Here is a 72,089-nt window from a genome sequence, read left to right as displayed (position 1 = left end):
CGTGGTTCTGGCAACGAAGAAGTCGAGGCAGTGAAGCTCTTCCTCACCGGCGACGAGACTACCTGCGGTGGCGCTAGGGTTTGGTGGACTGTGCTGTGGCAGGAGAGCGATGAGGCGAAGAAGAGGATGCCGAGGGGGATAAGGACATATTTATAGCCAAAAGTTGCTGTTGGCGCGAGAATGTCGGACCAAATAGCCCCTGCCTCTACGTCTCCGCAGGACACGTGTAGCTCCCATACGATGTGGTGGAGATAGTGGAGATCGTGGTTATCCGATCGTGGGAAGTGGGGGTTCAGTTACTGTGTCTTTAAAGAAACATTTTTTGAAGATTTGAGGATTTTCGTTACAAAATAATCAGCTGACAAGGACGCAGTGAGGATTTTGAACAAAGTTTCAAATAGAACGCATATGAAGAATTGAATAGACTTGATAAGTATAGCATAGAGGGAAAGTAGGGTCTGATCGCATTCACTTAGCAGAAACATCAACTTGAAGAAATAGCAATAAGTGAATGCTGTTGAGGACTAGAAATCACAGTCTATCTAGTCAAATGAAAGTCATCAAGTGTCTTTGAAGATTTTTGTAATAAATCATCACAATGAAGAACAACTGTTTTGAAGAAAAACGCATTGTGAGGAAATTGATCTTTTGAAGAAAATTATCTTGAGGAATTTCACATTGGTCGGTGGCGTTACCCACCATATAAGAATGTTGATTACAGACGCCGCGTACAATTGTCGTAGGGCCCTGAGAATCAATTTCTTCGTTAATTTCTTCACATTCAGAGTGACATTCTTCATCAGTTGAAGAAAATCGATTCATCATGTGTTGCACATCTAAGTCATCAACTTTGCATAAGTGTTAGGATGTGTGCATGTTTTTACAAAACATTTGAAGATTCTAAGATATTTAGCTCACACCGCAACCTGCAAAACCTTTTCTCATCCAAGGGCTTAGTGAAGATATCTGCCAGTTGATCATCAGTCTTCACATGGTCGATGAGGATATTGCCCTTGAGGACATGGTCCCGAAGAAAATGATGACGAATCTGGATGTGCTTGGTCTTCGGGTGCTGTACTGGGTTGTATGCAATCTTGATAGCACTCTCATTGTCACAGTAGAGAGGTACATTCTTCATGTTGATGCCGTAGTCCTTGAGGGTTTGCTTCATCCATAGCAATTGAGCACAGCAAGAACCAACAGCAATGTACTCAGCTTCAGCAGTGGAGAGTGATACGCAATTCTGCTTCTTTGAGGACCAGCAAACTAGTGATCTTCCGAGCAAATGGCATGTGCCAGAAGTTGACTTGCGATCCACACGGTCACCAGCATAGTCTGAATCAGAATACCCTACCAAATGAAGATTGGATCCCTTGGGGTACCATAATCCTAGTGTTGGTGTGTGAGCTAAGTATCGAAGAATATGTTTCAAGCCTTATGGTGTGATTCCTTCGGTTTTGCTTGAAAACGTGCCCACATGCAAACACTAAGCATTATATCTGGCCTAGATGCACATAGATACAATAAGGAGCCAATCATAGAACTGTATACCCGCTGATCGAAATCTTTACCATTTTCATCAGTGCCAAGGTGGCCGTTGGTAGGCATCGGAGTCTTGGCACCTTTGCATTCGTGCATGTCGAATTTCCTCAGAACATCCTTGAGGTATTTCTCCTGTGATTTGAAGATTCCATTGCTTTGTTGACGAATTTGAAGACCTGAGAAGAATTTTAGCTCCCCCATCATGGACATATGATATTCTTCACTCATCATGTAGGCAAATTCATCACTGTATCTTTTGTCAATACAACCAAATATAATATCATCGACATATATTTGGCATACAAACAGCTCATTATCATAGGATTTTGTGAAAAGAGTTGGATCGAGTGAACCAGGTTTGAAGCCTTTCTTCATGAGGAATTCCTTCAATGTATCATACCATGCCCGAGGGGCTTGCTTGAGGCCATACAGAGCCTTTTTGAGTCTGAAGACTTTGTGTGGATTCTTTGGATCCTCAAAACCTGGAGGCTGAGCAACATATACTTCTTCCTCAAGCTTACCATTGAGGAATGCACTTTTCACATCCATTTGATATAAGGTGATGTTATGATGATTAGCATAAGCAAGTAATATTTGAATAGCTTCAAGTCTAGCAACTGGTGCAAAAGTTTCATCGAAATCTATTCCTTCAACCTGGGTGTAGCCTTGGGCTACAAGTCGTGCCTTGTTCCTCACCACTTGACCGTCCTCATCTTGCTTGTTTCGGAAAATCCACTTGGTGCTTATGATGTTGTGCTTGCGAGGATCTGGTCATTTGACGAGCTCCCGTACGTCATTCAGCTTGAATTGAAGAAGTTCGTCTTGCATAGCTTGGATCCACTCCAGTTCCAGAAAAGCCTCAGCAACTTTTGAGGGTTCTGTGATGGATACAAAGGAAAAGTGCCCACAAAAGTTAACTAAGTGTGAAGCTTTTGAGCGAGTGAGAGGACCTGGTGCGTTGATGCCATTGAGGATTTTGTCAAGTTCTACTTCGTTTGCAATCCTCAGATGAGCTGGTTGAGGATTTTGTCTGGGCTGAGGAAGTGATGCTGATGAAATTTCCTCAGGAGCATCTTCTTGGTTTTTATCAGCGATGGGGATCGTTTCTTCATGAATTTCCTCAGTTGGGACAATGTCTTCAGTAGGCTTGAGCTTTATTGCTTCCTCAGGAGACAACTTATCTGGATCAGAAGGCAATTGCTCTCTTTGCGAGCCATTAGTTTCATCGAACCGCACATCTACAGTCTCAACAACTTTGTTGTGATAGTTGTTGAAGACTCTGTAAGTGTGCGAGTCCTTTCCATAACCGAGCATAAAATCTTCATGTGCCTTAGGTGCAAATTTTGAGCTATGGTGAGGATCTCTAATCCAGCATTTTGCACCGAAGACTTTGAAATAACTTACATTGGGTTTCTTGTCAGTGAGGAGTTCATATGAGGTTTTCTTGAGGAATTTGTGAAGATATACCCTGTTGATGATATGACATGCAGTGTTGATTGCTTCAGGCCAAAAACGACGAGGAGTCTAATATTCTTCAAGCATAGTTCTAACCATTTCAACCAGAGTCCTGTTCTTCCTTTCGACGACACCATTCTGGTGAGGAGTATAAGGAGCAGACAATTCGTGAGTAATACCAAGTTCATCAAGATAATCATCAAGACTAGTGTTTTTGAACTCGGTTCCATTATCACTCCTGATATGTTTGATCTTGATGCCAAAGTTCGTCGAGGCCCTTGAAGAAAATCGTTTGAAGATTTCCTGCACTTCAGTTTTATACACTATGATATGCACCCAGGTATATCTGGAATAATCATCAACTATGACAAAGCCACATAAAGATGCTGCATTGGTTAGTGTGGCATAGTGAGTAGGTCCAAATAAATCCATATGAAGCAATTCGAATGGACGTGTAGTGGTCATGATGGTTTTAGAGGGATGCTTGGATCTGGTCATTTTCCCAGATTCACAAGCACCGCAGAGATGATCCTTGAGGAATTTTACTGATTCGATGCCGATGACATGCTTCTTCTTCGCGAGTGTGTGCAAATTCCTCATGCCTGCATGACCTAGTCTTCGGTGCCACAACCATCCTTCTGAGGTTTTTGCTAGTAAGCAAGTGGTTGGTTGAGGACCTGTAGAAAAATCAACAATGTAAAAATCCCCTCTTCTTACACCTTCGAAGACTTTGGATCTATCAGATTCCATGATGACTACACATCTATATCTACCAAAGATGACAATCATATCAAGATCACAAAGCATCGAGACTGACATGAGGTTAAAACCAAGGGATTCAACAAGCATCACTTTGTCCATGTGCCTATCCTTGGAAATAGCCACTTTGCCAAGTCCCAATACCTTGCTTTTACCTTTGTCAGCATATGTGATTTGCTTCAGAGGTGATGGAGTTAGTGGCATATTCATCAGTAAGCTTTTATCACCAGTCATGTGATGTGTGCAGCCACTATCAAGAACCCACTCAGTATTCTTGGGTTTGTCATCCTGCAGATGAATTAGTATAGCTTACCATCTCATATGCTTCATATTTGAAGAATATGATACTAATTTCATCAGATCAGTAATTTCATCATAACAGAAATGTAAGGACGTGTGAAATATTTCTATTTCATCAATCATTAGCTTGCGTCCTATCAAGCATTTCTTCAGGTCTCTAGAAAATTTTTCAGATGATAATTTTCATCTGGAGACCTGACCTGCAGAAGTGATTAGTTCGATTTCTTCACTACCCACATCTGAAGGGGTGGCAAAGCGTTCATCATCCTGCGAGCACCATATGAGAAAGGTGGCATTGAAGCTAATGCACTACTCTTAACAGTAGGGGGATTAAAGTACTCATATGAATATGCAGAGAACTGGTTTGAGGATTTATGAACATAATGATTTGAGGAGTAACGCTCATATTCATATTCCTTGTAGTTTCCCTCCGTGTTAGATGCATAAGCACGGGTACGAGCATAGTTTTGACAAGTTGAGGATTTTGATCCTCTTGAAGACTTTGGTCCTCCTGAGGAATTTGATCTGGGGTTCAGATTCTTCAGTGGTGGTGTCATGAGGACATTCACCTGAAGATTTTCAAGACAGCTTTTGAGAACCCAGATTTTCCTCAGAGGAGGGCCATTCCTGGAGTTAGTTCCAACATATCGAGCAAATACTTCACCAGATTGATTTTTGAACAGTTTATAGTTGGAATCAAATGACTCATCCGAGGAATAGGATAATTCACATGAAAAACCAGTTAGATTAGATGGATCAAAAGGAGGCCTAGTAGCAGCAACCCATGAGGTTTTGAGATACTGCTCAGGTTTCCAATAAGATCCATCAGCATTTAATTTCCTCTCAAAGGCAATTCCTTCTTTCCTCGGGTTCCTGTTCAAGATCTGCTTTTTGAGCACATCACAAAGGGTTTGATGTCCTTTGAGGCTTTTGTACATTCCTATCACGTACAATTCCTTCAACCCTGCATTTTCATCAGTAACATTTGTGTTTTCCTCAAGTGAGGAAATAGACACAACAGGTGCAGTTGAAGAATTTGTAGCAATGGTAGCATTTGATGATTCTGGTGAGGAATTAGAAGTTTCGCGTTCAATGCATTTAAGACATGGAGGAATAAATTCAACTTGACTAGCGCTGATCTATTGAGCTAGTAATGAATCATTTTCCATACGAAGATCATCATGAGACATCCTCAGCTTCTCAAGATCAAGCTTCCTTTGAAGAAATTCATAGGAAAGCTTCTCATGATCAGTGAGGAGTGTATCATAACGATCCTGAAGATTATCAAATCTAGACTGAAGACTTTTCATGTCATCAGTGAGGATTTGGGTAAGGTTCATTTCATCATTCAACAGATCATCACTTTTGTCTAGCAGTTTCTGAAGCTTTTCCAGAGCAGTTTGTTGTTTAGTGGCAATGATAGCAAGTTTACTGTAACTGGGTTTCTTATAATCATTAGGTTCATAGTCACTTGAATCAGAGGAGGAGGCATTATTTGATACCTTTGAACCTTTTGCCATGAAGCAATAGGTTGGAGCGAAGTCATCAGCATAGTCATCAATATGGATGGTGCAATCATTTTCTTCAAGATTGAAGATTGACTTGCTGGCGAAAGTGGTTGCTAGTGCAAGACTAGCCCGTCCAGATTCTGAGTCTTCTCCAGAACCCTCTTCTTCATCACATTCCTCTGATTCTGCCTCGGAGTCCATTTCCTTGCCAATAAGTGCCCGAGCCTTTCTGAAACTAGTCTTCTTGTGTGATGAGGGCTTTGAAGATGAGGATTTTGAAGATTTCTTCTTCTTCTTCGAGTCATCAGAACTGTCATCCTTGTATTTCTTCTTCTTTGATTCCTTTCCCCAACGGGGACAATCAGCAATGTAATGACCTGATTTCTTGCACTTGTGACAGGTTCGTTTCTTGTAGTCCTGAGATGAAGATTCTGATTTCCTCATGTCTCTTCTTGAAGATTTATCGAACTGACCACGTCGTGTATATCTCTGGAATTTCCTCACGAGCATTGCAAGCTCATGTCCTAATTCTTCAGGGTCACAAATGCTGTCATCTGTGTCTTCTTCTTCAGATGAGGAAATTGCTCTAGCCTTCAGTGCACGTGGTCTGGAATAGCTTTCTCCATATAGATCTCTCTTTTCTTCTAGCTGGAATTCATGAGTATTTAGCCTTTCAAGTATATCAGCTGGATCCAGCATCTTGTAGTCTGGTCTTTCTTGAATCATCAGAACTAAAGTGTCAAATGAAGAATCCAAAGATCTCGGCGGTTTCTTCACAACTTCGTGATCAGTGATGTCTCGAGCTCCCAGTGCTTGCAGTTCATTTGATATGTCAGTGAGGCGATCAAAGGTGTCTTGGCAGCTTTCATTGTCATGTCTCTTGAAGCGATTGAAGAGATTGCGAAGAATATCAACACGAGAGTCACGCTGGGTTGATACTCCTTCATTTACCTTGCACAGTCTCTCCCAGATCAGTGTTGCAGAGCCCAAAGCACTTACTTTTCCAAACTGGCCTGGGCTCAGATGGCCACAGATGATGTTCTTCGCTTGAGAATCGAGTTGCTTGAATTTCTTCACATCAGCCGCAGTGACACTGGCAGAGATGATGGGGACGCCATTTTCCACAATATACCAGAGATCATTATCAATAGCTTGTAGATGCATTTGCATTTTGTTCTTCCAGAAGGGAAAGTTCTTTCCTTCGTAGGTAGGACATGCTGCAGTCACCTTAAACATGCCTGCGGTCGACATAACTAAAACTCCAGGTGGTTAAACCAAAATCACACAAAACAAGGGAGTACCTTGCTCTCATACCAATTGAAAGCGCGTTATATCGACTAGAGGGGGGTGAATAGGAGATTTTTAGAATTTCATCACTGAGGAAATTCCTTTTGAGGAAATTCCTCACTGATGACTAACTTACAGCGGAAACAGTAAAGGATCAGACGTGCAAACGTTCACAACAGGAGTATTTCAGAGTGAAGAATGTGAAAACAGATTGCACAGTAAGCAGGCACGCAGAATACAGATGATGATTAACTATCATGAAGAATTTGGGGTTGAGGAAATTAAGAGAAAGTCTTCAGCAAATTCTTCAAACAGTCACAGTGAAAGTCATCAACACACAATACAAGGAAAGTAAAGAGTTGAGGAATTAGAACCCGTTTCTCAGTGAAGACACTTGTTGATGACCCAGTTCCAACTGTTGTGACAGTTGTACATCTGGTTTGGAGCGGCTTGGTATTGAAACCAAAGGACACACAGTCCCTACCGTATTCTCCTTGAGCTAAGGACACACAGTCCTCGCCCAACACTCTTGGTAAGTCTTCAGGGCAGACTTCCAAACCCTCACAAACTTGGTCACCCGGCGATCCACAATTGACTGCTGGAAAGCTCTAGACCATGACGCCTAACCGTCTGGAGGATGCACAGTCCTCAAAGGTAAAAGGCTTCAGTCCCACACAGGAACAACTTCTTCAGTGATGCTCAATCACTAGGTTTGGTTTGTGGTTTCGGTGGGTGGTGTATTTCCTCACTGATGAATTACTCTCAAAGACTCTGAGGAATTGGGTTGCTCTTTTGACAAGTGTCAATTTCTAACGGAGGAACCAACGAGCTAGTGGTTGTGAGGGGTGGCTATTTATAGCCTGGGAGCATCCCGACATGATTTGACACTAATGCCCTTAAATAATATGACCGTTGGAGTGGATAAGACCAGTGACTTGGCGTGGTTATCGAAACGGTCAGAACCCTCAACTGTGAGAGTCCTCATGTCACTCATATTCCTCACTTGAGGCTTTTGGTAGGATTAGGCTTGGGTTGAGCATCATGAGGAAATTCATTCCATAGTGTAACTTCGACCCCCTTTAACAGTACGGTGTTCCTATTACTCAAATGCGAAGAAAGTAAAACAGAAAGTGTAAATCTTCATGCTTCAAATTCTTCAGAATGATTTTCTTCAGGAACCACCGGACTTCTCAATATCAGTATCTTCATGAGGAATATCAATTTCATCGCAAATTCCTCGCGATTCATTTCTTCAGCTTCAGACCAATTTCTTCAACTGAAGACATATATTTTTAGGGGTCGATATTCTTCAAATATCTCAAACTCCTCAATGACTTATAGATCCTGTGTATACTCACAAACACATTAGATACTTAACCTATAAGTCTTCAAACCACCAAAATCACTAAGGGGCACTAGATGCACTTACAGCTTGCTGGCTGAGGTCACGATGACTGAAAACACCAAACTTTGTGACTTCTCGAATTCTAATAATAATGATTTTATTAGTACTCCGATTGCTCCCGTCACTAGTGCGGAGTCATACGAAATCAATGCCGCTTTGCTGAATCTTGTTATGAAAGAGCAATTCTCCGGCCTTCCTAGTGAAGATGTTGCATCCCATCTTAACACCTTCAGTGAGCTTTGCGATATGCAAAAGAAGAAAGATGTGGATAATGATGTGATTTAATTGAAGCTTTTTCCTGTCTCGTTGCGAGATCGAGCAAAAACTTGGTTTTCGTCTTTGCCCAAAAATAGTATCGATTCTTGGGATAAGTGCAAAGATGCTTATATATCCAAGAATTTTCCGCCGGCTAAGATTATCTCTCTTTGTAATGATATCATGAATTTTAAGCAACTTGATCATGAACATGTTGCACAATCTTGGGAGAGAATGAAATTGATGATTAGAAATTGTCCCGCTCATGGCTTGAGTCTTTGGATGATTATACAAATCTTCTACGCTGGCTTGAATTTCGCTTCTAGAAATATCTTGGACTCCGCCTCAGGTGGAACGTTCATGGAAATCACGTTAGGAGAAGCCACAAAACTCCTAGAAAATATCATGACGAACTACTCTCATTGGCACACTGAAAGGTCACCTACTAGTAAGAAGGTACACGTTATAGAAGAAATTAACTCGTTGAGTGCTAAGATGGATGAGTTAATGAATTTGGTTGCTAGTAGAAGTGCTCCTTTAGATCCTAATGATATGCCTTTGTCTTCCTTGATTTAGAGTAGCAATGCTAGCTTGGACGTTAATTTTGTTGGTAGGAATAATTTTGGCAACACCAATGCTTTTAGAGGAAACTATGTTCCTAGGCCTTTTCCTAGTAACTCCTCTAATAACTTTGGCAACTCCTACAACAACACTCATGGAAATTACAATAGATTACCCTCTAATCTAGAGAGTAATATCAAAGAGTTTATCAACTCACAAAAGATTTTCAATGCGTCCATAGAGGAAAAACTACTCAAAATTGACGATTTGGCTAAGAGCGTTGATAGAATGTCTAGTGATATTGATGCTTTGAAAGTTAGATGTGCTCCTCCCAATATCAATATGGATGAAACTTTGAAATCTATGCGTGTTTCCATGAGTGAGAGCAAAGAAAGAACCGCCCAAATTCGTGCTAGACATGAATGGCTTAAAAAGGCGTGTTCTCCTGATAAGAATCACGAAGATCTTAAAGTGCTTGGTGTGACTCCCATTGAATCTTTGTTTTATTGTGTCAAACCCAATGATGATGGGGCTGGATATGAATCCACTTTGGTTGAAAAACGCCCCAATGATTCGGAGTCCATCTATCTTGATGCTAAAAGCATTGAAAGTGGAGTAAAAGATACTAAAACTTTGAGTAGTAATGAAATTACTACTATGGATTTCAAGGAATTAAATTATGATAGTTGCTCCTTGATTGAATGCATTTCCTTGATGCAATCCATGCTAAACACTCCACACGCTTATAGCCAAAACAAGGCCTTTACCGATCATATCGTCGAAGCCATGATAAAATCTCTTGAAGAGAAACTTGAATTGGAAGTCTCTATCCCTAGAAAGCTTCATGATGAGTGGGAACCTACTATCAAAATCAAAATCAAAAACTATGAATGCAATGCTTTGTGTGATTTGGGTGCTAGTGTTTCCGCGATTCCAAAGTCTTTATGTGATGTTCTGGGTTTTAATGAGATTGAAGAGTGTTCTCTTATTTTGCATCTTGCGGATTCTATTGTCAAGAAACCCATGGGAAGGATCAATGATGTTCTTATTATTGCAAATAGGAACTATGTACCCGTGGATTTCATTGTGCTTGACATTGATTGCAATCCTACATGCCCTATTATTCTTGGTAGACCTTTCTTAAGGACTATCGGTGCTATCATCGATATGAAGGAAGGGAATATTATATTTCAATTTCCTTTAAAGAAGGGCATGGAGCACTTTCCTAGAAAGAAAATAATATTTCCTTATGAATCCATGATGAGGGCTACTTATGGTTTGAGCACCAAAGACGACGATACGTGATTCTATCGCTTTTATGCCTAGCTAAGGGCGTTAAACAATAGCGCTTGTTGGGAGGAAACCCAATGAATTTATCTTTTTCTTTCTGTTTTGTTATGTCCACACCATCATAATTCTGTTGTGATTGTGTTTTTTGTGTTTCTTTTTGTGTTTGAGCCAATCAAAACCTTTATGACTAGTCTCGGTGATGGTTTATTGATCCTGCTGGAAAAAGACAGAAACTTTTCGCTCACGAGATGATTTTTCATTTTTACTCAGAAAGAGATTTTGAGTTGATTCTTTTTGCTGCTGGTTGATATACCGTTTGCCCAGGCAGTCGTAATTGTTTAGAATTTTTAAGGTACCAGAAGTAGACGAAGTATACATATTGCTACAGAATGGTCTGTTTTTGACATATTCTGTTTTTGTTGAGTTGTTTGCTTGTTTTGATGAAACTATGGATAGTATCGGGGGTACTAGCCATAGAAAAGTGAGAATACAATAGCCGAAGACCAATATAAATAGAAATCAAGATTGCTACAGTACCTAAAGGGGTGGTAGTTTGTTTTCTTGTGCTAATGATATCACGAGTTTCTGTTTAAGTTTTGTGTTGTGAAGTTTTCAAGTTTTGGGTGATGTTCTCATGGACAAAGAGATAAGGAGTGGAAAGATCTCAAGTTTGGGGATGCCCAAGGCATCCCAAGCCAAATTCAAGGACACCAAAAAACCTAAGCTTGGGGATGCCCCGGGATGGCATCCCCTCTTTCGTCTTCAATCCATCGGTAACATTACTTAGAGCTATATTTTTATTCACCACATGATATGTGTTTTGCTTGGAGCGTCTTGTATCGTAGGAGTCTTTTCTTTTTGTTGTGTCACAATCATCCTTGCTGCACACCTTTTGAGAGAGACATGCACTCATCGTGATTTTGCTAGAATGCTCATCGTGCTTCACTTATATCTTTTGAGCTAGATAATTTTGCTCTATGTGCTTCACTTAGATCTTTTAGAGCACGGCGGTGCGTGACTTGGTAGTTGGCTTATGCTATGAAAGTAGTCCCAAAGGTGATAGGTACCCAAAGAGGATACAAAAATCTCCATCTTCATGTGCATTGAGTAGAAAGAGAAGTCTTGATTCCTCTCAATTAGTTTTGAGACGTGGATTTGGTAATATTAAGAGTTATGTTAGTAGGGTGTTGTGAATCTAGAAATACTTGTGTTGAAGTTAGTGATTCCCGTAGCATGCAAGTATGGTGAACCTCTATGTTAGGAAGTCGGAGCATAATTGATCTATTGATTGTCATCCTTTGTGTTGAGGTCGGGATCGCGCGATGGTTAACACCTACCAACCCTTCCCCTAGGAATATGTGTTTAGCACTTTGTTTCGATTACTAATAAAAACTTTCGCAACAAGTATGTGAGTTCTTCATGACTAATGTGAGCCAATGGTATAGATGCACTTTCACCTTCCGGCATTGCTAGCCTCTCTAGTGCCGCCCAATTTTCGCCGGTGCACAAACCCACCATATGCCTTCCTCAAAACAGCCACCATACCTACCTACTATGGCATTTTCATAGCCATTCCAAGATATATTTCCATGCAACTCCCACCGTTTCGTCTCATGACTTGTGACGTCACTCTCATATTGCCATTGCATGATCATAAGATAGCTAGCGAGATGTTTCAACGTCATACACCAAGCTAGATCGTTGCACATCCCGGTACACTGCCGGAGGCATTTCCTATAGAGTCGTCATCGTTCTAAGCTTTGAGTTGTGAGTAAATAAAAGTGTGATGATCATCATTATTAGAGCATTGTCCCATGTGAGGAAATAAAAAAAAATAGGCCAAAGAGCCCCCAAAAAAGAGAAGAGAGAAAAAGAGAGAAGGGACAATGCTACTATATTTTTCCACACTTGTGCTTCATAATAGCACCATGTTCTTCATGATTGAGAGCTTCTTGCTTTGTCACCAACATATGCTAGTGGGAATCTTTACTATATAACTTGGCTTGTATATTCCAATGATGGGCTTCCTCAAATTGCCCTAGGTCTTTGTGAGCAAGCAAGTTGGATGCACCCCCACTAGTTCTCCTTTTGAGCTTTCACATACTTATAGCTCTAGTGCATCCTTTGTATGGCAATCCCTACTCATTCACATTGATATCTATTAATGGGCATCTCCATAGCCCTTTGATATGCTGAGTCAATGTGACCATCTCCTCCTTTTTGTCTCACAACCACCACCACACTCTATTCCACCTATAGTGCTATATCCATGGCTCACGCTCATGTATTGCGTGATAATTATAAAAAGTTTGAGAAAGTAAGAGTGCGAAAACAATTACTTGGCCAATACCGGGGTTGTGCATGATTTACATTAGTTGTGTGAGGATGATGGAGCATAGCCAAACTATATGATTCTATAGGGATAACTTTCCTTGGCCTTGTTATTTTCAAAGTTCATGATTACCTTGCTAGTTTGCTTGAAGTATTATTGTTTTCATGTCAATAGCAAACTATGGTTTTGAATCTTACGGATCTGAACATTCATGTCACATGAAAGAAGTTACAAAGTACAACTATGCTAGGTAGCATTTCCACATCAAAATTTCAGTCTTTATCACTTCCCTACTCGAGGACGAGCAGGAGTTAAGCTTGGGGATGCTTGATACGTCTCCAACGTATCTATAGTTTTTGATGGTTCCATGCTATTATCTTGTCAAACTTTGGATGTTTTGTATGCCTTTTATATCTTTTTTGGGACTAAATTATTAACTCAGTGCCAAGTGCGAGTTCTTTTTTTCCATGTTTTTGACCCTTTTCAGAGGAGGATTTTAAACGGAGTCCAAACGGAACGAAACTTGCAAAAAGATTTTTTCCGAAACAGAAGAAGATCGGGAAGCTTGAGAACCAAGACAGGGGGTCTCCAGGGACCCCACAAGCCCCCTAGCCGCGGCCAGGGGGCCCGCACCTCCCAGGCTTGTGGGATCCCTCGGCCTCCCCTGCCCTAAGTATTTCGCCTATATATTCCCATAAATTCCAGAAAAAATCAAGAGATCATCGACAGTACTTTTCCGCCGCCGCAAGCTTCTGTCTCCGCAAGATCCCATCTGGGGCACGTTTTGGTTCCCTGCCGGAGGAGGGATTTGGATACGGAGGGCTTCTTCATCAACACCATGACCTCTTCGATGATGCGTGAGTAGTTCACCATAGACCTACGGGTCCATAGCTAGTAGCTAGATGGCTTCTTCTCTCTCTCTTGGATCTTCAATACAAAGTTCTCCATGATCTTCATGGAGATCTATCCGATGTAATCTTATTTTGCGGTGTGTTTGTCGAGATCCGATGAAATGTGGATTTAAGATCAGATTATCTATGAATCTTATTTGAGTTTCTTCTGATCTCTCTTATGCATGATTTCATATCCTTGTAATTCTCTTCGAGTTGTGGGTTTTGTTTGGCCAACTAGATCTATGATTCTTGCAATGGGAGAAGTGCTTGGTTTTGGGTTCATACCGTGCGGTGACCTCACCCAGTGACAGAAGGGGTAGCGAGGCACCCATCGTGTTGTTGCCATCAAGGGTAAAAATATGGGGTTTTCATCATTGGTTTGAGATTATCCCTCTACATCATGTCATCTTGCTTAAAGCGTTACTCTGTTCGTCATGAACTCAATACACTAGATGCATGTTGGATAGCGGTCGATGTGTGGAGTAATAGTAGTAGATGCAGAAAGTATCGGTCTACTTGTCTCGGACGTGATGGATATATGTATGATCATTGCCTTAGATATCGTCATGACTTTGCGCGGTTCTATCAATTGCTCGACAGTAATTTGTTCACCCACCGTAATATTTGCTATTTTGAGAGAAGCCTGTAGTGAACACTATGGCCCCCGGGTCTACTCCACACCATATTTTCAGCCTTACTATTTTACTTCGTTGTACTTGCCGCCTTCAGATCTCACTTTGCAATCAATCTTGAAGGGATTGACAACCCCTTTATAGCGTTGGGTGCAAGCTCGTTTGTGTTTGCGCAGGTACTCTGGACTTGACGAGATTCTCCTACTGGATTGATACCTTGGTTCTCAAACTTAGGGAAATACTTACTGCTCCTGTGCTGCACCACCCTTTCCTCTTCAAGGGAAAAACCAACGCAAGCCCAGCCTCCGTCAACGTGTCAATCTCTGGCAGTGTTGTCTATTGCCGCAGCATACCGCACCTGATGTGTGCCTTGCCATGAGTCTGTCAAGGGGTACAAAAGGTGATCCAGGAATGAATCACTAAAACAACGGTCAAAGTTATCCTTAGTAACAAGTGGGCTAAGGAATTTTTCTCGAATATGGAGGTGATTAAAGAGTTCGTCGTAAAGGATTACGTCGATGCAAGCTTTGACACTAATCCGAATAACTCTGAGTAGTAAAACGGATTCGTATGGTAGAGTAGCTATTTGGAGTATTTCCGAATATCATGTAGTAGAAACATCTATAAGATGACATAAATATTTGTAAAGCACACACGGGTCAGAAAGATTCAGAACCGTTGACTAAAACCTCTCTCACGAGCAAGACGTGATCAAACCCCACAACTGTATGGGTGTTGGATTCGTTAAAATCACATGGTGATGTGAACTAGATTATTGACTCTAGTGCAAGTGGGAGACTGTTGGAAATATGCCCTAGAGGCAATAATAAATTAGTTATTATTATATTTCTTTGTTCATGATAATCGTTTATTATTGATAACCCTCAAGTATAGGGGGTCGCAATAGTTTTCGAGGGTAGAGTATTCAACCCAAATTTATTGATTCGGCTCAAGGGGAAGCGAAAGAATATTCTCAAGTATTAGCAGTTGAGTTGTCAATTCAACCACACCTGAAAGATTTAGTGTCTGCAGCAAAGTATCAGTAGCAAGGTAGTACGATAGCAGCAGTAGCAACAGTAACAAGTAACAGCAAAGTAACAGCAGTAGCAACAGAGTAACAGCAGCAGGGACCAGTAGTAAAAGACTCGTAGGCATTGGATCGGTGATGGATGATTATGCCGGATGTGATTCATCATGTAACAACTATAACACGGAGAGATATGTAACTAGCTCCCGTTCGTCAATCTAATGTAGGCATGTATTCCGTATGTAGTCATACGTACTTAGGGAAAAGAACTTGCATGACATCTATTGTCCATCCCTCCCGTGGCAGCGGGGTCCTAATGGAAACTACGAGATATTAAGGTTCTCCTTTGAATAAAGAACTGGACCAACGCATTAATACTTGGTGAATACATGAACTCCTCATACTATGATCATCTCCGGGAGTGGTTCTGGCTATTGTCACTCCGGGGTTGCCGGGTCATAACACATAGTAGGTGACTACAACTTGCAAGATATGATCTAAAACACACATATATTGGCGACAACATAATATGTTCAGATCTGAAATCATGGCACTCGGGCCCTAGTGACAAGCATTAAGCATGGCAAAGTAGTAGCAACATCAATCTCAGAACATAGTGGATACTAAGGATCAATCCCCGTCAAAACTAACTCGATTACATGATAGATCTCATCCAACTCATCACCGTCCAGCAAACCTACGATGAGATTATTCATGAACGGTGAAGAGCATCATGGAATTGGCAATGGAGGAAGGTTGGTGATGACGATGGCGACGATTTCCCCTCTCCGGAGCCCAGAACGGACTCCAGATCTGCCCTCCAGATGAAGAACATGAGGTGGCGGCGCCTCCGTATCGTAAAACGCGATGAATCCTTCTCCCTGATTTTTTTCCGGCCGAAACGGAATATATAGAGCTGAGATTGGAGGCGGTGGAGCTCTGTGGGCCCCACAAGCCTGCCAGGCGCGACCAGGGGGTGGCCCTGCCTGGTGGGCTTGTGGCCCACTGGCTCACCTCCTCCGGTGGATCTTTGCGCACGTATTTTTCATTAATTCCAGAAAAATTCTCCGTAAATTTTCAGGTCATTCCGAGAACGTTTATTTCTACACAAAAACAACACCTTGGCAATTCTGCTGAAAACAGCGTTAGTCCGGGTTAGTTCCATTCAAATCATGCAAATTAGAGTCCAAAACAAGGGCAAAAGAGTTCGGAAAAGTAGGTACGACGGAGACGTATCAACTCCATCAAGCTTAAAGCCTTGCTTATCCTCAAGCAATTCAGTTGACAAAGTGAAAGAGACAAAAGAAAAACTTTCACGAACTCTGTTTGATCTTGTTGTTGCAACTATGTCTAACTCATAACCAGAATTTCAGCAAGATCACAAGCAAACCACATAAGAAAATGACATCTAGGTCTCACGATAAACTCATATCAATGGCATAATCAACTAGCGAGCAAATAATAATAAGTTTCAAACGTCAACACTTCAATCAAAACAATCATGAAGGAGTACGAATAGATGGTATCTCGCTAGCTCTTGCTGAGACCGCAAAACATAAATGTAGAGCACCTTCAAAGACCAAGGGCTGACTAAACATTGTAACTCATGGCAAAGAAGATCCAGTCACAGTCTTACTCAACACAGTTAAAAGCAAAGCATAAAAACGACAAAGGTGCTCTCTAATTGGTGCTTTTATAAGAGGAGGATGACTCAAAGGAACATAAATAGACAGACCCTTCGCGGAGGGAAGCATTGATTTGCAGAGGTGCCAGAGCTCAAGCTTTGAAAACAGAGATAATAATATCGGGTGGCCTGCTTTCATTGTCAACGCAATGACTAAGAGTTCTCAACATCTTCCACGCTACACATGCTATAGGCGGTTCCCAAACAGAAAAGTGAAGTTTTTACTCCCCCACCACCAATCAATCACACTCCACGTCTAGCCGAATCCTCGGGTGCCGTCCATACCAACATCAATCCAGGGGGAGTTTTGTTTGCAATTATCTTTTCGATTTGAGCGTGGACCTAGGAATTGCAATTACCGACCCCTTTCTCGTGAATGATAGTGAATAAACACATATCGAGGATAACACGCCTAGCATGGAAGATACCGATAGCCCCCTGTCACCACATGAGCGGTTCGGGCAAGCAAAACAGAATATTTCTTAAAGGTTTAGAGAGTGGCACATGCAAATTTACTTGGAACGGCAGGTAGATACCGCATATAGGTAGGTATGGTGGACTCATATGGAACAACTTTGGGTTTATGGAAGTGGATGCACAAGCAGTATTCCCGCTTAGTACAAGTGAAGGCTAGCAAAAGACTGGGAAGCGACCAACTAGAGAGCGACAACAGTCATCAAAATGCATTGAGATTAACTAAGCATTGAGTGCAAGCATGAGTAGGACATAAATCACCATGAACATGAACATCATAGAGGCTATGTTAATTTTGTTTCAACTACATGCATGAACATGCGCCAAGTCAAGCCACTTGAATCATTGAAAGGAGCATACCATCCTATCATACTACAACACAGTCATCTCAAAATTCATGTGGGCATCCAAGACAAACCATTATAAGCTCCTAGCTAAGTAAGCATGGCATAAGCAACTATGATCTCTAAGTTGTCATTGCAAACATGTTTCTCTCACAACAAAGTTGAATCAGGCACAATGAGCTAGTCATATTTACGAATACAAAATAGATCGAGTTCATACCAGCTTTTCCAGGCTCAGTCACTTCATCATATATCGGCATTATTGCCTTTCACTTGCACGACCGAATGATGTGAACAATAATAATAGTGCTCGTGCATTGGACTACGTTGGAATCTGCAGGCAAACACAAAGGAGAAGACAAAGTAATATGGCTCTTTAACAGGTAAAAAAATATGCATGCGAGAGCCACTAAACATTGTAACCATGATCTTCTACCTTGACCCAAAGAAGAATAAAACTATTTACACGGGAAAGCTCCCAACAAGCAAAGGAAGAAAAAGAAAATATTTTTGGGTTTTTCTCAAACTAGACACACACGAAAAGAAAACGAGAAAAGGAAAATAAACTAGCATGGATGATACAGTGGCAAAGTGTGAACACCGACAAACAAAGTGAAAGCATAAGCAAGAATGTAAAGTCGGTGAGAAACACGTACTCCCCAATCTTAGGCTTTTGGCCTAAGTTGGTCTACTCCCATGGAGGAAAAAACCAGCTCCAGGATACTCCGGAGTGGACTGAGGATGCCACTGATGTGTGAGCTCCTCCGGCTCCCACTGATAAACTGGCATCTGGTACTTGACTGGTGGCTCGGGCACGGGCACCTATGGTTGGGCTAAGCCCCAATATGCGTAAATGTCCGAGGGCATAATAATGTACCTGCCTGCATGAAGATTGAACAAAGAAGGAGCAGACAAAGTAATAGTCTCACGAGTACCCTGACGAAATACGAGGTTATAAATCATCCTTCTATTTATATCTCTATCAAGAAAGTCATGGCGAACCATGCTATCGTAATCTAGATATCTCTCGGGAAGAAGAATCTCGTCTTCCTCCTCCAGTCTAATAGGTATCTCAAAGTGTTTAGCAAGACAAGTAGCATAGATACCTCCATAGAAAATGCCCTTAGAATGGTTCGTGTTCAACCGTTGAGCTACTATGGCGCCCAAGCTATAAGTTTTATCATTATAAAGGGCTTCGCGCAAGACCGCAAGATCTAGGGAACTAAGTGACCCAGCTTTCCCACGACCAATCAAACATTTTCCCCCAAAAGTTAGAAGTACCGAAGCACGGGAAAATGTATGCTAGCAGCTCTAGCGCAAGACACTCTTCTCTCCTCTTCTACAGCAATTGTATCGATGAAAGCTTCCAAGTCTCGTGGACGAGGTTCATGAATATTCCCAACATATGGTAATTTGCAGACATTGCAAAAATCCTGGAGTGACATGCGCTGGGGGATATCATAAAGTTTGAACTCAACCATAGGAGGATTCTTCCTTGGATAGAAGTTAAAGCTTTGTACGAAGATATTAGTGAGGAGGAGGTATTGCAGACACTTATCTTCAACGAAGGCGGTAAGGCCTGCGTTCTCCACCAAGTGATAAAAGTCCTCATAAATTCCAGCGGCGCGTAAGAACACGTCGCTTGGCCACTCGCACGCTCGAACTTCCGCGACTCGATGGACCAGATACTTGGGCTTCTTCTCACTTCCATCATCCTTGGGGTCACGGCTTGAAGAGCCTCTTAAGAACCTCCTCATCTTTTCCCTTTTCTATCTCTAAAAATTTCTGAAATTTTTAGTGACTCTAAGGAAAAGTGAACAAGGCTCAACTAAACTCGTAGCAACTACTCCAAAAAGTGCCTAGAGGCCATATTACGCATCAAAATCACTTGGGACCAGCTAAAATTAGCATGCAAGCTCAAGAACATGGTCACCAAGGCAGCAAAAATACGCGAAGTATAAGGCACTAGAGCAAAAACTAATTGGACCAATGGAGGAGTCACTTACCAAGGAGTAATTTCCCCAAAACAGTTCGGAGAATGATGCTTTGAGCAAAGAGATCGAAAATCCCAGCAAGAGGAGCAAGAGCATGGGTTTGAGCGGCGAAACAATTTTTTCTCGAGGTAGGAGAAGCAGATGAGAGCAAGAATGAGTGGAGGGGGTGCACGTGGGCCCCACAAGCCAGGGAGGCGCGGCCAGGGGGTGCCCACGCCTGAGGGGCTTGTGGCCCACTGGTGCAGCCCCCACACAAGCTCTTTGTCTCAGAATTTTTCAAAAATTCCAGAAAAAATCATACTGGATTTTCAGGACGTCCGGAGAACTTTTATTTTCAGGGTACTTTTCTACTAGACGCTAAAACAGAAAACAGGGAAAACTAAACTAAACCTATCATTTTTCTTCTAAGCAACCGAAGGTGAAAGCTTGGAACACAGTTTTGTGACTCCTCGATTCATCCATCTCATGGTCATCGAAAGAAATCCGTCGATGAGGTTGATCAAGTCTCCTTGGCAAACTTTTTTGAATCACAAAAGAGAACGGAGAATTTCCGAATAGTCACTAGGTCACCTCAATGGGGATGTGTATTTCCCCAACAAGCAAATCATACTTCATCTTAACACGAGGTATAGGGCATTTAAAGCTCCCAATAAGAATCGATGAAGTTTTTTCGATAGCATTGATGCAATGTACTCGATATTGTTTCTTCGGAAAGTGCACCGTATGCTCATTACCGTTGACATGGAAAGTGACATTGCCTTTGTTGCAATCTATAACAGCCCCTGCAGTGTTTAAAAAGGATCTTCCGAGGATGACAGCCATGGCATCGTCCTCGCGAATATCCAAGATAACAAAGTCTGTTAAGATAGTGACGTTGACAACCATAACGGGCACATCCTCAAAAATGCCGATAGGGAAAGAAGTTGATTTGTTGGTCATTTGCAGAGAGATTTCAGTGAGCGTCAACTTATCCAGTTCAAGTCTACGATAAAGAGAGAGAGGCATAACACTAACACCGGCTCCAAGGTCGCATAAAGCAGTTCTAACGTAGTTACCTTTAATGGAGCAAGGTATAGTGGGCACACCGGGATCACCTAGTTTCTTAGGAGTTCCACCCTTGAAGGTATAATTAGCAAGCATGATGGAAATCTCAACCTCAGGTATCCTCCTCTTATTAGTCACAATATCCTTCATGTACTTAGCATATGGAGACATTTTGAGCATATCTGTCAAACGCATTTGCAGAAAGACAGGTCTAATCATTTCAATAAAGCGCTCAAAATCCTCATCATCCTTTTTCTTGGATGGTTTAGGAGGAAAGGGCATGGGTTTCTGAACCCATGGTCCCCTTTCTTTACCATGCTTCCTAGCATTGAAGTCATTCTTATCGTATCTCTTATTCTTAGGCTGTGGGTTATCAAGATCAACAGGTTCAATCTCCACATCCTTTTCATTGCTAGGTTGAGCATCTTCATGAACATCACTATTGATATTATCATTAGGCTCATGTTCATCACCAGATTGTGTCTCGGCATCATAAACAGAGACATCGTTTGGACTCTCAGGTGTAGCAGCAACAGGGTTGCTAGCGTGCAGGTTCCTATCATCTTTCTTCTTCTTTCTAGGATGACTAGGTGCATCAGTGCTAACTCCTTGAGAATCTTGTTCAATTCTCTTAGGATGACCCTCAGGATACAAAGGTTCCTGGGTCATTCTACCGCCTCTAGTAACGACTCTAATGGAATTGTCATTCAACTCATTGAGCAAGTCATTCTGAGCTTTAAGTACTTGTTCTACTTGAGTAGTAACGATAGAGGCATGTTTACTCAAAAGCTTAAGATCATTGACATTTCTATCCACACAAGCACTTAAATGACTAAGCATACGAGCATTCTGTTCCAATTGTCTGCTAACATAATCATTGAAACTCTGTTGTTTGGCAACAAAGTTATGAAATTCATCCAGGCATAAGCTAGCAAGTTTATCAAAAGGAATATCACTCTCATCAAACCTACGCAGAGAATTTACTTCTACTACATGTATCGGGTTATCGAGACCATGGATCTCTTTAATAGGTGGTAGATTTTTGACATCTTCAGATTTAATGCCTTTCTCTCGCATAGATTTCTTAGCTTCTTGCATATCTTCAGGACTGAGGAATAGAATACCTCTTTTCTTTGGAGTTGGCTTAGTAGGTGGTTCGGGAATAGTCCAAGCATTCTCATTGCACAAGATGTTATTCAATAGGATCTCAGCTTGTTCTACAGTTCGTTCCCTAAAAACACAACCGTCACAACTATCTAGGTGGTCTCTGGAAGCATCGGTAAGTTCATTATAGAAGATATCAAGTATTTCATTCTTCTCAAGAGGGTCATTAGGCAAAGCATTAAGTAGCTGGACGAGCCTCCCCCAAGCTTGTGGGAGACTCTCATCTTCAGCTTGAGCAAAGTTGTATATTTCCTGCAAGGCAGCTTGCTTCTTATGGGCAGGGAAATATTTTTCAGAGAAGTAGTAGACCATATCCTGGGGGCTACGCACACAACCAGGAGCAAGAGAAGTGAACCAAGTGTTAGCATCATCCTTTAGCGAGAAAGGAAACAACTTGAGGATATAGTAGTGGCGGATCTTTTCCTCACTAGTGAATAGGGTGGCTATATCGTGCAGTTTGGTAAGATGGGCTACAACCATTTCAGACTCATAACCGTGAAAAGGATCAGATTTGACCAGAGTGATTAACTCAGGGTCGACAGAGAATTCATAATCCTTATCGGTCACAAAGATAGGCGAAGTAGTAAACTTCGGGTCGTATTTCATCCTAGCATTCAGAGATTTTTCTTTCCACTTGAGAAGCAATTTCTCAACATCATAGCTATCCTTACACGCAAGAAATCCTCAGCTATCTCTCTCTCCATAACATAACGCTCAGGCATAACAGGCAATTCAGGTCTAGGAGAGCTAGTTCTAGCAGGCAAAATAGCAGGTTCTACTTCAATAGTATCAGCAGTTTCAGAAGTATCATCACATCTAGGAGCAACTCTACCAATTTGTGCATCAAGGAATGCACCTAGTGGTAAAGCAGTATCAAGCATAACATCATCAGGCAAAGCAGTATCAAGCATAGCATCATCAGGCAAAGCAGTATCAAGCATGGCATCATCAGGCAAAGCAGTATCAAGCATAGCATCATCATAAGCATCATGGGCAGCAGGAGTAGCATCATCAAGCACAGGCGACATATCAACATTTCTAGCAGGAGGCGATGTCGCAAACTTACTCATAACTTAAGGTGAATCAAGTGCAGAGCTAGACGGCAGTTCCTTACCTGTCCTCGTAGTGCAGGGCAAGATTTCAGTTCTTGGATCTTTCGGATTCCTCATAGTGATCAGCAGACGTCAACCCCAAGTGACTCAGAGAATATAGTTGTGCTTCCCCGGCAACGACGCCAGAAAAATGTCTTGATAACCCTCAAGTATAGGGGATCACAACAGTTTTTGAGGGTAGAGTATTCAACCCAAATTTATTGATTCGACTCAAGGGAAAGCGAAAGAATATTCTCAAGTATTAGCAGTTGAGTTGTCAATTCAACCACACCTAAAAGATTTAGTGTCTGCCGCAAAGTATCAGTAGCAAGGTAGTATGATAGCGGCAGTAGCAACAGTAACCAGTAGCAGCAAAGTAACAGCAGTAGCAACAGAGTAACAGCAGCAGGGACCAGTAGTAAAAGACTCGTAGGCATTGGATCGGTGATGGATGATTATGCCGGATGTGATTCATCATGTAACAGCTATAACACGGAGAGATATGTAACTAGCTCCCGTTCGTCAATCTAATGTAGGCATGTATTTCGTATGTAGTCATACGTGCTTAGGGAAAAGAACTTGCATGACATCTATTGTCCATCCCTCCCGTGGCAGCGGGGTCCTAATGGAAACTACGGGATATTAAGGTTCTCCTTTTAATAAAGAACCGGACCAACGCATTAACACTTGGTGAATACATGAACTCCTCATACTATGGTCATCTCCGGGAGTGGTTCCGGCTATTGTCACTCCGGGGTTGCCGGGTCATAACACATAGTAGGTGACTACAACTTGCAATATAGGATCTAAAACACACATATATTGGCAACAACATAATAGGTTCAGATCTGAAATCATGGCACTCGGGCCCTAGTGACAAGCATTAAGCATGGCAAAGTAGTAGCAACATCAATAGAGTGACGAGGTTGGGATGACCCAGACGAGCGTGCCAGAGGTCGACGCCGGTGGAGAGAGCAACTAGAGCGGTGATGGTGGAGGAATTCGGGTGGACCGAATAGAGACCCTCATCAGGGCTATCACACCAGTGGAGTACCATCCTGGTTTGAGCGTCGTTGACACAAAAATCAAACTGGTCAAAAGCAACAGCCAGGGGATTTTCACGAGCAAGAGGACGAACGGAAAAAAGATTTTTAATGAGGTCGGGTGAAACAAGAATGTTAGATAAAGACAATGGCATGGAAGTATAGGGAAACGAAGTGTGCCCGATATGAGTGATCAGGAGGGTGGAGCCGTCACCGACAGTGATATGGGTGGTGTTGTTGACGGAAGAGAAGGAGGTAAGATTACCAGTATTCGCGAACATGTGAGTAGTAGCCCGAGTGTCCATGTACCAATCACCGCCACCGGTATAGATGTTGGGCGAAGGCGCGTTGTGCAGCGCAACGAGGAGCGACGAATCCCACAGTGCTGGAGGCAGCGCGGCTGACGGTGAAGGAGGCGCCATGGGAAAGTTGTAGGCGTCGGTGATCTTGAAAGGACGTGGATGTCGCCTAGAGGGGGTGAATAGGCGCTTTAAAATAATTACAGTTTAGGCTTGAACAAATGCGAAATAAAACTAACGTTTAATTTGTCAAGCAAAAAGCCTAAAACAACTAGGCTCACCTATGTACACCAACAACTTATGCTAAGCAAGATAAACACCTAAGTGACAGCAAGATATATGACAAGAAACAATATGGATATCACAAAGTAAAGTGCATAAGTAAAGGGTTTGGGTAAGAGATAACCGAGGCATACGAAGACGAGATGTATCCCGAAGTTCACACCCTTGCGGATGCTAATCTCCGTTTGGAGCTGTGTGGAGGCACAATGCTCCCCACGATGCCACTAAGGCCATCGTAATCTCCTCACGCCCTTGCACAATGCAAGTTGCCGTGATTCCACTAAGGGGCCCTTGAGGACGGTCACCGAACCCGTACAAACAAGGTTGGGGCAATCTCCACAACTTAATTGGAGGCTCCCAACAACACCACGAAGCTTCACCACAATGGCATATGGCTTTGAGGTGACCACAAATGCTTGGGGGAATCTCCACAACTTAATTGGAGACCCCGACGCTTGCCCGGAGCTTTACACTACAATGATTGAGCTCCGAGGCACCACCAAGCTTCTAGGGGTACCAAGCACCCAAAAGTAATAAGCTTCTCAACTTCTCACTTCCACGTATCACCGTGGAGAACTCAAAACGATGCAACTAATGCAATGACAAGAACACACGAAGTGTTCAAGTACCTCACACTCAAATCCCTCCACAACAACAAAAGCTATGGAGAAATATGAGAGGAAGAACAAGGAGCTCACAAAGAACTCCAAGATCAAGATCCAAGGGGTTCCCCTCACATAGAGGAGAAAGTGATTGATGGAGATGTGGATCTAGATCTCCTCTCTCTTTCCCTCAAGAACTAGCAAGAATCATTGGAGGGATTGAGAGTTAGCAAGCCCTAAGAAGGTCAACAATGGGGGAAGAACACGAGTTCAACAGATAGATCAGGTCCAATGGGGAAGAAGACTTCCTTTATATAGTGGGGGAAAGAATCCAACCGTTACCCCCACTCACAGCTCGACCGGAGCGGTACGACCGCCCGGGAGCGGTAGTAAGAAACTACTATCGCTCCAGGAGCGGTACTACTGCTGGCACCACGAGCGGTACTACCGCTGGATACTGAAACTGCTATAACTTTCGCATACAAACTCCGAATCGAGCAAACTCAAGCTTGTTGAATTCACGGCGACAAGAGCTATCCAAGAGCGACATCTATGAATGAAGAACCGGCAAAAACTTCCAACATCAAAAACATCATAGAAGATGCATATGGACTCCGTTTTTGAGGAACTCGAGCTTGTCATGAAGATGACCATAAGCTCTAAAACTCACAAAGAGAAACACCAAACAAGTACCAAGAAATATGATGCAAGGATGCAAATGGTTTGAGCTCTCAACAAACGATACGATCAAGCTACTCACTTGAGAGCCGCCCTTGACAGTACGACAATCTATCCTAAAATAGAAAACCTATCAAGGGCAAACCTATACCTTGCACTTAGTCCTCTTGAGCTAGATGATGATGATCTTGGCTTCCACAAGATGGACCACCTTTGTTGATTGCCTTGGTTTGACGAAGAATAGTTGATTGCTCCTCCATACTCACTATGAGTGAGCCACTCTTCAGCACATCTTCACAAGTCCATTGCCACTACAATGGACAACAAGCTTCAAGCATGATATCTTCGTGATGCTCCACTTGAACTTGCACACCGTAATCTTGATGACGATCACCACTTGATGTCATCCTTCATAGGTTGAATGAGATCTTCCTCTTGACGCAAACCCATGGAGACACACCTAACCCCACATAGAACTCTCACAAGGACCATGGGTTAGTACACACAAGAATTATGGACACTGCTTACCATACCATGGGATCACTTGATCCTTCTCGGTACATCTTGTACGCTTTGTGTGTTGATCATCTTGATTTACTCTCTGCTCAGTATTGATCAACCTTGTGTCTTTATGACCAATCTTTGGATAATACCTTGAATACTACCTTGGTCATCATATAAACTCCTTGAAACCAACAGATGGACTTCAAGAAGTGACTATGGACAAATCCTTCGAATATAACTTAAGGAAACCATTAGTCCATAGGGATTGTCATCAATTACCAAAACCACATGTAGAGAAATATTCTCTAACAGAGTTGCGATGGTGGAGGAGCATACCCGGTGTACCACTACAGCGCAGCGAAATACGCGTGATGCACAGGATGTCGCGCCATGGGGAACGACGGCGCCGGGGCCCGAGGGACCGACATCGACCATGCGTGCATGACACCCATCTAGGGGTTGTAGCCATCGACCCAGGGCGGGGTGGGCTGCTGCTGTTGCGGTTGCGGACGAAGGGCGCCACCCGCCCGCTACTGCTGTTGTCAACGATCGCCGCGTCGGCGGCGCCGGCGGCGCCCGTTGGTGGGTGCAGGAGCGCGTCGTAGGACGCCTGCGGCAGGGGCAATAACGGCGGTTGCTGCGAGGGTGCGGGGGCCCGCTGCTGTTGGGGAGCTAACGGTAGTGGAGGAGGGCCATCGCGGGTGGTGCCGGCGATGAGAGAGGCGTGCATGGCCCGGCTCTCACCTGCTTCATTCGTCGTTCCTCTAGCCGGAGATAGGGCATGAACTTGGCGAAGGAGGGCTTGGTGATGAGGTAGAGGTTGGCCGCGACGTTGCCGAAGCCCTCGTTGAGGCCGACGGTGAGCGTATTGAGAAGGGTATCATCATAAATTATCGCACCAATGTCGCGGAGCTCGTCTGCAAGAGTCTTGAGTCGGAGATAGTAGTCATCGACGGAGGAGTTGTCCTGGTGGCACCCAAAGAACTCTTGTTGCAGAAACACGCGATGTTGAAGGCGATTGTCGGTGAAGAGCCCGTTCAGCTTGGTCAAGACGGCGCATGCATCATCACCGTCGTGCACGACCGTATGAAAGAGGTCGGGCGAGATGGTGAGGAAGAACCAACGGATGAGCATGGCATCGATGGCGGACCACTCGTTATGGTCGGGCACGGGGCTGGAGTCGACGGTGCCATCCACGTGGTCGAGGAGGTTGTACTCCCGGAACACAAGGGAGAAGTAGGTCTTCCAAGCATAGTAGGAGGAGTCGGTGTGGGCAAGACGGACAGGAACCCGCTCGTGGATGTTGAGGTTGTGGATGTCAGCGACGTCAGGCGGGTTGGCGTTGGCGAACGGGTTGGAGCCGGTCGTGTACGACATGAAGTGGGCGGCGGTGGCGTAGGAGAGGCGCGGTGGCGGCGATAGAGGAGGTGGTGGCGATGGCACGAGGGATGTGCCTCGGCAGCAGGGGAGGCATGGCGGCAGCGGCGTCGTGAACTGGAGAGAGGCACGACGACGACGGCAGGTGGATAGGCGGCGGCGACGCGATCTAGAGAGAGGCGCGGCGGCGGCGGTGGGGAGATGCGGTGGCGGCAGTGTGACTGGGAGGAGGCATGGCGACGACAACGGGTGGAGCGGCGGCGGCGACACGAGAAGAGCGCGACGGCGGGCGGAAGCTAGGGTTGAAAACCTAAAAACTGATACCATGTATGATGATGGAATTGCACGATGCATTGATTAGGTGCAACTGCACGTATATATGATGTATAAGGTGGGCCATGACCTCAACTATACAAAACTAGGACATGGGCCAAATACACAATATGCACATAACACATATACTCAACAATGACAAATTTCATACAAACATTTTAAATACTTTGTGGACCAACCTCTACATGTGGCCGTCGGTTGCGGCACAACAACGACGGTCTTGGCGGACGTGTTGGTCGGGTTCCAGCCGACTTCGATGGCTGGACGTTGTCGAGTGGCATGGATGGGCTTCCCAACGAGCAGGGGACGTTCTTTGGGGACCCTCTTGCCGGTGGACGGGCATGAGTTGGTGGCCTTGCATGGATCTTCTTCGACCGCCACGGTGGGGCAACCCGGAAGGTGTCCGGTGGGGATGTTGGTGGAAGGGATGGGCAACGCCGATGCTAGGGCTGACCATCACCGTCACGGGGGTGTGTCGGCCATGGATGCGTCCGCTCCCCCTCTTCCCTATTCCCCTTCCATTTGCGTGTGGCGACAGCTCCAACGAAGTTCAAGGCGGGACATAGGTTGCGGTTTCGTTTGTCGTGGGCGTCCCCTCGAACCAAAGCTGGTCTTTGGCCGGTGTTGGGGATGTCTAAATATCGGGCGGCGGGAGGCACGACGTTCATGGGCGAAACATGCGTCTCAGGTGCGGGCGAGTAGCCATGGCCATCTTGGTGGCTTGGTATATCACCTGTCCATCCCTTGTTCTCGCCGATGGTGGCAGCGTCGGTTGATGTCGTATCCTTACACCTTACCGAAGGTTCCGTCACTGCATTCCCACTCCTTTCGTCTTGCTCCGGGTGAAAACTTGATATACGACATCGGGCGATGACGACTATGTGTAGTCGCTTCGTTGTGGTCCGCCTCACCTCTCCGTTGTCGATTGTCCATGGTGGACGTCTTCGTCGGCTCCTAGCATTCTTCTTCGCACATTTGTAGATTGCTTGGTTGTCGGTGGGATGGTGTATCGGTGCCCGACACCTTTGTATCTTGCTTTGGGTATGTGTGTCGTGTGTGGTGGTGGCTTGTGTTTGTATAGGTGCCTCGGTTGTAATGCGGTGATGGTTGCTTTTATATATAAAGCAGGAGGAAATCCTTTTTGATCTTTTCATTCAAAGACATAACATACGAAAGTGGTGTTTTTGAGCTCGAGCTCATTTGAGCTCGACGAACAGTAAAATCCGGAAAAAGAATCGAATAATTATGATTTTTTTTGTGTGGAAACATTGATAAAAGTTTTACGTGCTTCCAAAAATTCATACTAAAATCATATTTCTGGAAATCGTGGCAAACAAATAAACTGATGCTCCAAATGTGTTATTTCCGAAAGCATTTTTGATTGTTGATTTTTTTAACACGACCTCCACGAATGTCTTTTAAAGATGAAAATTTTTAATCATAAAAAACTTTTGTCAATGTTTGCACAAGAAAATCATAAATTTCAAATGATTTTTCATTTTTTTGATTTTATTGTTTATCCCGAGTTCAAATGAGTTCGGAAGCAGAAGAGGACTTTCCATAATATATGAAAAATCGAAAGCCAAGAGAAAAATGAGATTGCGTGCCCCGCCCCTACATGCTACAAATCTCCTCCCACTGTTGGTGCAAGTATTAAAAATTACTCCCTCCATTCCTATTTTTTTTAAGATTTCATTAGGAGACTATATAAAAAGCAAAATGAGTGAATCTATACATTAAAATATGTCTACATACTCCCTCTGTTTCTTTTTTTACTTTGCATATAAGATTTGGTCAAAGTCAAGCTAAACAAAGTTTGACCGAATTTATATAAAAAAATATCAACTTCCACAATGCAAAAGTTATACATTATGAAAGTTAAATTGGTGATGCATCTAATAATATTAATTTCATATTGTAAATATTAATATATTTTTCTATAAAGTTAGTCAAACTTTGTAGAGGTTGACTTTGATCAAATCTTATATGCAAAATAAAAAGAAACGAATGGAGTGCATCTGTATGTAGTCTTTTGATAAAACATCTAATATGACTTATATTTAAGAATGGAGGGAGTACACATTCACGTCCTACTGCGCCTACAACCGTTGTAGACATGTGCACGGTCTTCAAGTTAATTGTTACTCCCTTCATTCCACAATGTAATGCGCTCGTCGCAATCGTTATCGACGATTAAATTTATGATCAAACTTAGATCCTAAAAAAACGGAGATGTATTACATTTGAAATGGAGGGAGTATAGTAAACCACTATTCCAAGAAAACTCATTTTGAAACAAGTGGACACCATGTAAACATGACGATGACAGCGGTCGTTCGCTAAGCAGTGACGCATGCACGCACGTGAACTTGCGAGTGTCAACAGCGAGCGCAGAAGAAGGCGTTTACTTGTCATCATAATCAACACTTTTATTCACATATACGCCCATGCTTCCCAGAGGACTTTGCAAGCAGCATCATGCACCGGGAAATAAGTTTTTTTCGGTGATAAAATAATACATATGGTATCTTCAGAGATCGGCAGAGTCTGCTACTGATCAACTAAACATTTAACAAGAGACTGATGTCACATATCTACATTGGGACTGGGTGCAAGTACTTCAGGCTTGCTGAATTGCAGGCAGGCAGATGTCATCCAAACGTCTTCTCGCTGCTGTAGCACATGTAGAGGAAGCCATCCTCCTTGTCCTTGTACGAATCATACACGCTGCCCATCAGGTTACCTGCGAAAAATTGCTCGACAGATTTACACATGGATATGCGCGACACCACCCTGGCGACATGAATTAAAAGCTCACCTGTTTGGGGCAAGGTGTTGCTCACAAACACGAAAAGCGCCGTTCCTGGAGACAGATGTAACCTGGAGCGCAGGATGAAAATGAACTGCCCAACTGGCATGTCGCATGGAACCAGGTACCTGCAATCGCAAACAAGCAATCATCAATGCTTGCGCAATATAAAGGAACAAACATCATGCCTGGTCTGAGATACGCTTACTTCCTCTTTTCCATCTCTGGAAGGTTACTCCTCGAAAACCTTTCAACAATCACCTGCAAATGCAAACATGAGCATAATGTTGGAGCAACATATAGGCAGACAGACACATCTGGTTAAGAGAAACAACACAGAGGGAAATGCACGGCTTTTTTGTCAGAATCTATAAGTTGCTTGAATCCTGTCAGTTTGAGTAAATCTCTGGTGAGTACAATGACTCGTGGGTTGGGTGAAAAATAGTGACTCTGTTGTACTTCTCCAGATTCATCATCTCAAAGCATATTTAGTATTAAATAAAAATACATTTGCACAAACAGGTTGATTGAAGCGACCACACAGACAAAAAGGAAAGCATACAATGTCACCAAACATGACAAAAACCTTGACAAACAAAGAAGACGTCCTGATATCAAATTTCCATGCACAGATAGACTCTTCTGACAGCAAGAAAACACATAAAAAGAGCACAAACCAAGGTTTTTTTACTGATCGATATTTTTTCTATCGGAGGGTTAACGGTAGGCCTGGTTACCGACTGTTACAGGGAATCTCAACCCTATATTTGCAGGCAAAATAGAGGACGATTCAGTGGTCAGTTGGAATCGTCTCTATCACCTAGGTCATGGGTTCGAGAGGGTGTTTGGTTGGGCTTCCAGCCAGCTTCCGGCTTTCGGCTTTTAAGCCAAAAGCTCCTATTTAGGGGCTTCCGGCTGCAGCTGTGGCTTTCATCCTTGTCACAGCCGCAACCGAAAGCCACAGTTGCAGATGGAAGCCCCTAAATAGGAGCTTTTGGCTTTGAAGCCGGAGGCCGGAAGCTGGCTGGAATCCCAACCAAACACCCCACGAATCCTCCCAGTGGCAGCTCATTATTCATTTTTACCTCAACATAATTGATGTAGTTTCGAACGTTCAAATTCAAATTCAACCAAATGCGAGGAGCTCAACGGCCGCGTGCCGCAGCGTGCTCGTCTCCGCGCCCTCCTCGCGGCCACGCGCTTCCCGGTGGAGTTTGTGACGCCGACTTGCATCCCTGCGGCCTTCTCCGGTTTCGGGCGCGTCCTGGAGATTGACCCCCCCGCGCTGGCCGGCGTTGAGCTGGCCACCATCCGCGCGGTGGTTCTGCTGGAGTGCTCCAGGAATATCCCCTGTGATGTTAGGCCTTGGGGTGGCCCGTGGGAGACTCGGGTCATCTCCATTGAGCTGGCGGCAATTTGGCCCATGGCTCGCTCTTTCGGTGCGGATGGCGGTACATCCCGTTCTTCCGTCAACCGCCCCCACCTTTCCCCCACAACAGGCCCGCTGGGGAGCGTCGCCGCGCTGCTGACCCTTCCGTTCCCGCTCTCCGTCGGGTTGGAGGGGGAGTGGGTGGCGGTGGCGGCAACGCCCTCGACTCCGTCCTACGGGTCCTTGGTGCTCCTCCCCTCCCCATCCCCCGCGGGACGTTCTCGACCTGGGCTGGCACCTGGCGCGGGCAGGCCGTGATCGTCGGGGAGCTCGGTCCCGTCTTCGCGCTCCTCGGCAGGCCGTGATCGTCAGGGAGCTTGGTCCCGTCTTCGCGCTCCTCGGTGCGGATCGGCTGAGCTTGTGATGGACGTGCCCTGCATGGCGGGTGCGGAGGTGGACCCCCCTGCATGGGCGAGGCCCGCTCCCCTGTCGTGGCCGGTCTCTCTCCACTCATGGGGGAAGGGGTGGGGCGTCGTAGCGCCCGCCTCGCCCTGGCTGACACAGGGGAATTCGTTGAGATTGCGGACAAAGCGGTTAAACGCCGAGCTCTCAAGGATGTGCTGGTCGGCTGCTTGCCCCGCCTCCAAGCCAAGGCTGCGAGGGATCGTGTCATCGATGCGGTGGTCAGACCGCCATCGTCCGCCACCGTGGCTGGTCTTCGTGCGGCGGCTGCTCTCAAGGCTGCTGCGGTGTCAGCGCCGTCTCATGATTAGTATCTCTATTAGGCTCGCCCGGGGCTGTGCCCTGGCCCCCTATATCCTCCCGTCTCCCGTTTACCTCATGATTAGTATCTCTATTAGGCTCGCCCGGGGCTGTGTCGTGGCCCCCTATATCCTCCCATCTCCCGTTTACCCCGCCAATGTGGGTGGCCCTGTTTCTTACTTCGTGTCGTGTGTGTGTGTGTTTGTATCGCTGCCCAGGTGTTCAGTGGTTTCCATGGTTAATCCCGTCCAAAGTCTCTCTTTCCCGTGCTGGAATGTGCAAGGCCTCGACGACGACGACAAATGTGGCCTCGTCCGTGACGACGTCGTCACCGCGGCCCCCTCAGTTGCCTGTCTCCAAGAATCCAAACTGGCCTCTCTCGATGGGGGTAAACCTTGTTCTTTTCTCCCTGTCTCCCTCTCTGAGTTTGTGACCAAGGACGCGGATGGTTCTAGGGAGGGCATCGTTACTGCTCGGGACCTGCGCCTCCTGTCCCTTGTCAGTGTCATCAGGTCTCGCTTTTCGCTCTCCACGTCGCTGATGTCAACCGTCTCTGATATTGCTTTTACGATCACTAATGTGTACGCCCCCGTGGACCATTCCCTCACCTCTGAGTTCGTCGACGACATGCTCGCTCTCGCTCCTTCCATGACCGGGGCATGGTTGGTCATTGGCGACTTCAATCTCATCTGCCTTCCGCGGGAGAAGAACAATGACAGGTTTGACGCTGGGCGGGCGTCTGTGTTTAACGCCATAATAAACACCCTGGCCTGGTTCAAGCTCCCGCTCTCGGATCGTTTGTTTACCTGGACGAACAAACGTGACCCCCTTACTCTCGCACGGATCGATCATGCGTTCTTTGATGCGGAATGGGACTCTCTTTTCCTGGACTCCTCGCTCTGTTCGCGTCCCAGGACCATGTCGGACCAAGTCCCCCAGGCCACAAGTCCGACTGGAACGAGTTCTCCTGTCCTTGGGTCTCCGCCACACTCACCAGTTGCTTGTTTCGTCGCTCACGTTGTTAGCTGCAATTCTCATCAATTTTGAGGTGTGGTGACTAGTGATATGAGATATGACTTCGTAGCTCGGGAGTTGCTCTTTGCATGGCAACCACCTTAATATTTGTTCCACACGATGCCGAACAAATTAGCTTACCATGGGAAAACAAACTGATAAACAAATTGTCAAAAACATAAAATGTGTCCAGATTTGGCATAACCAACTTTACTAATAAGGAAATCAAAAGTGAAAATACCTATGATGCTACCAACATTGGTCGGTGTAAGGTAATTGCATTAACTCAATCAAATCAAATCGTTCCAGCTATATGTCGGACACGGGCAATCAAATTGAATCAAATCTTTTACATCGTCCCCGTTGGTGGGTGTAAGACAATTGCATTAAGTCAACCAAATAAAACCGTTCCAGCTATATGCCTGACACGGGCAATCAAAACAAATCAAATCTTACCAGACTTGGGATGTCCACTAATTTTTCTGTCATTGCCCTGTAATCTGCCTCCTAGGAGGATTATACCAAACACTTTCTCTCTAATGAAATGAAACACATAAGTCTTTCGCGTTTTCTCAAAAAAATCAAATCAAATCTTTTGCATCAACACAATCAAATGAAATGAAATCAAACCCTGCATTAGAATATGGTGGGTGTAAGGTATATGTCGCCACTATTGGTGTTGAACCACTAGAATATGTGTGTTGCCGGCAATTAGGTGCTTCATGGATTTGCAGTTCTCAAATTTGGTGCTCCATGAAAAATCCAAACACCCTGGTTCTAGATTTCAAGTTGAACACTTAAGCTTGCGGTTTACACAGGCTCCAACACACTCCCTGAGGCCTTGTTCGGTTCCTCCAAAATTGAAGAGGTTTGGAGGGGATTGGAAGGGATTAAATCCCCTACAAGTCAAATTCCACCTCAATCCCCTCCTCGGTGGGATTAACCGAACAAGCGCTGACTCAGCACTGAAATTGAGCACAACTTAAAATCTTGACAAGTAAAAGCTAATTTGGTACTACAATTATTTCCATACCCCCCCCCCCCCCCCCCCCCCCGAACTGTCAAGCTTATCCTGAGCCGGACCACACTATGCACAGGAGGCAACGAAGTACAGTTCAATTCAATTCAATCAATCAAAGAGGCCGGCCGTGAATCTAGTATGCCCGGGCCTCCGGAACCCTATTCCTAAACAGTACTGTAGCAGGTAGTAGTACATTAAGTTTTGGGGGCGGCGAAATAGAGAGAGAGAGCGAGCGAGAGACACATACGGGGATCCTGCCGGGGTACTTGGCGATCATGGCGGCCGACTCATTCGCCCTCTCCTCTGCATCCATCCACCAGCAAATTCAGCGGCCAAACGAGACCAGACTTACAATAATTCAGGAAGAATCAGGTAGCATGCTTACCCAGGGTGAACTCCTTCTTGAAGGATTTCATCCTCCTCCTCCTTGCTGCTTCTTGCGGACTCGGTTGCTGCTACTGATGCTCCCTATTTGATTGCGGATAGATCGATTGTCGTTGCTTCTTGTTTGGTTTGTTGCCAATGGCGAAGCTGGTCAAGTTATCCCTTCCCTCCCCCTCGGAAACAGGAAGAAGAAGATGACACGATACATACGCTGCTAGAAGCCCAGCCCGGCCCGTCTGGAACCGACGGTGGCAGATCGGCCCGGCCCAATGCAGACTGGACTTCTTCTTCTCTCTTGACAATTAATTATCTCTGCCGTGGGACTCCCCTCTGCCGTCTCCTCCCAAGACCCCACTCTCCTCCTCCACCGCCGCCGCCGCCGCCGCAGCCGCCGTGCGAATCTATCTCGAGGGAGGGGGAGATGGCGGACGCACTGGACATGTCCCTCGACGACCTCATCTCCAAGAACAAGTCCTCCTCCCAGCGCGGCCGCGGCCGCCGCAACCAGGCCTCGGGCTCGGGCTCGGGCTCGGGCTCGGGCTCGGCGCCCGGAGGACCCGCACCCGCCGGCCGCCGCTTCCAGGCTCGCGCCGCCACCCGCGCTGCCGCCGCGCCCTACCACCAATTCAACTTCCAGCACCAGGTATGCTGAACTCCTCCTCCTCCTAATTCGGAGATCTGGAGCTCACTCAATCTAAACTTGCCTTTTGTTTTCCCGGGGTGGGTGAGCACAGCCGCCGCCGGCTGCTTTAGCATATGCTGCCCAGCAGGCCCATGCCTATGCCCATGCCCAGACGATGGCCTTGGTGGCGCCGCCGTCCGGGGTCGAAACGGGCACCAAGCTATACATCTCCAACCTCGACTACAACGTCTCCAACGAGGACATCAAGGTAAAGCCACTAGGCCCTCCTACTCCTAGAACCCTAGGAATAGCAGTCTCTGTTCTCCTGTGCGTGTTACCATCTCAGCATGCCTTCAACCTGGTTTCCACACAGTAGTAACCCACGGCTTCATCCTAACCAACTCAAGAATGTCATTTTCGAATAATATCTATGGAATCCAAGTTTCCATTCTTCATATTGTTCTTTTACTGTCCGACCATACCACGGTGCTGCATTAGGAGCAGACAAGGCTCCGAATTATTTAGCTCCACACCTTCAGTGCAACCAGGGAATCTCTTTATTCATGTCTCATCTGCAACATGCTGCTTAATTTTCTCAGGAACTCTTTGCTGAGGTGGGCGATCTCAAGCGGTACTCCATTAACTACGACAAGAGTGGAAGGTCAAAGGTATTTAGCCCCTGCGCATCTCAACTTCGTTGCGGTATCTGCCTTTGAACACATTTCACTTTGTTTGAGTGCTCACAGATCACCTAATTACTGCAACTCCATTTGCCAGGGTACTGCAGAGGTTATATTTTCAAGGAAATCGGATGCTCTAGCTGCTCTAAAGAGGTACAACAATGTGCAGCTTGACGGCAAACCCATGAAAATTGAGGTCATTGGAACAAATATTGAGGCGCCACCAGCACCTGCTATTTTTACTTTGAATACCCCAACGATAGGAAACTTCAATATTCCTTCCTACAGGTCAGTAGTTACCTGCTAAAATTGTTACCTGTCTTTCTCAAAATTACGGTCAAGCTAAAACTCTCGTCTAAGCACAATCCTTAATCATTATCGTCTGGGTTGATAAGTGTTTGCACAATTAGGCAGCAGCTGCCACTGGCTGTTAAAGGTTCATTAGCATGGTTGGCATTCATGTATTGTGTAGTTAGTGACTAACTCAGCGTGTCGTTAGTTGGAGAATTTGTGGCACTGGACCGTCTTCATCGGCCAAAGTGCAAGCAAGGCATGAATTACCTTTGCTTGCCTCATTTCAAGAAAATCTTGTATGTTGTAGCACTTCTAATGCATTACTGTGTCATGATGTTCAGCATTGTTTTGTTTATTTGCCCAAGTTGCTATCTGAGGGCTGAAGCAAGCGAAACTAGTCAACATGAGCAGTGACTTTGAGAAGCAAGGGTATGTGTTGATCCTTGTTGCCTTGGGAGCTTAAAATGAGTGTGTGTGTGTGTGTGTGTGTGTGCACCAGGACATGGGTCAGGGCCAAAACATGATCGAAGCGAGAGCAAGCAGACCCTACCCATAGGGAGAACCGATTAGGAATGTTTGCCTTGCCCATGGCAGCAAGGATTTTTTAGCTCCCCCTAAATTCCTAACCTTGCCAATTTCTTGCGCTAGCAAATGAACCAAACATGCTTGTCACGAAGATTGTACTTGCTATTAAAGATTCTCACAAGTATGAGTCAAAACAAAGTTAGTTCTGTTAATCACCATGTTCAAATTGTCATATATGCATTTATCGTGTTGCGCTAATTCTTTTGGAAGATTTTGAGCAAGTGACCCATCTAGTGGTACTGGAAATTTGCAGTGGACGTGGAAGGGGTGGTGATAGTGGTCGAGGATGGCCTCGGGGCAGAGGTGGATTCGGCGGGCGTGGTGCTGTTGGGCGTGGTCGAGGACGAGGTGATGTTGGTCGTGGGCGAGGGAGGGGAGGGCGTGGCAGCCAGCCAGTTTCTGCCAATGATCTAGACGCAGACTTGGACAAGTACCACTCAGAGGCGATGCAGACCAGCTAAATGGCTTCGGCCCTGCCGCGCCTGCATCCCGCACAGCCATTAGCTTTGTGTAGGACTAGATGCGGTCATGTGTTTTATTACTCCATCCATTCCTAAATATAAGTCTTTCTAGAGATTTCACTAAGTGACTACATACGAAGCAAAATGAATGAATCTACGCTCTTACATCCATATGTAGTCCCCTAGTGTAATCTTTAAAAAGACTTGTATTTAGGAACGGAGAGAGTAGATTGTAATTTGTGAGACAAATGAAGCGTCTGTCTTTGTTGTTTGATGATCAAGGTGGTGCGTTCCATTGTAACTCTAGTTTCTGTTCCTCTGACTTGTAGCAGCTGAGACGGTTGGACTAAGATGACATTTTTATAAAGGGTGATCACAAGTGTTACATTTGCTGTCTGTTGATGGTAGTAGATGAGTGTTTGTTTTTTCTTTGAACAATGCAGTGCATTGATAGTAAGATGTAATGGACATAGTACATTAGTACTCCGTACAAGGTAGGCAGTATCAGCGACTAGGTTGGAGGCTGAGGTTGAGCATGTGAGCCTCCAACTGCTGCGCCTCCTTCATCATCTCCCCCATGCAAAACCCAATCGAGCCCAGGCAAACTGCAGCCAACTGCTCTTCTTCCTGCTGCTGCTGCTGCTGTGACAGTGCCTCCCTCGCATGGCCGAGGAAGGACTTGACCACCGCCATGTCCTCGCAGAAGGTTCCTTTGCCGCCCTCAAGGTCGACGTCCTCCTCCTCCAGCAGTGCCTCCAGGGACGCGGAGAGGGCGCTGTGGAAGCGCTTCATGTCCGCGCCTAGCTGCCGGCTGCCGCCGGCGGTGCCGACGAGGACGGCTCGGGCGTGCTGGTAGAGCCCAATCAGCTGCGCGATCCTGCTCAGGCTGCCATGAACCTTATCGTAGCAGCTGGTCGGGAACGGCGCCAGCCACAGAAAATTGGGCTCGCTGCCCGCCTCCGCCGCGTACTTCTTCAGCAGCGCCACCTGCTCCAGCAACGTCTTATGCTGCTGCTGCTGCTGCTGCTTCGCTGACGACGTGGGTGCCAGTCCAACGACGCAGTCCTGTAGCGCGGCGATGCAGCGGTGGAGCTGTGCCCTGGCCCTGGCGGTCGGCCTGGCCTTGCGCTGGAACACTAGGTCTGTCGCGACGGTGCAGGACAGGCCGATGAAGGTCTCCACGAGCCTGGTGACTGTGAAGGCCATGGGCGCCTCGTCGTACCTCCGTCCCACGATGATGATGCCTGACAGCGCCGCCGCGACGCCGCCCGCGGGGCCGTATGCGCGGCTGCGCTTGAGGAAGGTGGCGAGCACGATCCAGGGGAGGAGGGCCAGGAAGCGGAGCTCCATGAGATGCGGCTGCTGCGAGAGGAGGCAGCCCAGCACGCCGTAGACGGAGCCGATGGCGGTACCGTGCGCGCGGGCGATGGCCACGGCCCACGTGGAGTCGCGGCCGGCGGTCATGGTGGTGGCGACGATGAGGCCGGACCAGAAGCCGTGGTCGTTGTTGAAGAGGAGGCCGAGAAGGACGGCGAGGCCCAGCGACACGGCGCACTTGGCCGCCGTCATCACCCTCTCCCATTCCAGCCCCCACCTCAGCCACACGCTTTTCTTCTTCTCCTGCTTGTTCTTGGACGTCGTCTCCATGGCGCCAGTCTTGTTTGACGCCTCGTGTTCTTGCAACTGGTCGTCTTCTTCTCCGCTGCTGGCCTGTACTTCTTCGTCATCCTCTTCTTCGGACATGTAGAAGGCGTCGTCATCGGTTGATTCGTCGGCTGCTGTCGCCGCCGGGGTTACCTTGCAGGTGGTAGTCTTGGTCTGATCCGGATGGGAGGAGGCCAACTGCTGCAGGGTGCCACGACGGAGGAGATGCATGGAGAAGAGGAAGAGGAAGGGAGACAGCTCCTCGTGCCTCTCCGGCAACAACGTCGTCATCCTGTCAGTAATCAACATCAATGGCGATTGTTTGTTGATGGTGGTCTTTGTCATGGCGCCGCTGGTGGTGGTACTGCAGTGGTGGTGGCGATGTGTAGTGAGCATGGAGAGGCGTATCTGGTCTCTCATATGCTCCAACCAGCTGCTGCATATCATAGGGCTGGTGCCGGCGATGGCAGTGCTGGTGAGCGCAATCTCCATTCCCTTGATGGGCATCTCGATGCGGCCGTGATCTACCACCGGCTGCTGCGGCATCCACCGCCTCAGGACTGCCGGCACTCGCTCCCACTGCAAATCTCCCTGCACGCGTAATCCAAGTTTAGCTCATCGTACGTATATTATACGAATTAAAGTATTATAAGCTGATCACGTATAGAAGTATGATTGATTCTACTGCTTAATTATAATGTATTGAGACCAAAGTCATACTGTACTCGTTTTCTGACGAGGACTCCAGTGGTACGTGCTGCTAGTAAGTAGCGGTAGCACTAGCGCTGCATTCTAGTGCTGGTCTACTTTTGGCATCTAGCAAGCTCTTTGGGTAGCTAAGCATGCACCAAACTGACGCAAGCAGGAATTTAACATTAGATATGAATGAATCTATGATACGCGTGACATGCACGACCACTTTGTTAAAAGAAAGATTTGTACTTATTCTCATGCACGATCGTTAAATTAAATTTACCTTGACGGCGGCCATGCGGCGGAGGAGGGCGGCGCTTGCTGACGCGAGACGGTTGGCCTGTGACATGCACGCTGCCATGCACCATCGCCGCCGTCTTCCAGAGGCCCCGGCTGTTTCATGATCGTCATCCGCACAGGCGGTGCCGTCGTCGTTGGCGGTGAGGAGGAAGGCGTCGACGAGCACCCTCACCCTCTCCGCGGCGGCCTCCATGTACGCCCTGCTCTTGTCCTCCACCTCCCGGGTGGCCAGCCGCGGGCAAGGCAGCAGCACCGCCAGCAAGGCGGCCGCCACCCCGAGCGCCGTGCACAGCACCACGTTGGCGGGGTGCTCCAGCACCAGCTCGTGGCTCGTGCGGTCTCCTCGCCTGAACTTGGCCACGTAGATGATGATGATCTGCCCCAGCGCGATCCGCTTGGCCACGGGGCCCGGCGACTCCGGCAGCGCCACCGCGAACGTGCTCAGCGCCACCACGGCCGACGTGGCCAGCACCGACTCGGCGGTGCCCGTGCGGTGCGCCAGCCATAGCGCCAGGACGGAAGGGACGGCGCCCATGACGGTGGCGTGGAGCGCGCTGGCCGCGGCGCGCAGGGCGGTGCCCACGGTGGCGTCCGTGACGATGATGACGGTCACGACGTAGGAGAAGGCGGGGAAGGTGAGGTGCCGCCTGAGGGCCGGCGGCGCGTAGACGGACACGACGCCCACGATGGTGCAGGCCAGGGCGGCGCGGAGGCCAGACGCCAGGGACGGGCGCCAGCGCCGGCTCGTGCTGGTCCACATGGACGACGGCGCGCTCACGTTGTTGTTGTTGTTGGTTGCGGCCATGCCCATGGTCGACTCGATCACGCGCGCACAGTGCATGCCAAGGGAGGAGACGACAGATGGAGAGCTTGGTGGGTAGTACATGTACGCATGTGCTTATATATATAGCTAGTTAGCTACCGCATGAGGTCGTCATTGTATACTGCCTGGGCTGCAAAGTAGGCGCTTGGTGCTAGTGGCCATTCTGGTTGCTCCACTGCTTTTCACCACGTATAGACGTCAGCCATGGATGTGACATGCATGCTGCGTATACAAAGACACATCACACATGCATGGATGATACTGTGATGTCAAAATATCGGAATTGGTTTGCTTTTATATATACTCCTGCCCTTTTTAAATATAAGTTTTTTTTAGAGATTTTATTAGAAAACTACATACAAAATAAAATGAATGAATCTATATTTTAAAATATGGCTATAACTCTATATACTAAAATTTTAAAAAAACTTATATTTAAAAACGAAGGAAGTAGTTATTAGATAGAGAGAGCGAGTGGATGCTCTTAGTTAACTTATATCCAATCCCCTCTCATCTTGAGAGTCTCTTAGATTCGCAGACCTACAAAACCGCATATATATATATATATATATATATATATATATATATATATATATATATATATATATATATATATATATATATATATATATATATATATATATATATATATATATATAGAAGAAGCTAGGATCATAATAAGAACAACCAAATCAAAATCAAATCACAGACATGAGTGAAACAAACATGTTGTTGCAGGTGCTCATCAAGTTTTTGATGCGCGTTGCAATTCTATGAAAAAGTCTGTGTAGACTATAGACTTTTTGTGCTTTTTTCTGTGAAACTGGATCATAAAATTAGTTGACACGACCTCTATGTATGCACAAAAAACATAAAATGGGTTTGAAGAAAAATATATATATTTCATTTTCCATTTATTCGGTTAGTTTTTCTTAACTAAAATGAAATTATTAACTAAAAGGCAAATGCAAATAAAATAGGAGGAACTATCCTCAAAATTAATAGGCAGACGAGAGGCTCCAACCTGGCCCGGCTAACAAACCAACCCGTACTACTGGACCAAGCGGTAAGACTCGAGGCCTTTCTGAAAAATGCTACTCTTTTTTACTTGCCAAATTGATTATATAGTGCTGCAGACGAAGACGAAAAATATCTAAAACTGAGATAAAAAGATAATGTTCTCGCTTTTTTCTCCTTGCTCACCTTTGAATCAATAGGATGGACATGTGCCACCAAAAGAAAACCTTTCCACCTAATAATGAATCGAGGGAGCCCTCGATTGTAGGATCGAAGGGGCGTCTTAATTACTTACCAGAATATAATTCTATAGGTACTAGAAGATGCCTTCAAGTTGCAGCAGAATTTCTTTTTGGAAACCATGGCAAAAGATGGATCCGTCCAGCTGGGCCACCTCGGAAAGGTGGCGTCTAATGAGGTTACCTATTAAAGACAGGGCCATGGACTTACTATCGAGGATCCATCTAGAGTCTCACACAATCATTAAAGTTCTAGGGCTATAGGTGCAGTTGAAGTCTTACTCGGACAAACAAAGTCATTCGGATAACCTCCAGTTAGTCGGATGCACACCAGCACTCGGACCAAGACGAGACATGGACAGCGAAGAGATTGCAACGAACAAGGGACTTAACCTCTCACATAAAGCATAGTGAAGTCTTACGTTATCAGTAATGTCGTAGTTAGAGCTGTTGTTATCAGTGACTTCTGTAGTTAATGTCATTTAATGCCCTTATGGCACGCCGCGGGCCTAACTCTATATAACTGCCCCGATGCTCTTAGAAAAGGGTTAAGCATCCTGTGTATTCACACCCCTATAAGAAACACTAAGCCCTTGGGCTCGAGACATAGGATCTTTACCATTTTCGAGTGGGGCCTGAACTTGTACACCCCGAGTGTTACACTTGCGCCGTAGCTAGGACCCGCCCCTCCATTCGTATCGATGGTACTATTCTCAGGCTCGTTCCCTCAACACTTGGCGCCCACCGTGGGGCTGCGCGTCTAGCAAGTTTCGGCGTAGTTGAAGATTCAGTTCTTCTGGTCATCATGATGACACTCGGTGGCAAGATCTTTTTTGGTTCACTTAGCTGCATAACCAACGATTCGGCATGGCTGGAAGATTTGTCGCTGGACACCGATGCGTTGCCCGCCCACGGCGCATCGCACTTCAGCGTGGCAATGCACAGAGTCTGTCTCCGGCAACCGTCGATGATGTACCTTTCGGCACACCCTCGTCCTGTCACGGTTCGTCGCAAGCGCTTCGGGCGCTCATGTCTGCAACGTTGGAGCAAGCACGTTGTGGCTCTTCAAGCCACGATGGGACATGTGGCCATGCTCGACTCCGACGAGACGACCCTTAGCCTATTCCCTTCTTCGGGCGATGATTCTTTTGACGAGTCCGATTGCGAGAGCAGTGGAGATGTTGCAAAAATCCCGATAACCAACATGAACAGGGAAGGAGCTCCTGGTTTCTCCACGGGTAACTCCCGCGGGTGTGACGGGGGTGATCGCCACGACGTCAACTCCGACCTCTACGTTCCCCAACCACTCACTCGGGAGCAACAGGAGGAGCTGAGGTGGAGAATGAGCACACCCTGCTCACCCCATCACCGGGAATAGCCCGGAGGAGATGGCCGTGGAGAACGCATGTCAAGCCACTCTGGTTGAGCATGAGAGACTCGAGCGGCTCAAGAAGTCACTCGACGACCGCGCGACGAGAGATCAACCCAACTCCAGTCGCAACCGCAGGTAGTTGTTCCCGAACGGCCGCCAGCGTAACATCCAGGTGATGCATACGCCGCTGCAGAACCTGGCCACGACCACTTGAATCGCTGATTCCATTCAGCCGAGTGACTATGCGGCTGGGGAGGGCATTCGACAGGTCTAGGCTTTGCTCAAGACCGCCTTGCAGCAGAACTCTGTGATGCCCCAATCATAACACCGCTTCGATGCCCCAATCGCAACACTGCATTCACAGCTGGTTCGTCCTGCCAGACAGGATGCAGTCGGCTCATAGCTCTCAAGCACCTGAAAGGCACCGAAGAACCCCTCCTCCTCCGAGAGGTCAGTATGGGGATTGGACACACGATGATCAGATCTGTAGGCAGACACCTCTCTTGGGAGTGGTTCACTCGGACACCGATCCTATGACCGCATGCCAAGCCCCAATCGGCGCAGGGGCTACAGAGATGGCGACTGTCGCGCTCCCTCACTGAATGTGAGGTCCATCATCGCCCAAGGCATGGTCGACCGAGCGTGAGCCAACCGGGAGCACCCGGGCGGACGAGGCATCTCTGGCCTCGAGTGCTTCGGCAGGCACACCCGTGAGTCACAGATCCCCACCAACTACAGGTTGGCTACAAGGATCAACAAGTTTAACGACGAGTCCAAGCTGGAAACTTGGCTTGAGGGTTACCGAGTGGCCGTACAGAACGACGGCGGTGACGACTTCGTCGCAATGAAACACCTACCCCTCATGTTGGAGGGGCCAGAGAGGGCATGGCTGAACCAACTGCCCGCCAGCAGTATCCACGGTTGTGATGACTTAGTCCGAGTGTTTGTCAAAACATTCGAGGGCACTTACAAGCGCCCGGGCGGTCTAACTGAGCTGCACCACTGCTTCCAGAAAAGCAATGAAACTCTCCGCAAGTACATCCAACGATGGACGACACTTCACAACAAAGTGGAAAATGTGACTAAGCACCAAGTCGTGTGCGCCTTCAAGGCAGTCACTCGATACAAGGAGTTCATCTTGAAGTTCGGCCGGGCTAGGGATTTGTCCCTTAGTCGGCCCATAGAGATCACCAATCGGTACGTGAGCGGCGAGGAAGAAGATCGCCTCCGTAGTGGCAAGGGCCGAGCGAGCAATGCAACTCACTTAGGGGGTAATGCAGGGAAAAAGAAGAAACGAAAGGCCAATGCATCGAGTAAGGCTGAAGTCACTGCTTTTCTAAGGAAAGACCAAGGCAAGCCCAAGCAAAAGAAAAAGAAGGATTGGACGGCCAAAAAGAAGACTGAAGCCAAGAATGACCCCTTGGATCAGCTGTGCCAAATCCATACCAAGAGGGACGACGATGGCAACCCAATCTACCCCAAGCACACCGCTCGAGATTGTCGCCTGCTTCAGCAGGAGATGGGCAGAGAACGTGTAGGAACCATAGTATTTCTAGAGGGGGGGGGTGATTAGACTACTTGACAAAATAAGAACATATCCTTTTCCCAATTTTTGTTGTGGGCCAGTTTTAGCAATTATGACTAGTCAAGTTCACCCTACACATGCATATCTAAGAGTATAGAAGCAGAAAGTAAATACATGCAAATGTAATGTAGAGGTAGGGAAGGAAGATCAAACACAAAGGTTGATACGACGATTTTTAGCGTGGTTCCGATAGGTGGCGCTATCGTACGTCCACGTTAGTGGAGACTTCAACCCACGAAGGGTAACGACTATGAGATTCCATGGAGGGCTCCATCCACAAGGGGTCCATGAAGAAGCAGCCTTGTATATTCCACCATGGCTTCCGTCCACACATGACTAGCCTCACTCATGATAGATCTTCACGAAGTAGGCGATCTCCTTGCCCATACAAACTTCTTGGTTCAACTCCACAACATGAAGTAGGAGGCTCTCAAGCGACACCTAACCAATCTAGGAGGCACGACCCTCCAAAAGATAATAGATGCAGTAGAACGACGAACTCCTTGTTCTTGTGCTTCAATAGATAGTCTCCTCAACACTCAATCATTCTCTCACAGATTTGGCATGGGTAGGAGAGATTGATTTTGTGGAAATCAAGTTAGGGTGGCTAGAGATCAAGTTTAAAATGGTTGGATTGGAATCTCTTGATCTCAACACATGAGTAGATGTCTCTCTCTCAAAAAATGGATATGGCAAGTGTGTGTGTGTGTGTGTATTCTGAGTGCTTCCTCTACGAGTGAAGGGAGGTGGAGGGGTATATGTAGGCATCCCCCAAAATCTAACTGTTACAACATTATTACCCAACTCGGTGACACTAAAAAGAATCTCGGTGGTATTGAGTTGCACTAAATGTGGCAACTTTTGGATTCTCGGTGAGACCGATATACGAATCTTGGTGGTATTGATAAGATGACCTAGGGAAATTTCCAAATCTCGGTGGTACCGATTTCAATCTTGGAAATTCTGATTCTTGAAATTGAGACAACAAAAAGTTAGTCACTGTCTTTCGGTGGCACCGATGTGAAAATTGGTGGTACCAAGAGATTAGGGTTTGGCAAAGGATCTGTCACTCGGAAAATCAATAGGGCCGAGTGGGAAAACTTGGTGGCACCAATTTTGCTATTTTGGCTTGGGACAGAGATATTTGTGGGAGAATGAGTGAATATTTTTTGTGGCTATCTCTAAGCACTTGAGCAACCAATTCATCAAAATACCTCACCCCCTTTTAATAGTATTGGCTTTCCTATGGACTCAAAAGTGATTTTCTCACAAATGTAAAATGTAGAGTCCTTTTTCTTGAAGCTTGACCCAATCCTATTCCTTTCCTAGCATCAAGGGGCTTCTCCTCACAATCCTTTAGGGCACGTTTGGTTCCCCGCATCGAGCCCAACCAGGCCCGCGCGGGAAGGAAGATACCTGTTTGGTTGCTTGGTTTCACTTTTGGGCCTGCATCGTACGCTTCTCAAAGCAGCCCATAGTGTTGGGTAACGTAGCATAAATTCAAAAAATTTCCTACGCATATTCAGATCTTCCTATGGAGAGACCAGCAACGAGAGAGGGGTAAGATCATCTTCATACCTTTGAAGATCGCTGAGCGGAAGCGTTACTAGAACACGGTTGATGGAGTCGTACTCGCGGCGATTCAGATCGCGGTGTGATTCCGATCTAGTGCCGAACTACGACACCTCCGTGTTCAACACACGTGCAGCCCGGTGACGCCTCCCGCACCTTGATCCAGCAAGGAGGAGGGAGAGGTTGGGGAAGAACTCCAGCAGCACGACGGCGTGGTGTCGATGGAGAAACGAGGTCCCCCGGCTGGGCTTCGCCAAGCACCGGCACAGAGGAGGAGAAAGAAGGGCAGGGCTGCGCCGAGGGAGAGGCAAAAGTCTGTCCTCCAATGGCCAAAAGTGCCCACTATATATAGGGGGAGGGAGGGGCTGCGCCCCCTTGAGGGTTTCCCTCTCCTTGGGGGGGGGGGCAGCCCTAGATGGGGGCTGGTGCGGCGGCCAAGGGGGGGAGGAGGGGTGACGCACCCCTCTGGTGGGCCTTAGGCCCACCTGCGCTAGGGTTTGCCCCCCTCTTCCTGCGCCATGGGATAAGTGGGAGGGCGCACCAGCCCACCTAGGGGCTGGTTCCCTCCCCCACTTGGCCCATCTAGCCTCCCGGGGTCGTTGCCCCCCTTCGGTGGACCCCCGGGGCCACCTCCGGTGGTCCCGGTGGTCCCGGTACGTTACCGGTGATGCCCGAAACACTTCCGGTGTCCGAAACCATCCGTCCTATATATCAATCTTTACCTCCGGACCATTCCGGAGCTCCTGGTGACGTCCGGGATCTCATCTGGGACTCCGAGCAACTTTCGATAACCACATATAATAATTCCCTATAACCCTAGCGTCATCGAACCTTAAGTGTGTAGACCCTACGGGTTCGGGAGACACGCAGACATGACCAAGACACCTCTCCGGCCAATAACCATCATCGGGGTCTGGATACCCATGGTGGCTCCCACTTGCTCCACGATGATCTCATCGGATGAACCACGATGTCAAGGATTCAATCAATCCCGTATACAATTCCCTTTGTTTGTCGATATAGAACTTGCCCAAGATTCAATCGTCGGTATACCTATACCTTGTTCAATCTCGTTACTGGTAAGTCTCTTTACTCGTTCCGTAGCACGTCATCGTGTGACTAACTCCTTAGTCACATTGAGCTCATGATGATGTTCTACCGAGTGGGCCTAGAGATACCTCTCTGTCACACGGAGTGACAAATCCCGATCTCGATTCGTACCAGCCCAACATATACTTTCGGAGGTACCTGTAGTGCACCTTTATAGTCACACAGTTACATTGTGACGTTTGATACACCCAAAGCACTCCTACAGTATCCAGGAGTTGCACAATCTCACGGTCGAAGGAAAAGATACTTGACATTAGAAAAGCTTTAGCATACGAACAATACGATCTAGTGCTATGCTTAGGATTGGGTCTTGTCCATCACGTCATTCTCCCAATGATGTGATCCCGTTATCAATGACATCTAATGCCCATGATCAGGAAACCATGACCATCTATTGACAAACGAGCTAGCCAACTAGAGGCTTGCTAGGGACACATTGTGATCTATTTATTCACACATGTATTACTGTTTCCTGTTAATACAATTATAACATGAACAATAGACGATTATCATGAACAAGGAAATATGATAATAACCATTTTCTTATTGCCTCTAGGGCATATTTCCAACAGTCTCCCACTTGCACTAGAGTCAATAATGTAGTTACATTGTGATGTATCGAACACCCATAGCATTATGGTGTTGATCAGGTTTTGCTCGTGGAAGAGGTTTAGTCAACGGGTCTGCAATATTCAGATCCGTGTGTACTTTACAAATATCTATTACTCCACTCTCGACATGGTCCTGGATGGAGTTGTAGCGGCGTTTGATGTGCTTCGTCTTCCGGTGAAACCTGGGCTCCTTGGCTATGGCAATGGCCCCAGTGTTATCACAGAAGAGTGTCATTGGACCCGCCACGCTTGGAACCACTCCAAGGTCGGTGATGAGCTCCTTCATCCAAATTCCTTCATGAGCCGCTTCTGAAGAGCTATGTACTCCGCTTCACATGTAGATGCTGCCATGACTTCTTGCTTGCTGCTGCACCAGCTCACTGCCCCACCATTCAAAACATATACGTATCCGGTCTGTGACTTAGAGTCATCCGGATCTGTGTCGAAGCTAGCATCGACGTAAGGATATTCTTGACCGCTGTCCAATGTTCCATACCGGGATCACTTTGGTACCTCCCTATCAAACTTATGGCAAGGTTTATATCAGGTCTGGTACACAACATGGCATACATAAGAGAGCCTACGGCTGAAGCGTAGGGGACAGAACTCATCTTCTCTCTGTCTGCTGTCGTGGTCTATGACTGAGTCTTACTCAATCTCATACCTTGCAAAACTAGCAAGAACCCTTTCTTTGAGTTTTCCATATTAAACTTCTTCAATATCTTGTCAAGGTATGTACTTCGCGAAAGACCTATGAGGCGTCTCGATCTTTCTCTATAGATCTTGATGCCTAATATGTATGCAGCTTTTCCAAGGTCCTTCATTGAAAAACTGTTGTTCAAATAGGCTTTATGCTCTCCAACATTTCTGTATTGTTCCCCATCAATAATATGTCATCCACATACAGTATGAGGAAAGCTACAGAGCTCCCACTCACTTTCTTGTATAGACAGGCTTCTCCGTAAACCTGTATGAACCCAAATGCTTTAATCACCTCATTAAAGCGAATGTTCCAACTCCGAGATGCTTGCACCAGCCCATAGATGGAGCGCTGGAGCTTGCACACTTTGTTAGCACCCTTAGGGTCGACAAAACCTTCTGGTTGCATCATATACTGGTTGCATCATATACAACTCTTCCTTAAGGTTCCTGTTAAGGAACGCTATTTTGACGTCCATTTGCCAAATTTCATAATCATAAAAGGTGGCAATTGCTAACATGATTCGGACTGATTCCAGCTTCGCTACAGGAGAGAAAGTCTCTTCGTAGTCAACTCCTTGAATTTGTTGAAAACCCTTTGCGACAAGTCGAGCTTTATAAACGGTTACATTACCGTATGCATCAGTCTTCTTCTTGAAGATCCATTTATTTTCTATGGCTCGCATGTCATCGGGCAAGTCCACCAAAGTCCAAACTTTATTCTCATACATGGATCCTATCTCGGATTTCATAGCTTCAAGCCATTTGTTGGAATCCGGGCCCGCCATTGCTTCTTCATAGTTCGAAGGTTCACCGTTGTCTAACAACATGATATCCATCACAGGGTTGCCGTACCACTATGGTGCGGATCGTGCCCTCGTGGACCTTCGCGGTTCAGTAGTAACTTGATCTGAAGCTTCATGATCATTATCATTAACTTCCTATTCAGTTGGTGTAGGCGCCACAAGAACAACTTCCCGCGCTGCGCTACTATCCTGTTCGAGAGGGGGTGTAATTACCTCATCAAGTTCTACCTTCCTCCCACTTACTTCTTTCGAGAGAAACTCTTTCTCTAGAAAGGATCCGTTCTTGGCAACAAAGGTTTTACCTTCGTATCTAAGATAGAAGGTATACCCAATAGTTTCCTTAGGGTATCCTATGAATACGCATTTCTCCGCTTTGGGTTCGAGCTTTTCTGGTTGAAGTTTCTTCACATAAGCATCGCAGCCCCAAACTTTAAGAAACAACAACTTAGGTTTCTTGCCAAACCATAGTTCATACGGTGTCGTCTCAACGGATTTAGACGGTGCCCTATTTGAAGTGAATGCTGAAGTTTCTAATGCGTATCCCCAAAATGATAGCGGTAAGTCGGTAAGAGACATCATAGATCGTACCATATCTAATAAAGTGCGATTACCATGTTTAGACACTCCGTTGCGTTGCGGTGTGCCACGCGGCGTCAGTTGTGAAACGATTCCACACTTCCTTAGGTGTGTGCCAAACTCGTTACTCAAATATTCTCCTCCACGATCAGATCGTAGACACTTAATTTTTCTATCACGTTGATTCTCGACCTCACTCTGAAATTCCTTGAACTTTTCAAATGTCTCAGATTTGTGCTTCATCAAGTAGATATACCCATACCTACTCAAATCATCGGTGAGAGTGAGAACATAATGATAGCCACCGCGAGCTTCAACGTTCATTGGACCACACACATCAGTATGTATTATTTCTAATAAGTCAGTTGCTCTCTCCATTATTCCTGAGAATGGAGTCTTAGTCATCTTGCCCATGAGGCACGGTTCGCATGTGTCAAATGATTCAAAATCAAGAGACTCTAATAATCCATTAGTATGGAGCTTCTTCATCCGATTAACGCCGATATGACCAAGGCGGCAGTGCCACAAGTATGTGGGACTATCATTATCAACTTTACATATTTTGGTACTCACACTATGAATATACGTAACATCACGATCTAGATTCATCAAGAATAAACCATTCACCAGCGGAGCATGACCATAATACATATCACTCATATACATAGAACAACCATTATTCTCTGACTTAAATGAGTAGCCGTCTCGCATTAAGCAAGAACCTCATACAATGTTCATGCTTATAGCTGGTACTAAATAACAATTATTAAGGTTTAAAACTAATCCCGACGATAGATGTAGAGGTAGCGTGCCGACGGCGATCACATCGACCTTGGAGCCATTCCCGACGCGCATCGTCACCTCGTCCTTTGCCAGTCTCCGCTTATTCCGCAGTTCCTGCTTTGAGTTGCAAATGTGAGCAACAACACTGGTATCAAATACCTAGGAGCTACTATGAGCGCTTGTAAGGTACACATCAATAACATGTATATCACGTATACTTTTAACGTTGTCGGCCTTCTTGTCCGCTAAGTATTTGGGACAATTCCATTTCCAGTGACCCTTTCCCTTGCAATAGAAGCACTCAGTCTCAGGCTTGGGTCCATTCTTTTTCTTCTTCCCGGCATCTGGCTTACCGAGCGCGGCAACGGCTTTGCCATCTTTCTTTAAGTTTTTCTTACCCTTGCCCTTCTTGAAACTAGTGGTCTTGTTGACCATCAACACTTGATGCTCTTTCTTGATTTCTACTTCTGCAGACTTGAGCATCGAGTACAACTCGGGAATGGTCTTCTCCATCCCTTGCCTGTTGTAGTTCAGCACAAAACCTTTGTAGCTTGGTGGGAGAGATTGGAGGATTCTGTCAATTATAGCATCATCCGGAAGTTCGACTCCAAGTGAAGTCAGACGACCGTGTAACCCAGCATTTTGAGTATGTGCTCACTGACAGAACTGTTCTCCTCCATCTTACAGCTAAAGAACTTGTCGGAGACTTCATATCTCTCAACACGGGCATGAGCTTGAAAAACTAGCTTCAGCTCTTGGAACATCTCATATGCACCGTGTTGCTCAAAACGCCTTTGGAGCCCCGTTTCTAAACTGTATAACATGCCACACCTAACGAGAGAGTAGTCATCACTCCGCGTTTGCCAGACGTTCAGAATGTCCTGGGCTGCTGCGGGAGCGGGAGGGTCACCTAGCGGCGCATCAAGGACATACGCCTTTTTAGCTGCTTCAAGGATGAGCTTCAAGTTGCGAACCCAGTCCGCATAGTTGCTACCATCATCTTTCAGCTTGTTTTTCTCTAGGAATGCGTTGAAATTGAGGTTGACGTTGGCCATCTACAATATTTATAAAGACAACTTTTAGACTAAGTTCATGACAATTAAGTTCATTTAATAAAATTAAGTATGAACTCCCACTTAAATCGACATCCCTCTAGTCATCTAAGTGATACATGATCCATGTTGACTAACCCGTGTCCGATCATCACGTGAAACGGACTAGTCACCATGGTGAGCAACTTCATGTTGATCGTATTCAACCATACGACTCATGTTCGACCTTTCGGTCTCTTGTATTCGAGGTCATGTCTGTAGATGCTAAGCTCGTCGAGTCAACCTAGGTGTTTCGCGTGTGTAAATCTGGCTTACACACGTTGTATGCGAACGTTAGAATCTATCACACCCGATCATCACGTGGTGCTTCGAGACAACGATCCTTCGCAACGGTGCATACTTAGGGGAATACGTTCTCGAAATTTTAAGAGGGATCATCTTATTATGCTACCGTCGTTCTAAGCAATAAGATGAAAAACATGATAAACATCACAATGCAATCATATAGTGACATGATATGGCCATCATCATCTTTGCTCTTTCGATCTGCATCTTCAGGCATCGCATGATCATCATCGTCACCGGCGTGACACCATGATCTTCATCATCGTGTCTCCGTGAAGTCGTTACGCCAACTACTACTATCACTACTACTATAGCTAACAGTTAGGAATGAAGTGAAAGTAGTAAGCACATGGCGTTGCATCTCATACAATAAATTAAGAAAACTCCCATGGCTCCTGCCGGTTGTCATACTCATCGACATGCAAGTCGTGAAACCTATTACAATAACATGATCATCTCATACATCATACATGCAACATCACAACTTTGGCCATATCACATCACATGTCAAACCCTGGAAAAACAAGTTAGACGTCCTCTAATTGTTGTTGCAAGTTTTAGGTGGCTGATTTGGGTTTCTAGCAAGAATGCTTTCTTACCTACGTGACAGCCACAACGATGATATGCCAAAGCTATTTACCCTTCGTAAGGACCCTTTTCATCAAATCCAATCCGACTAGAGTGAGAGAGACAGACACCCGCTAGCCACCTTTATGCACGGTGTGCATGTCTGTCGGTGGAACCAGTCTCGCGTAAGCGTACGTGTAAGGTCGGTCCGGGCCGCTTCATCCGCGATACCGCCGGAAAAGAATAAGACTAGTAGCGCCAAGCAATTGACAAATCAGCGCCCACAACCTTTTGTGTTCTACTCGTGCATAGAATCTACGCATAGAAAACCTGGCTCGGATGCCACTGTTGGGTAACGTAGCATAAATTCAAAATTTTTCCTACGCATATTCAGATCTTCCTATGGAGAGACCAGCAATGAGAGAGGGATAAGAGCATCTTCATACCTTTGAAGATCGCTGAGCGGAAACTGTCGTGGTTTTGTCACGGCAGATGTCCTCGTGAAAGGACTTAGTACTGGAGCCATCGCACCTTGGTGGCGACTCAAAGGGGTTAAGCGGGAGAGACACGGCGATTTACCCAGGTTCGGCCCGTCGACAAGAGGTAATAGCCTACGTCCTGCTTTGTGTGTATTGATGTGGATTCGATTACAAGGAAGGCGTAACTCGCCCTAACCTAGCACTCGATGATTTCTAACCTAACCTCTCCCCCTCCAGACTCGCCTTTATATATAGGTCGAAGCCTTAGGGTTTACAAGAGTCCCTTCCTCTTTACAAATCGTGACCATCGCGGTCTCTAAGTCGCCGTCTTGCAAAACTCAGAGTCCTTCCGTAAATCATAACCAACCTGCAACTTGGAACCGCCCAGGCTGATGCCCAACTAGCCATGAAGGATGAATCGCCTTAACAGTAACCCGGCCCATATTCGGCGGGTCACTTAACAGGCAATATCCCCAACATTAGGCCCCAAATTGACTTGAATCTTCATGCCAATGCTTCCATTTTAGTCGGAGGCGATTCACTCCTCTGTGTTCCTCCGTACACCAGAAATCTTAACTCGCCAGCTGGTACCGGACAAAGTCTCTGAGTCGCCAACGTATTTCCCATCAGTGCTTTCCTTAGCCCTCGATTCTCGGAAACTCCAACGCAATCCCAACGGATCTTTTGGTGCGTCATTATCCCGAAATTTTCGGGCGCCATCATAGCGAATCTTTCCTTCCTCGACGGTTCCCGCTCATAGCGCCTCGATCTCCGCGCCCGTCCTGATAAATAGGCGGAAGGGACAGGGCTGACACCGGCCACCTACCAGTCCCATCAATCCCTTCACCATCATCTCAGCGAGAAGAAAACGCTCCGCATCCCGAAGGCTTCGCCGCCGGCCGCGAACTCCACCTCCGTCCGAAGAACTCCAAGGCTGCCCGCAGGCCGTTGCCGTCCGAGAAGCTCCGGCACCGCCCGCAAACCGTCGCCGTCGCCAGGCTCCATCGTCACCAATCTTCTTCGACCAAGATCTTCAGGTTAGGCCACTGCTTCCTTCTTTAAGGGTAGATTTAGATCTTGTTCTTGCCGCCGCCATTGCCATAGCTCCGAAGCTCTATGTTCGCCACCATCTTAACTGTTGAACTGATTAGTCCGAGCGCCATTAGGGCACCTAGTGTTTCGGACAATGCTATCCATCTGTGCCCTTGCGAGTTTTCGCAACAGACTAGTCTTTTTAAACATGAGGCACCATCCTGATCACACACCGTTCATGTTTTAGCCACGTCCGTAAGCTTTTATATCTGTTGGATAGATCCATTCCTCTTTCACTGTTTGCAAAAAACTGTTTGGAAACCTCGTCCTTCCCTTAGCGTTTCGGAAAGAATAAAATTTACCACCCACAGTAGCATTGCTTCTGAGAATAGCCCTGCTCCGATAGGTCGCCACATCAGTCCAACCCGGCCTTCCAATCCGGCGGGTTAAGCAGAAGCTAGTCCCAACTCACATAATAAATGCTCGAGACACGTAATACCATTTTCTTGCCTATTTGTAGCATGGGTGCCGTTTTCAAGAGCGATTGGCTCCCCACCAAAGTTGACGATGCTGTTTTGGCGAATTACGTGAAAGCGGGCTGCTTGGATCCTCAAGACGTCATTGGATGGCGCACCGGGTTAGGAGAAGACCTACCCAACCCTAAGGAAGGAGAGATAGTAGTTTTTGTGGAACACTTAGAACGGGGTTTTAAACCGCCCGGATCTAAATTCCTTAGGGACGCCCTGAATTTTATGAACGTCCGACTCCAGGATTTGGGACCCAATTCCATAAGCAACCTGAGTCAATTCCAAGTCCTTTGCGAAGCCTATTTGCGGATCGAGCCTTCCGTCCCTCTGTTTTGGTACTTCTTCCACTTGAATCGCCAGACGGAATTCCACAATGGCCCCAGTTTGGAACTCGGCGGGGTCAACGTCCAACGTCGCAGGGACAGTCCGTTCCCAGCACTCACTATGCCTAGCCATCCCAAAGGCTGGGGTGAATCTTGGTTCTACTGCAAGGAAACATCCCCTGCCGGTGAAAACAAACTTCAGGGTTACAGGCCAAGCCGCCTCCCAGTCAACTTCAAGCTCCCTGACAAGCTCACTGAGGAAGAAGAGTCGGAATTCGTCCCAATCCTGTCCGAACTGAGATCCTTGACGAACAACGGTCTCACCGGGGTTGACTTGATTCGCTGCTGGGTCGAATGGCGGATCCTTCCTCTGAGCCGCCGAGACGGCCTGATGTGCGACTTTGACGGTACTCTGGATCATCCCCAATGCTACTTCCACACAGCATTAACGGAAAAAGACATAGTCACCATCATCAGGAAGCTGACCGGCGAACCCGCAGCGAAATGCGGCCAAATCGGCCTTAAGCCCTTCAGCAAGATTAACCCGGCACCCAAGGTAACCAAAGCTAACTCGCCCTCAACTTTTATTTCATCTGATTTACTGTCATCACGACTTCATGCCATATCCCCTTCCAGAAAGGCGACAAGTTCTGGTCTAGGAGACCTAAGAAACAAGCCATGAAAAGTGCTAAGCCGCCTTCCAAGAAAAACAAAGGCAAAGGCAAATTGGCTGCGGCCGAGCCATCTGAAGTCGACGAATCTCAAGCTGGCGACGCACTCTCAGAGGTACCAATCCGTCCTCATTTTCACTCACCACTCATCACCTTTTTAACTTTTACTTATCTCTCACTCCTTTTATAACAGAATGAAGATAACGAGAGCCAGGAAGACTCTGTCGAGGTAATTTCCGTCTCTTCCGATTCATCTCCTTCTCCACCTAAGCCGGCCCGGCGAATATGTGGGAAAATACCTCTCTCACATCCAAATGCCCATTTGGACCCAAATTTCTTACTGAAGAAAACGCAGCACGCCTCAAAACGGAAAACGCGAAGTCATTCTGGCGACCTGACACCTGGCTTGCCAACAAGGAACAAAAGAAAACCAAGCGAGGTACCTCCTTTTCTTATTTGAGCAACCATTGTTCGTGCTGCTTTGGATCACAGTCCTAATCCGCCAGTATTATCAATGTACCAATTCAGCAGGATTCTCCCCCCACTTCTGGCGACTCAGTGATGTCGACCCTTCCACCAATGATCCGAGTCCCGGGGTAAGTTCCTTGTCCTGATCCTTGAGAATAATACTCTTTTTAATATTTTTTTAACACGCCTATCTCTGGTTTATTAGGGCGCAAGCCAAAAAGAGGAAGACCAGTGGATCAAACCCTGACGCCACTCCTGAACCTCCAAGGAAAACTACTCCGACTCAAGAGGATCCGAGTCAAAACGAGCCGATAATTCAAGCAAACCCTCCTGAGTCGCCCAAAGGATCAACGGATGTCCCTAGATCACCGGTCGTAATGGCGACAACTGATGACCCAGATGCTGTGGTCATTACTGGTTTTGGTTTCTCCAAGCCGGCAGATACAATCCTCTCCAAACATACAGCATCCCCTTTTCCATCAATTCTCGAGTCTGGGCCTTCCAAGGCGAAACTTTCTGACTATGCAGGTCTGGAGTTTAAAGAACTCTGTTCTGGCTTCGCAAGTCGCCTGGAAGCGAGTTACGAGATGGAAAAGAATCTGCTGAAGATGTTAAATAACAAACATGAGGTAAAATTTTATACTCTATATTATTCTTAGCAACCCCCAAGGGCCGGGTCATCAGTAAAATGATGAGCCGGGTCTTTTAAAAGCTTCGCGACCAGTAACCCCCAAGTGCCGGGTCATCAGTAAAATGATGAGCCGGGTCTTGATTTCTGTATAATTTCCCTTGAGAAATTATACATTAGCCCCCAAGTGTCAGGGGTATTGCCTTGCAATAATTCTGAGACTTGTCTCTGTTTTTAAATTTTGAACAGGAAAGCCTTACCCAGACCGAACTGGTCCTGGGCGACTTAAGGAAAAACTTGGCTGACCAACAAGATGCCCGAGCTCAGTCGGAAGACAAATATAAGCTGGCTCTGGTTGAACTGGAAAAGCTCAAAGTCAAGTTGGAAAGAACTCAGGCTGACCACAGCGCGGTTTTGACGAGAGCCGAAAAAGCAGAAGCAAAGCTGGCAACTGTGCAGCAGGAGCTATCCGGCTTAAAGCGCCATATTTCCAACATGACACAAGCCATCTTTGGTAAGCTTTACCTAACTCTCCAATCTTATCCTCTTCCTTGGGCGAACCCCTTAATGTTTAACTTACCGGTTTTTTTAATCACAGGCTCGAGAGTCGCCAATCTGCAAGACGACAGCGTGTTGATGCTGAAGGCGATCTATACACTGACGGAACAACTGTACACAGGCAGTGTGCTGACCGTCAAAGCTGTGATCGGTGCAAAGGAGCCCATAACTTCTATCAAGAAGGTGCTTGGATATCTATCCACACCGCCTCCCCAGATCGGCGAGTTAACTCGTTCAGCCGCCCGAAAGGGTGTCCTGACGGCTCTGAGTCGCTGCCTGGCGTATGCTCCAGAAATTAATTTGGAAGAAGTAGCTGTCGGCTTCCCTCAGCTTAAAGATGACGGCTTGGAGTTCGTGGAAGAAGACTACCAGAAGGTTGTCAAGGATTCTCGACTGGCCGCGACTCAACTCGCCGCCAGCCTTGACTTGACAAAATATCAGGCGGCTTACGATGACAAGAATAAGAAGATCAGCCCGCCAAACTTCGTGTGACCAACCTTATCCCTCGGCGACCCAAGAATCCCTTTGACTGGGAAACAGACCTGGCATCAATCTTGACCGATGAAGACGATTTTGCCTCTTTGTCCAGATGCAATTGGGTCTTGGGCGATTTACAAATCGAAGCTGGTCAGAGCTCACGCCAGAACTTAGCGGAATAGGTTTTCCTTGAATTTGGCCCAAGAGCCATGTAATAGTCAGTACTATCTTTTGATGACATCTTCTGCAAAAAAAAACCCTTATACCGTTTTTGAGGCGGTTTAAAATATTTGGTTAACCTTTATCAGAATCGCCTGAAATGCTCAACCCGCCAAGGATGAAAACCTTGAGCACATTATCTGTGAAAATAAAAGAATCACAAACAGTTTCAACGAGTAAGCAGTGAGGATAAAAATTTCCAAAGTCAAATCATAACACGAGCAATTTTGTTGGCTCATACGATCGCGACAGGGGGGGGGGGCGAGTCAGAAAGCTCGTGCACCTACCCTTAATGCAGGTTTCGTCGGCTCATAAGGTCGCGACAGGGGGAGGCGAGTCAGAAAGCTCGTGCACCCACCCTTAATGCAGGTTTCGTCGGCTCATACGGTCGTGACAGGGGGAGGCGAGTCAGAAAGCTCGTGCACCCACCCTTAATGCAAGTTTCGTCGGCTCATACGGTCGCGACAGGGGGAGGCGAGTCAGAAAGCTCGTGCACCCACCCTTAATGTAGGTTTCGTCGGCTCATAAGGTCGCGACAGGGGGAGGCGAGTCAGAAAGCTCGTGCACCCACCCTTAATGCAGGTTTCGTCGGCTCATACGGTCGCGACAGGGAGAAGCGAGTCAGAAAGCTCGTGCACCCACCCTTAATGCAGGTTTCGTCGGCTCATACGGTTGCGACAGGGGGAGGCGAGTCAGAAAGCTCGTGCACCCACCCTTAATGCAGGTTTCGTCGGCTCATACGGTCGCGACAGGGGGAGGCGAGTCAGAAAGCTCGTGCACCCACCCTTAATGCAGGTTTCGTCGGCTCATACGGTCGCGACAGGGGGAGGCGAGTCAGAAAGCCCGTGCACCCACCCTTAATGCAGGTTTCGTCGGCTCATACGGTCGCGACAGGGGGAGGCGAGTCAGAAAGCTCGTGCACCCACCCTTAATGCATGTTCTGTCGGCTCATAAGGTCGCAACAGGATGTCATGAAATTGCTCTTTCTTTAAAGAAGAAGCCCCCCGAGTCAGGGAAACATTATATTATTCCATAATGAAAAACTGAAAAACTTACAAAGCATGGAGTTTTAAGAACTCAAGTGTAATAAGGCCGCAAATGGGCAATATTCCAAGCGCGAGTTGACTCAGCCCCCGTAGTTGGTCGATCAGACCGAAGATCCATCAAGTAGTAAGAACCATTGCGGAGGTTCTTGCTGACAATGAAAGGTCCCTCCCAAGGGGGCGGAAGTTTGTGCATGCCTGCCCGATCTTGTATCAGTCGAAGTACCAAATCGCCTTCCTGGAAGGTCCGACTCTTCACCCGGCGACTATGATAACGCCGCAGATCTTGCTGATAGATCGCCGAACGAGCCGCTGCTAAGTCACGTGCTTCTTCCAAGGCGTCCAAAGAGTCCTGACGCGCCAGCTCGTTGTCCTGCTCCACATATGCGGCGACTCTAAGAGAATCATGCCTTATGTCAGTAGGGAGGACGGCCTCTGCACCATAGACCAAGAAGAAAGGGATGAACCCCGTGGACCGATTCGGGGTGGTTCGGATGCTCCATAATACCGAAGGTAACTCCTCCACTCAACATCCTGGAGTTCTTTCCAGGGGAATTATGAGCCGAGGTTTGATCCCTCGCAAAACTTCCTGATTCGCCCGCTCGGCCTGTCCGTTTGACTGCGGGTGAGCAACCGCAGAGATATCAAGCCGGATATGTTCACGGCGACAGAAATCCAGCATCGCTCCTTGGGACAAGTTAGTACCATTGTCTGTGATGATACTATGCGGATATCCAAAACGGAAAATCAGCTTCTTCAGAAATTTTACCGCAGTCTCCGCGTCGCAAGCCCCAACTGGCTCCGCCTCAATCCACTTAGTGAATTTATCAACCGCCACCAATAAGTGAGTTTTCTTGTTGGAGGACATCTTAAAGGGACCGACCATGTCCAGCCCCCAGACCGCGAAAGGCCAAGTAATGGGGATCATCCTCAATTCTTGAGCCGGCACATGAGCCTGTCTCCCGTAACGTTGGCACCCCTCACACCGCCGTACTATATCTTCTGCATCTGCGTGAGCCGTCAACCAGAAGAAACCGTGTCGAAAGGCTTTTGATACCAAAGAACGTGACCCGGCGTGATGTCCGCAGTCTCCAGAATGGATGTCATTAAGGATCGTGCATCCTTCCTCGGAGGAGACGCACCGCTGAAAGACCCCTGAAGCACTTCGTTTATATAGCTCGCCATTAATGATGACCATGGACTTGCTACGCCGAACAATCCGGCGAGCCAAGACTTCGTCAGTGGGTAACTCGCCACGGGCAAGGTAAGCTAGATAAGGAAGAGCCCAATCCGGAGTGATATGGAGAGCCGCCACAAGCTGAGACTCGGGATCTGGTATCGCCAATTCCTCCTCCGTGGGTACAGTCACGGATGGTTTATGCAAGATATCCAAGAAGACATTAGGGGGGACCGGTTTTCTCTGTGAGCCGAGTCGCGAGAGGGCATCAACTGCTTCGTTGAGTCGCCGATCAACATGATCAACTTGGTATCCATGAAAATAGCCCGCCACGTCAGATACGGCTCGTCTGTAAGCCGCCATCATAGGATCTCGAGAGTCCCAGGTGCCCGAAACCTGTTGCGCCACCAGATCTGAGTCCCCAAAACATCTGACTCGGGTTAGGTTCATCTCTTTTGCTAGTCGCAAACCGTGGAGCAGAGCTTCATACTCTGCCGCATTATTTGTACAAGGGAACATGAGCCGGAGGACGTAGCAGAACTTATCTCCTTGAGGGGATATCAACACCACACCAGCCCCCGAGCCCTCCAACTGCGTGGATCCATCAAAATAAATAGTCCAATAGGTAAGGTCAGGGCGATCTTCCGGAGCCTGAAGCTCCGTCCAATCATTGACGAAATCAACCAGTGCCTGGGACTTGATGGCCGTGCGGGGGGTATACTGAATGTGATGTGACCCAAGTTCTATCGCCCATTTGGCGATTCGCCCTGTTGCCTCGCGGTTTTGGATGACGTCGCCGAGGGGCGCGGAACTGACCACGGTGATTGGGTGTTCTTGGAAATAATGTTTAAGCTTCCGACTCGCCATGAACACCCCATAGACCAGTTTTTGCCAATGGGGGTATCGTTGTTTGGAGAGAGTTAACACCTCACTGATAAAGTACACCGGGCATTGTACCGGGTATTCCTTTCCTTCCTCCTTTCTTTCGACGGCCACAGCCACGCTGACCGCTTTGGAATTCGCGGCGATATACAGGAGCATGGGCTCCTTTTCAGTCGGGGCCGCCAGGACCGGCGGTTTAACCAGTTGATGTTTCAAGGCCTGAAGTGCCTCGTCGGCTTCCTCTGTCCACACGAATCGGTCAGACTTCCTCAACAATTGATAGAGCGGAATCGCCTTTTCTCCGAGGCGGCTTACAAAACGACTGAGAGCCGCGATACGACCCGCCAATCGCTGGACTTGGTTAACATTCGTCGGCTTGCCGAGGGAGGCAACCGCTTCAATTTTGTCCGGGTTAGCCTCGATGCCGTGCTCCGATACCAAGAAACCCAGTAGTTTTCCCGCAGGTACGCCGAAAACGCACTTGGTAGGATTTAGCTTCATCTGATATACCCGTAAATTATCAAAGGTTTCCTTAAGGTCTTCCAGAAGTGTCTCCTCCCGGCGGGTCTTGATGACAATGTCGTCAACATAAGCATGGACGTTGCGGCCAATTTGGCTGTGAAGACAATTCTGGATGCAACGTTGGTAAGTCGCCCCTGCGCTCTTGAGCCCGAACGGCATGGACACATAGCAAAAGGCCCCGAAGGGGGTTATGAAAGCAGTCTTTTCTTGATCTTCCACAGCCATTTTGATCTGATGATAACCTGAGTAAGCGTCCAAAAAGCACAATCGTTCGCATCCCGCCACCGAGTCAATGATTTGGTCGATGCGGGGAAGAGCGAAAGGATCCTTGGGGCAAGCTCTGTTGAGGTCCGTATAGTCAATGCACATACGGAAGGTGCCATTCTTCTTGAGTACTAACACCGGGTTAGCTAGCCATTTGGGGTGAAAGACTTCCACGATGAACCCGGCGGCTAAAAGACGGGCGACTTCCTCTCCAATCGCCTTCCGTCGCTCCTCGTTAAACCGGCGGAGGTATTGTTGGACAGGTTTGCATTTTGGGTCAATATTAAGATGGTGCTCAGCGAATTCTCTCGGTACACCCGGCATGTCAGAGGGTTTCCATGCGAAGATGTCCCGATTCTCACGGATGAATTCGATGAGCGCGCTTTCCTATTTGGGGTCCAGACCCGTCCCAATGGTAAACTGCTTGGATGAATCGCCAGGGACGAAGTCGACTGTCTTCGTGTCATCCGTTGGTTTGAACTTGAGGGGCGACTCGGAATCTGTAGTCGGTTTCTTGAGTGGTGTCATGTCCGCGGGGTCAACATTGGCCCGGTGGTTTTTGAGCTCTTCCGCCGCGCAGGCGACTTCGGCGTAGGCCGCGTCTCCTTCCTCACACTCCTTTGCAATCCTTCTATCTCCGTCGACCGTGATGGGCCCTTTAGGACCAGGCATTTTGAGCTTGAGGTAGACGTAGCACGGGCGGGCCATGAAGCGAGCGTAAACCGGTCGTCCGAACAGCGCGTGGTACGGGCTTTTTAATTTGACCACCTCGAAGACCAGAGACTCCAACCTGTAGTTTTGTGCAGTTCCAAACGCTACTGAGAGCCTGACCCGGCCAATCGGATAAGCGGATTTGCCCGGGATGATGCCGTGGAAAACTGTGGTTGAAGGCATCAAGTCTTTCTCTAATAGATTCATCCTCCGGAAGGTGTCGAAGTATAGGATATTAATGCTGCTGCCGCCGTCCATCAGTACTTTCGATAGAGTGTAGCCCGCCACTTGGGGAGCCACGACCAAGGCCAGGTCGCCCGGGTTATCTATTCTCGGCGGGTGATCCTCTCTGCTCCATGTTATGGTCTGTTCGGACCAGTGGAGATATCTGGGAACTGCCGGCTCAATTACGCTGTACGCCCGGTGATTTACCTTTTTTATCACGTCTGCAAGCATTAGTGGTGAAAACATGGTATTGCCCATTACTTAGCTGTTTAGGATTGTTGCGGAAGCCCCCATGGTCATCCTGGTCCTGCGGAGCCCCCTGCGGGGGTGGCTGCTGGAAGACTCCTGGCGGGTTGTACCGCCGGTGGTGGTGCACCGGGTATTGGCCGCCGCCTGGCTGCGGCCCCCCCTGAGCCTCTTGTTCGGGAAAACCGCCGAAGGGGTTGTGCCTTTGGTTGGGCGCGGCGAGTTGGTCTTGGCGACGGTTCGGGTCTTCGCTCTGGCTCTTCTTGATCGCCTCGGCCCGAAATTCCCGCATCACGAAGCAGTTCTCCCAGGAGTGGCCCGCTGGGCCGTCGGCCGTGGCGTGGTGCGGGCAAGGGCCTTTGAGCAGCTCTTCGTAGTTACGCGGTCTTTTTCCGCTGAAGCCTCGATTCTTCTTTTTGCCGTCATTGGCGTTGGTGTTGGCAACCAGATCCGAGGGCTCCTCATGCGGCCTACGCTTGCCGTTGGTCCCCTGGTTATGACGGTTGCGGCCTTGGAGGCGGGTATGCTTATTCGTTGAATCGCCCTTCTTGGGCGAGTTACCATTACCATCCTCGCCGGGATCCTTGGTATCATCGGCTTCGGCGTACCTAGTGAGGGTATCCATCAGCTCGCCCATATCCTGAACTTTCCGTTTGAGTCGCCCCAGCTTCTGGACCAGCGGTTCGTAGTGGCAGTTGTGCTCGAGAATAAGCACAGCTTGTGCTGCCGTGATGCCATCCGATGAATGGATAATTTCCGCGACTCGCCGCGACCAATGATGCGCTGACTCATCCGGGCGTTGCACGCAGTGTTGTAAGTCGACGATTGTCATCGATCGTTTGCAGGTTCCTCGGAAGTTTTTGATGAAACGTTCCTTTAACTCGGCCCAGGACTGGATAGAATTGGGGGGTAAGTTCTTCAACCAAGTGCGTGCCGATCCCTCGAGCATCATGGTGAAATATCTGGCGCAAACCGCCTCGTTTACGTCGAGCATGTCCATGGCGATCTCATAGCCCTCGATCCAAGATGTTGGTTCGAGGTCTGGTGTGTAATTAGGCACCTTTCTTGGTCCTTTGAAGTCCTTGGGCATTCTTTCGTTTCGAAGGGCCAGGGACAAGCAGGGCACCCCAACTCGCCCTCCGGTCCCCGCGGGAGGAGTCTGAGCCTCTTGAGTGTTGGGTGGACCTCCGCCCGGCGGGTCCCGCTCGGGCGGGTTGTCCTGCGGGAGGTGTCGCGGGGCGCTGTTTACGGCTGGCTGATCTTCCGGCCAACCCCTGGTATAGCTCGCCTGGGGGGTGGAGTGTAGCCGTTCGGGGTTGTGTGAGGACTGCGCGTTTTGGACCACCGCCGTTTTCAACATCTCAATGGCGTTCCTTGCTTCGATCTCAGCTGGGGTGTTGCCGTGGATCGGGAGGGACTCCAGATGGCGAGTTGCGGCAAGCACGTTATCCACCGGGTTAGAGAAGTGGCCTCGGGGGGTACGGAAACGAGGGATTTGACCCTCAGTCGGCTGAATCGGCCGGTTAGGAGGGCGGCCCATCCCTCCTGCTGGAGCGGCTCCCATCCCGGGCGTTTGGGGAGTGTCGAACAGGCGAGTCGGATTGAGATCATGGGGCAGGCGTCCCTGGTGCCTCCGCTGATGGACGGCATCGGATGCGCGCTGCTGTCTTTCGAGCCGTCAATTGTCGGTGTTCAACCGCATCCTTTCGGCCGTAATCTGGGCCTGTCGAGTTTCCATCCTGGCGGACTCCGTCTCAGCATCCTGATGGGCCTTTGCCACCGCCTCCCTCAGTTTTGCTATCTCCGCATTTATCTCTTCTTGGTTCTCTGGCGTGAGGGGGGTTGACATTAGTCTTGTGATTTCCGCCGCTAAATCCACTAGGACTGCTGACGCACTTCTGGACGTCCCGCCGGTTCCATCGCCCCCGGCGGGGTTCGGTGCGGGTTGAGTCGCCCCAGCCATGTAGATGGCGATCTGGCGGCGGGTTCGATCGAGGATTTCTGGATCCATGGCCAATGACAAGCCCCCAAGACCGTCTCCGTGGAGGGACTGGATGGAATCGGAATCGCCCATGGATGACTCGTCGTCAGAGTTGACGGGGGTGACCTCCTAAGCCGCCGCGCGCTCTGGCTCCACCGACCCCTGTGTGAAACCCACCAAGACCGGGCGGGTCAGATTCCGGGTTATGACTGGATGAACGTACCTGGCCGGCTCGACGATGTCGGGGGAGGTGTCCGGCTCAGGAACGGATGACCCGATCATGCCGATGAAGATGTTGATCTTGCCGAAGGGGACCCTGTAGCCTGATTCGAGAGAATTTGCTTCAGGTCCCCATCGCCGGTTGTCGATGTAGGCTATGCCGCGTCGGCTCCAAGTCATGAGCGCCGCCGCATAACTCCCAGACCCTGGTAGGGATCCCTTTGAGAACTCAACTCCACCGTGCGCAGGCCCCACGGTGGGCGCCAACTGTCGTGGTTTTGTCACGGCAGATGTCCTCGTGAAAGGACTTAGTACTGGAGCCATCGCACCTTGGTGGCGACTCAAAGGGGTTAAGCGGGAGAGACACGGCGATTTACCCAGGTTCGGCCCCTCGACAAGAGGTAATAGCCTACGTCCTGCTTTGTGTGTATTGATGTGGATTCGATTACAAGGAAGGCGTAACTCGCCCTAACCTAGCACTCGATGATTTCTAACCTAACCTCTCCCCCTCCAGACTCGCCTTTATATATAGGTCGAAGCCTTAGGGTTTACAAGAGTCCCTTCCTCTTTACAAATCGTGACCATCGCGGTCTCTAAGTCGCCGTCTTGCAAAACTCAGAGTCCTTCCGTAAATCATAACCAACCTGCGACTTGGAACCGCCCAGGCTGAGGCCCAACTAGCCATGAACGATGAATCGCCTTAACAGTAACCCGGCCCATATTCGGCGGGTCACTTAACAGGCAATATCCCCAACAGAAACGTTACTAGAACGCGGTTGATGGACTCGTACTCGCGACGATTCAGATCGCGGTGTGATTCCGATCTAGTGCCGAACTACGACACCTTCGCGTTCAACACACGTGCAGCCCGGTGACGTCTCCCGCACCTTGATCCAGCAAGGAGGAGGGAGAGGTTGGGGAAGAACTCCAGCAATACGATGGCGTGGTGTCGATGGAGAGACGAGGTCTCCCGGCAGGGCTTCGCCAAGCACCGGCACAGAGGAGGAGAAAGAAGGGCAGGGCTGCGCCGAGGGAGAGGCAAAAGTCTGTCCTCCAATGGCCAAAAGGGCCCACTATATATAGGGGGAGGGAGGGGCTGCGCCCCCTTGAGGGTTTCCCTCTCCTTGGGGGGGGGGGGGGGGGGGGGCGGCAGCCCTAGATGAGGGCTGGTGCGGCGGCCAAGGGGGGGAGGAGGGGTGGCGCACCCCTCTGGTGGGCCTTAGGCCCACTTGCGCTAGGGTTTCCCCCCTCTCCCCTCTTCCTGCGCCATGGGCTGAGTGAGTGGGGGGGGCGCACCAACCCACCTAGGGGCTGGTTCCCTCCCCCACTTGGCCCATCTAGCCTCCCGGGGTCATTGCCCCCTTCGGTGGACCCCCGGGGCCACCTCCGGTGGTCCCGGTACGTTACCGGTTATGCCAGAAACACTTCCGGTGTCCGAAACCATCCGTCCTATATATCAATATTTACCTACGGACCATTACGGAGCTCCTCGTGATGTCCGGGATCTCATCCAGGACTCTGAACAACTTTCGATAACCTCGTACAACAATTCCCTATAACCCTGGCGTCATCAAACCTTAAGTGTGTAGACCCTACGGGTTCGGGAGACACGCAGACATGACCGAGACACCTCTCCGGCCAATAACCATCAGGGGGGTCTGGATACCCATGGTGGCTCCCACTTGCTCCACGATGATCTCATCGGATGAACCACGATGTCAAGGATTCAATCAATCTCGTATACAATTCCCTTTCTCTTTCGGTATAGAACTTGCCCGAGATTCGATCGTCGGTATACCTATACCTGTTCAATCTCGTTACCGATGTCTCTTTACTCGTTCCATAGCACGTCATCGTGTGATTAACTCCTTAGTCACATTGAGCTCATGATGATGTTCTACCGAGTGGGCCCAGAGATACCTCTCCGTCACACGGAGTGACAAATCCCGATCTCGATTCGTGCCAGCCCAACAGATACTTTCGGAGGTATCCGTAGTGCACCTTTATAGTCACCCAGTTACATTGTGACGTTTGATACACCCAAAGCACTCCTATGGTATCCAGGAGTTGCACAATCTCACGGCCGAAGGAAAAGATACTTGACATTAGAAAAGCTTTAGCATACGAACAATACGATCTAGTGCTATGCTTAGGATTGGGTCTTGTCCATCACGTCATTCTCCCAATGATGTGATCCCGTTATCAATGACATTTAATGCCCATGATCAGGAAACCATGACCATCTATTGACTAACGAGCTAGACAACTAGAGGCTTGCTAGGGACACATTGTGATCTATTTATTCACACATGTGTTACTGTTTCCTGTTAATACAATTATAACATGAACAATAGACGATTATCATGAACAAGGAAATATGATAATAACCATTTTATTATTGCCTCTAGGGCATATTTCCAACAGTCTCCCACTTGCACTAGAGTCAATAATCTAGTTACATTGTGATGTATCGAACACCCATAGCATTATGGTGTTGATCATGTTTTGTTCGTGGAAGAGGTTTAGTCAACGGGTCTGCAATATTCAGATCCGTGTGTACTTTACAAATATCTATTACTCCACTCTGGACATGGTCCTGGATGGAGTTGTAGCGGCGTTTGATGTGCTTCGTCTTCCGGTGAAACCTGGGCTCCTTGGCTATGGCAATGGCCCTAGTGTTATCACAGAAGAGTGTCATTGGACCCGACGTGCTTGGAACCACTCCAAGGTCGGTGATGAGCTCCTTCATCCAAATTCCTTCATGAGCCACTTCTGAAGCAGCTATGTACTCCGCTTCACATGTAGATGCTGCCATGACTTCTTGCTTGCTGCTGCACCAGCTCACTGCCCCAGCATTCAAAACATATACGTATCCGGTCTGTGATTTAGAGTCATCCGAATCTGTGTTGAAGCTAGCATCGACGTAACCCTTTACGACGAGGTCTTCGTCACCTCCATAAACGAGAAACATTTCCTTAGTCATTTTCAGGTACTTAAGGATATTCTTGACCGCCGGTCAGTGTTCCATACCGGGATCACTTTGGTACCTACCTACCAAACTTATGGCAAGGTTTATATCAGGTCTGGTACACAGCATGGCATACATAAGAGAGCCTACGACTGAAGCGTAGGAGACACAACTCATCTTTTCTTTGTGTGCTCCCGTGGTCGATGACTGAGTCTTACTCAATCTCATACCTTGCAAAACTGGCAAGAACCCTTTCTTTGAGTTTTCCATATTAAACTTCTTCAATATCTTGTCAAGGTATGTACTTCGCGAAAGACCTATGAGGCGTATCGATCTATCTCTATAGATCTTGATGCCTAATATGTATGCAGCTTCTCCAAGGTCCTTCATTGAAAAACTGTTGTTCAAATAGGCTTTATGCTCTCCAACATTTCTGTATTGTTCCCCATCAATAATATGTCATCCACATACAGTATGAGGAAAGCTACAGAGCCCCCACTCACTTTCTTGTACAGACAGGCTTCTCCGTAAACCTGTATGAACCCAAATGCTTTAATCACCTCATTAAAGCAAATGTTCCAACTCCGAGATGCTTGCACCAGCCCATAGATGGAGCGCTGGAGCTTGCACACTTTGTTAGCACCCTTAGGGTCGACAAAACCTTCTGGTTGCATGATATACAACTCTTCCTTAAGGTTCCCGTTAAGGAAAGCTATTTTGACGTCCATTTGCCAAATTTCATAATCATAAAAGGCGGCAATTGCTAACATGATTCGGACTGATTCCAGCTTCGCTACGGGAGAGAAAGTCTCTTCGTAGTCAACTCCTTGAATTTGTTGAAAACCCTTTGCGACACGTCGAGCTTTACAAACGGTTACATTACCGTTTGCATCAGTCTTCTTCTTGAAGATCCATTTATTTTCTATGGCTCGCAGGTCATGGGGCAAGTCCACCAAAGTCCATACTTTGTTCTCATACATGGATCCTATCTCAGATTTCATAGCTTCAAGCCATTTGTTGGAATCCGGTCCCGCCATCGCTTCTTCATGGTTCGAAGGTTCACTGTTGTCTAAGAACATGATTTCCATCACAGGGTTGCCGTACCACTATGGTGCGGATTGTGCCCTCGTGGACCTTCGTAGTTCAGTAGTAACTTGATCCGAAGCTTCATGATCATTATCATTAACTTCCTCTTCAGTTGGTGTAGGCACCACAGGAACAACTTCCCGCGCTGCGCTACTATCTTGTTCGAGAGGGGGTGTAATTACCTCATCAAGTTCTACCTTCCTCCCACTTACTTCTTTCGATAGAAACTCTTTCTCTAGAAAGGATCCGTTCTTGGAAACAAAGGTTTTACCTTCGTATCTAAGATAGAAGGTATACCCAATAGTTTCCTTAGGGTATCCTATGAATACGCATTTCTCTGCTTTGGGTTCAAGCTTTTCCGGTTGAAGTTTCTTCACATAAGCATCGCAACCCCAAACTTTAAGAAACGACAACTTAGGTTTCTTGCCAAACCATAGTTCATACGGTGTCGTCTCAACGGATTTAGACGGTGCCCTATTTAAAGTGAATGCTGCAGTTTCTAATGTGTATCCCCAAAATGATAGCGGTAAGTCGGTAAGAGACATCATAGATCGTACCATATCTAATAAAGTGCGATTACGATGTTTGGACACTCCGTTGCGTCGCGGTGTGCCAGGCGGCGTCAGTTGTGAAACGATTCCACAATTCCTTAGGTGTGTACCAAACTCGTGACTCAAATATTCTCCTCCGTGATCAGATCGTAGACACTTAATTTTTCTATCACGTTGATTATCGACCTCTCTCTGAAATTCCTTGAACTTTTCAAATGTCTCAGATTTGTGCTTCATCAAGTAGATATACCTATACCTACTCAAATCATCGGTGAGAGTGAGAACATAACGATAGCCACCGCGAGCTTCAACGTTCATTGGAGCACACACATCAGTATGTATTATTTCCAATAAGTCGGTTGCTCTCTCCATTATTACTGAGAATGGAGTCTTAGTCATCTTGCCCATGAGGCACGGTTCGCATGTGTCAAATGATTCGAAATCAAAAGACTCTAATAGTCCATCTGTATGGAGCTTCTTCATGCGCTTAACACCGATATGACCAAGGCGGCAGTGCCACAAGTATGTGGGACTATCATTATCAACTTTACATCTTTTGGTACACACACTATGAATATGCGTAACATCACGATCGAGATTCATCAAGAATAAACCATTCACCAGCGGAGCATGACCATAAAACGTATCACTCATATAAATAGAACAACCATTATTCTCTGACTTAAATGAGTAGCCGTCTCGCATTAAGCAAGAACCTGATACAATGTTCATGCTAAAAGCTGGTACTAAATAACAATTATTAAGGTTTAAAACTAATCCCGACGGTAGATGTAGAGGTAGCGTGCCGACGGCGATCACATCGACCTTGGAGCCATTCCCGACGCGCATCGTCACCTCGTCCTTTGCCAGTCTCCGCT

General features: G+C 47.2%; 3 protein-coding genes across 3 annotated transcripts; 1 reads left to right on the top strand and 2 right to left on the bottom strand.

The window, feature by feature from the left end:
- Positions 1-30,562: 30,562 nt before the first annotated feature.
- Positions 30,563-35,701, bottom strand: LOC123452130 (autophagy-related protein 8D). Its single transcript, XM_045128716.1, has 5 exons — positions 35,520-35,701; positions 35,382-35,437; positions 31,177-31,229; positions 30,978-31,096; positions 30,563-30,902 (listed from the first exon to the last, which is right to left on the bottom strand). The coding sequence occupies exons 1-5, from the start codon at positions 35,548-35,550 to the stop codon at positions 30,811-30,813; spliced, it is 351 nt and encodes a 116-aa protein (XP_044984651.1). The 5' UTR covers positions 35,551-35,701; the 3' UTR covers positions 30,563-30,810.
- Positions 35,702-35,833: 132 nt separating this feature from the next.
- LOC123452129 (THO complex subunit 4B-like) lies at positions 35,834-38,545 on the top strand. Its single transcript, XM_045128715.1, has 5 exons — positions 35,834-36,161; positions 36,253-36,408; positions 36,740-36,808; positions 36,918-37,108; positions 37,953-38,545. Exons 1-5 carry the CDS (start codon positions 35,940-35,942, stop codon positions 38,158-38,160), a joined length of 846 nt encoding a protein of 281 aa, XP_044984650.1. The 5' UTR covers positions 35,834-35,939; the 3' UTR covers positions 38,161-38,545.
- Positions 38,502-41,709, bottom strand: LOC123452128. Its single transcript, XM_045128714.1, has 2 exons — positions 40,781-41,709; positions 38,502-40,395 (listed from the first exon to the last, which is right to left on the bottom strand). Exons 1-2 carry the CDS (start codon positions 41,681-41,683, stop codon positions 38,665-38,667), a joined length of 2,634 nt encoding a protein of 877 aa, XP_044984649.1. The 5' UTR covers positions 41,684-41,709; the 3' UTR covers positions 38,502-38,664.
- Between the last annotated feature and the right edge of the window lie 30,380 nt (positions 41,710-72,089).

This window comes from Hordeum vulgare, chromosome 5H, assembly GCF_904849725.1.
Source record: "Hordeum vulgare subsp. vulgare chromosome 5H, MorexV3_pseudomolecules_assembly, whole genome shotgun sequence".
In the NCBI taxonomy this organism is placed as follows: Eukaryota; Viridiplantae; Streptophyta; class Magnoliopsida; order Poales; family Poaceae; genus Hordeum; species Hordeum vulgare.
Note: the sequence above shows the minus strand (reverse complement) of the source record. Positions and strands in the feature narration are given on the sequence as shown.

Coding starts and splice junctions, on each gene's coding strand:
- LOC123452128 (XM_045128714.1), bottom strand. CDS start 41,683: ATGTACTACCCACCAAGCTCTCCATCTGTCGTCTCCTCCCTTGGCATG. Junction 40,396..40,780: donor GCCGCATGGCCGCCGTCAAG/GTAAATTTAATT, acceptor TTACGCGTGCAG/GGAGATTTGCAGTGGGAGCG.
- LOC123452130 (XM_045128716.1), bottom strand. CDS start 35,550: ATGAAATCCTTCAAGAAGGAGTTCACCCTGG. Junction 35,438..35,519: donor CAAGAAGGAGTTCACCCTGG/GTAAGCATGCTA, acceptor GGATGGATGCAG/AGGAGAGGGCGAATGAGTCG. Junction 30,903..30,977: donor CAACACCTTGCCCCAAACAG/GTGAGCTTTTAA, acceptor AATTTTTCGCAG/GTAACCTGATGGGCAGCGTG.
- LOC123452129 (XM_045128715.1), top strand. CDS start 35,940: ATGGCGGACGCACTGGACATGTCCCTCGACGACCTCATCTCCAAGAAC. Junction 36,809..36,917: donor ACAAGAGTGGAAGGTCAAAG/GTATTTAGCCCC, acceptor TCCATTTGCCAG/GGTACTGCAGAGGTTATATT. Junction 37,109..37,952: donor TTCAATATTCCTTCCTACAG/GTCAGTAGTTAC, acceptor GGAAATTTGCAG/TGGACGTGGAAGGGGTGGTG.